This window comes from Athene noctua, chromosome 2 (assembly GCF_965140245.1).
Source record: "Athene noctua chromosome 2, bAthNoc1.hap1.1, whole genome shotgun sequence".
Lineage (NCBI taxonomy): Eukaryota > Metazoa > Chordata > Aves > Strigiformes > Strigidae > Athene > Athene noctua.
Window position 1 is genome coordinate 93,256,465 of NC_134038.1, and position 66,641 is coordinate 93,323,105.

The 66,641-nt window shown below is 41.6% G+C and overlaps 2 protein-coding genes across 4 annotated transcripts; both read left to right on the plus strand.

The window, feature by feature from the left end:
- The first annotated feature begins 16,747 nt into the window (after positions 1-16,747).
- Positions 16,748-27,932, plus strand: NQO2 (N-ribosyldihydronicotinamide:quinone dehydrogenase 2). Of its 2 annotated transcripts, XM_074899598.1 has the most exons (8): positions 16,748-16,848; positions 17,284-17,344; positions 18,953-19,117; positions 20,599-20,729; positions 22,917-23,030; positions 24,431-24,532; positions 25,656-25,825; positions 26,198-27,932. In XM_074899598.1, exons 2-8 carry the CDS (start codon positions 17,338-17,340, stop codon positions 26,250-26,252), a joined length of 744 nt encoding a protein of 247 aa, XP_074755699.1. In that variant the 5' UTR covers positions 16,748-16,848; positions 17,284-17,337; the 3' UTR covers positions 26,253-27,932. The 2 variants fall into 2 exon arrangements, with proteins under 2 accessions (XP_074755699.1, XP_074755700.1); XM_074899599.1 differs by having other exon boundaries at positions 25,656-27,932.
- Positions 27,933-34,564: 6,632 nt separating this feature from the next.
- On the plus strand, positions 34,565-60,545 carry RIPK1 (receptor interacting serine/threonine kinase 1). Of its 2 annotated transcripts, XM_074899600.1 has the most exons (12): positions 34,565-34,860; positions 39,357-39,568; positions 41,194-41,347; positions 41,816-41,953; positions 44,309-44,537; positions 45,400-45,549; positions 46,762-46,838; positions 49,940-50,030; positions 52,296-52,853; positions 54,541-54,612; positions 56,784-56,936; positions 57,866-60,544. In XM_074899600.1, exons 2-12 carry the CDS (start codon positions 39,417-39,419, stop codon positions 58,150-58,152), a joined length of 2,061 nt encoding a protein of 686 aa, XP_074755701.1. In that variant the 5' UTR covers positions 34,565-34,860; positions 39,357-39,416; the 3' UTR covers positions 58,153-60,544. The 2 variants fall into 2 exon arrangements, with proteins under 2 accessions (XP_074755701.1, XP_074755702.1); XM_074899601.1 differs by lacking the exon at positions 56,784-56,936 and having other exon boundaries at positions 57,866-60,545.
- Positions 60,546-66,641: the final 6,096 nt, after the last annotated feature.

A 66,641-nucleotide genomic window follows, 5' to 3' on the forward strand; every position in this document is an offset into this window, starting at 1 on the left:
CTTCAGGTATCACTGAACATTCATTCTCTCATTCCTCTGAAATACTGAAAGGAATGTCCAAGTACTATACACAGATGAAAGTAATCAAGCAGCTTACAGTTTTCCAAAACCTTTGTGATATCTGTATGATGTACCTTTCCTTCACGTTCAAGCCAAACAACTTATCAAGGAATTCCATTAGCACTCTACACTGCACACATACCATTTACTATTGATATAAAACAACAGTCTATCTACTTGTATCAAGGCTGCAGTGATTTTTCAAATAATTTCAGACAGGGAAATGCACCAGAAAATGATAGCTATTTAAAGGAACACCACACAGTTTCTACATTAAAGAGCACAAGCAGATTCCTCATAGCGCACAGAAGCAAAAAGAAAACCTTCCACAGCAGGGCCACTGCTACTTTCTTTGCTGCCAAGTCAGCATCATACTTGCCTTTTGACTGATCCCTGAGAAACTTCTCTGCAACACTGTATTTTGCTATCTTCCCATTACCTCCCACACAAAACCTAGATATCCAAAACTATTCAGTTTCTCTTTCGCCACAGGCTCCCTCTGAGCAGTGCTGGGCAACTTGCATCATTTCTGTTTGCAGTCTAATGCAAGAACAATTTATTTTTCACACAAGTACAGTAAAGTAATTATATCATTGTGCTAGTAGAGACATTCACATACTGTAAAACAAACATAATTTTTTCTTTGCCACCTTTTATGTGCTCTTCAAAAAGAAAGGCTGGGTGGGGGGCAGAGGGGGTCCTCTGCATTGGAGGCTGAGAGGTAACATTCAGGAGTTTTCTATTATTCATAACCTTGCTTTGACCTGTGAGTTTCAGAGAACATACAAGGCACTTCTGTCATCCTCATTACCTATTGCCTCTCACTTGCAGAGGATGTGGGTGCTGTGGGCTACCAGAAAATGTTGGTAGAATATGTTGCTCTTGCTTGAGAGCACATTTCACAGTGAAACTAACCGTTCATGAATAATTCCATACCACAGCCTTGGACCTTGTTCGTATCTTGATGGGAGATGTCAAGCAAGCCAAAATGCAAGCACAACATTGGGACCTGCACAGGAGCACTCTTGTCTCGGAGTCAACCTTCCCTCAGGGACAATGAGCTGAAAACACTGTGCTATTGCCCTGTGAAGGAGAGTAAACATATCAGGGATCTTCTGTCAGTTTTGGCAAAGGTAGGCTGTGAAAGTCAGTGCGGTGGTCAAATTCAAACCGTTAGTTATGGATTCCCAGTAGTACAGATTCTAACTCGATCGAATGCTAACTGAAATCAACTTGAAATCAAATTGAAATGGAAATGCTGTTTCATTCATAACTTTCTTCTCTAGCTGATTGGATACCATCACTGAGAACAGTAAATATAATTTGTCATCCTCCTGTATATTTGGCAAACCTTTAGATCCCTGGTAATGAATGATCTCATGTAAATGTGAGATGATTACTTTCAAATTTGCCAGGCAACTCCTAAATTTACACAACTAATTGAACTTCTTCTGTATTTGCAGTATTTTGAAAACCGGTGGAAATTGGGCTATTGAGTCTCCCAAATAGTCTCCATGAAATTAACTTTTCTAATAATGGGAAAGAAAATTAATTGCTTAGAAAGGGAACTGTATAAGCCCTACAAATAAACACTGAAGAACTACAGTTCTAGATGGAGGAAAAACCCTCTCTGTAAAAAGCATCTGAGATTCCACCAAGCAGTCAGGGAAGATCCAGGGTCACAGAACCAGTAGAGGTGCATTGATTTCAGTTCAAGTTTTTTTTACATTTTATATCCAGTCAATGTATTGAGCTTTTGGACCTCTCACAAAGCAAATATGTATTATATAAATTAAGGGGAAAATGGCTACCTCATCTCTCTTGAGTTAGTTATGTACAAACATTTAGCAACAAATTCTACTTTGGAAAAAAAAAAAAAAAGAGGATTCTGTGCTTTAGTGTAGGCCTTATATTCTGTCCTTTTATTATTTATGTGAATACATGCTTTTCATATAACTACATGTATATATACATATAATTAGCAACTAAAATAAAAATAAGATCATAGACATTGAAGACAAATTTATATGACTGGAGATGTACTAGATTTAATCTTACATTGGAGACTTGGATCTAATTAAGCTATGTCTGGCACACCACTGAAGCAGCAAGGCAAGCAAAGGTGCCTTTTGTAACATCTGTAACATACTCAGTCCCCTAATTAGGTGGGGGGAATAGCAGGAATAATGACAGTGTGTAATGATCTTCCTGGAGCCAATATGCCAGAGGAGAAGTTTTTTCACATGCCTCTAAACAAATGGTGTCTTCGAGGGTCTAGATTTGCTTCACCATCAAGTGGGGACTTCCCTTGATGGGGAAATTCCTAGCTTCTCTGTCACAGTGACTTTCCAGACAGGTCTGAAAGGGACTAGAGTAGTCCCTACAAATCAGACCCTTGACATTAAGTTGAATGAATTACATAAAGTTCAACAAAAAAAATTTAGCATGCTGCATCTACGTAAAAAAACCACAAATGGCAGCCCATCAATACACCGCTACTCAATTTCTGATATGCCTTTGAAGTCAAAACTCAATTTCTTATGGTGAGAAGACAAGTGATTGGCAGAAGTCTAATTTGTATAAATTGTAAAGTATCAGTGATACGTTATAACTTCATGCAAAATATCCTTAGCAGACTTTGTCCTAGTCACAAGTTGAACTGAAGAAAGACCAAGAAGGGAGGAAAACATACTGGTTTAATTTTTCAAAAGGACAATTAGCAAATTCACTGGAAGACAGGGCTGATTCTTAATAAATGGACATGGTGACTTTTTGGTACAATTTTATTTTAATTTTGTTTCAAACTACCAGAATTTTATTTTAAATTACTGGAATTTATTTTAGGCTTCATCCCATGCTTGCTTTATCTCCCCACATACTTCTAGAATTCCTCTAAACCACAAATTAATTTCTTAACAGACAAGCTTTTCCCCTGTCTTCTCAGAATTTGTTCATTCTATCCCAGAGCTGCTCACGTTTCAAGGTTGCCAGACTTTACATTCATTGGTAAACTTGAGACACGCTCCTTTACCAGGAAATACCTTTGTCTTCAGGAAAAGCTCTTCTAAAGTAAAAGGACAACAAAAAGGTGGTAAATTTGGTGCAGGCAGCATGACATAACAGTTCACATTTCTGAGGTAAAATTATGGCTCTCAGTATTTTCTTAGAAATTAACCACAAAATCACAAGACAAGTCTGGTCAAATGGCTGTGCTAGAAGAGCTGACACAGAATCCCATTGCTGGGACCATGCTGGCCCCAGGGAGCACCTGTAGGGAATACAAGAGTGAAATGAGAACAGTACAGCTTTACTCAATTTCTGAAGAATTAAAGGAAAAGATGGTATGCATAAGGTCCAGAAGACATAGGGAGGATATCCAAATTGCCAAATTTTGTCCTTGTCAAAGCCCTGGAAAGCACAGCTGGCTACTGATGAAGGGATGAGTGTACTCAGGCAGCAGTCATCAGGGCAACACCAGCAGTTGCTTCCACCATTCTTGCATTGCCTCAAGAGCATCTGAAGTCTCTCCTAAGCTCCACCACATCTCATCTCCCAGTTCTTCCATCTTTATCTACCTCTACCCAGACTTGACATCTTTGGGCAAGTACTGGCACTGGACTGGTCCTGGCTAACATGCTGCCTTGGTAAGTCACTGCAGTGAATGTGGTAGCACCACTTCAAACAAGGGAAGAGTTTTCTGAACAGGCATAGAAATGAAACAACATCCAGTCCCAGAATACAGATACAAGGAAATGAAGGCTCAAACAGCTCCTGGAGAAAGGGAGGCCCACAGGCTAGATGGTACTTTCATTACTCATAATTGAGTTTCATTATGTATGTGGTCCCTTTGCTTTCTCTCACAACTTCCTTTTCAAAAGCTTGTGCAATACTGATGCTAAGATACCACGCCACTGTTGCACTGGGAGTAGCCTCCACACTGCTGCCAGACTCCTCAGGATCTGTCCCTTTCTAACCTCTTCATGCAGCCTCCAGTATTTTTGTCGCACTTTCTAAGCAAGCTCAAAGTTTCTTCTCTTCTGAGTCCTTCCATATAACCCTCAGCAAGGCAAATATAAAGAAAGACAAACAAACCCCAAAGTATGCAGCAGGACTTAGATACTACTACAACAGCCCGACAGAGGAAGGAAGGAAACACAGGACTTTTAAACAACTTCTCCTTTTTCACAGGGTCTTCCTGTGAGGGCTTGTGCAGGCCAGCATTGTAAAGTGAGTAGCTACAGTATCAGGCTGCAGTCTGATGCAATCACTACACAGGATTTTCAGACTCATGGGGTTCAGTATTATGTTAGGTACTCTGAAAAGCTGGTTGCTGTAGGCTTTTTTTTTTCCTAGTATTTACATGGAAAAGACACTATACAACAGAGCTGAGCTCAACTCCTCTGAAACAGTTCCTCCATAAAAGCAATGACTGACAGAGTTGCGAAATGTCTTGGTTTTGTTCATTCTGTAATGCAGACTGCTATCAGGAGTCTTAATATTATTTATTAAGAATATTAAACTAGCACGTCCCATGGATCAAATGCTACAGAGACAGCTATTGGCAAGGTACGTCAGCTGAAGTTCTGTCACTAGGTTCACCTTAGATTTAATGACAGTGGAGGTTCAAATCCCAACAAGATCAGCTCATCCCTCAATCTTTCAAAATAGAAAGATGAGATATAGATATGAGACTTTTTGTGAACATGGTTTCAATTCCAAGGAAGAGTTTTGGAGTACAGACACTGAAATACAACTTCATTAAAAACCAGGATAAAAATTTTTGGCTTCTCTTTTATAGAGGAAGTGTCTATGATTGCAGCTGTGCTTAGACTGTCTGCAGTGCTTAGATTGTCTGCAGTAATTATGTACACTGTTGCATAGCTACTTTAATTAATGCTCCTCTAGGATCTCTTAAATTGTATGAGGACTTCTGACACTGAATAAATTGCCAGTAAAATTAAAGATTTTTATGTCTGTGACACACAAGGTATCTTGAACTATGTACGTCGGCTTGATGAACCCAGGCTATTAAACAGTAAAAGCTAACATTACATTAGGTAACTCAGCTGAGTGTTCAAACCTTGTATCCCAATAATGTTAAAAGTAAAGACTCCTACCCAGGTCAGGGTGAGCCCTTCTGTTGACAAAACCAGGATTTCATTTATTATCAATAGTGAAGATTTACATCTAAGACTCACAGTCTTAGTTTCATTCAAGTTACTTGGTTTTGATTCTGGGTCTTACTGAAGACTTTTTCTCGGTTTTCATGCCTACAGCTGTTTTTCTCTTAGTCCTTGCTATCTCTGAAGGCATCAAAAGTCACTCTATTTGGAATATTGCATATACAGGGAAATAAAGGTTCATTTTCTTTACTCTTTCACAGTTGCATGAAATCACTTACATACAATCATTTCTCTCCATGCGCTCACACTCCTTGTTTAAGAACCAAAATTATTAATAAGATTTGGCACATGGTATGGCACAATCTTGGGATCTGGGGACAAACAAGAGTTAGTGTTTAAAGCTCAAAGCCCAAACTCACACATGCTGCAGCTCAGCCCTTGGCTCTGCATATGTCTTTCTAACTCTAGGGGAAGCCTGAGGGAACCTTCCAGAGTAGCATTGCTCACTGCTACAACAGTCATAATTTCTACTAGATGATGCTGGCTCTGACACATCTTCCCTTTTATGTAGTGTGCCTATCTGTCCCCTAGTGTGGAGGGGTTAGGTATATTGCGTAATAATACACTTTCAGCCTAAATTATTCTTCTACGCAGTCCTCGTCAGTGAGTACTGCTGTGGGCAAGGAAAAAAAGTGATGCGCATTTGACATCTAACTAGACCACTGCCATTTCCTTCTCACCGCACAGACTCCCCACCTCAAGAAGAGTTTTCAGTGAGATTTAGATGAAGGTGAACAGTAAGTGACGCTGAGTGATGATGATGATATGGACATAAAAAAATTGTCAACAAGATGCTTGCATAGACAGATCTTGGAGACACAGACAAACGCATTCCCACATCCATTTCAAACAATATAAATGGTACTTTCATAATCTTTTATACGAATCCTAGCTTGTAATTGTAAGTGGGCAGGTTTCCAAAATATGCATATATTGTGGAAGCAGGAAAGCAAATAATGCTATGGGATACACAAAGAACTATTAAGATGTAGCTCTTCTCCAGAGACTTTTCAACATAGTGAAAGAATGACGTTGGGTTTTATACAGCTCCAGGGTGGCAAGTCAAGCAAGGAGGTTGGATATGGTAATCAAAATGAAATTGAAATTTGGCTTAAAGAACAATACTTTCCAAAAGCAATGTCATGAAGAGAGGACACTGGCAAAGCAAGTCAAGTATCAGCCCACATCAGAAACCATAAGAAGAGCTTTAGGAGCGTCACCTGCCATGTGCATGCACACAAAGAGATGAGTCACTACATCACAAGGGATGAAACCACTACAATTAGTGAACACTGAAGGCAATATATTCACACAGCTTTCCCCAAGTCATGCCCCAGCACATGTAAGGCTCAGCAAAAACCTGGCATATTTCCAGCAGGCCTGAAAACAATGCTGTACTTCAGAATGTATTGCCAGGGAGAATGGTTTGGCTAAACATCTCTGCAGTGTAACCACTGGCACCTAGGAGGTTCTGCAAACAGTTCAGTACTTGTCCTATGATTTTTATTAGAGCAACACCCAGAGAAATCCAAGTGTGATCCCCATCATGTTAGGTGCTCAGTATTATGCAGGTCTGAGTGTTCTACTACAGATAAAGTGAAAAGTCCTGCTATGAAATGTAGATATCTGAAGGAGAGCAGTGTAGATGCATCTTGGTCAAAGGTTTTTGTAGACAAACAAAAAAATGAAGAAATTGGTTGCTGTTAGTCCCAGAATAAATGTTCCTGCTTGACTCCTGTCATATCGCCAATAAAGCAGATGACTAGTTATCCACAAAGGTTTCTATTACCTTATTATTTTTTTAAACTTGATTCTATGACGCATTTACACAGACCAGGAACATGTAGTGCATGTTCCAGTTCCCATTTCTCTCATCTTTCCATTGACGTTTATTTTTTTATATTCTTTTTTCAGTTAAAAAAAGAACTCAGGTCAAGAGATCACCATATTGTGTGGCAGCAAGACCTCCAAAGAGCAACTCAAAGCCATCATCATAATTTACAGCTCTCCTGTGAAGCAACACAAAATTGCTTGTTCACAGCAAAGTTATCCTTGAGCAGGGAGCATCCAAGTTTCATCACCCCTGGGCCCTTCTCACAGAGGGGGGCACGATGCTGTCAGACTTTGTACCACATGTGGGCCGTGATTCCCCAGAGCATTAGCAGCAGCGGGGGAAGTGCAACAGAGGTGGTTCTTCTCCTGCAACCAGCTGAGGCAAAGGGTAAGCAGGTGGGAAGGGAGACTGGGAAACAACCATGGATGTTTAGCTGACCTTCCTCCCCCCACTCTCCTGGGAAGACTCACCTTGGGCACTAGCCTATCTTTTGAAATAAGCATTCATGATAGTCAGCATTTTCATAACACTAATGCTTTAAAGCCCTTTTTTCAAAAGGAGCCTTTTGTTTCTGGGTGCCCAACCTGAGCTTCCTCTCAACAACTGCCTACTACCAATGGGTCTCTAAGGAATTCCCTGGAACAGGGGCTGTGCGACCCTTTAGCATCCTGCTGCCCCATCTTTTTCAAGATAGGCATCCAAAAATTGAGATAAATTAACTTATATTAAGTGACTGAATGCTCAAAACAAGAGTCTATGCAACTTTCCCCTGGCCAAAGAGACTGTCAGTGGCAGAGATGAATTGCTCTTGCTTCTCACTCCTGCACATATCTCCCTAACTGTTCTGCCTCTAAACTGAAATAATTTTCCATAATTGTATTCACTATCACAAACATTAATGCACACTTTTCCATGTAAAATTCTGCTCCTGTAGCAGTAGTTAGGGGAGAAAAAAAAGGAAACGTATCTTGCTATGTTATCTTCCCACAAGGTAAAACTGAGGGCTTCTGTTATGGGACAGAAATATTGCAAGGAAAATAAAAGATGACCATGATGTCTCTTTATCAAAAAATGTGTGGAGAATCCTTTAGGTTAAACGTTTGAGTTTGCAGGGAGAGAAGAGGGAAAGGAGCTCATCTCTCTTTCAATTTTCCACTCAGAGTTTTGTTGTCAGCTTTGACTGCTGTATAGCAACTGCTACATTGCTCTTCAGCTTGAACCCCTGAACCACAGCAATTAATACCAGAACAAATTATTTGGGCTTGTGAGATGGTATGACGCCGGATGCTAAATGACAATAGGCCACAGAAAAGGTCAAAAAACCCAGTGGGGGAAGCAATGCACATGTTGAGTGCTGTGAGAGCTTTGCTGAGTAGCTGCACGGATAACTGAGTTTGGGGGATTTCTCAGCTCTGCTCATTGCTCTTGGGGTTTGCAGCCATGCAGGCAGCAAAGAAAAAAGGGGGAGGGGAAGGAGCCAGCAACACAGATGTATGGTAAAGCAGTAATTCTAAAATGTGACAGTGCTGTTACAGCGGTGGTGGATCTGCACGACTGGTTATGGTGCTGCAGAGAAGTAACCCTGTGCTTGTGCCTTTTGTGTAGGATGTCCAGGCACAAAAGGGGATACCCCATAGGAATGTAAAAAAAAAAAGATAAAAGTATGCATATAGCTTTATGATTAATACCACTCTGCGCATGGGACCTATTTCTCTGAGCCATACACTAGCCTTTGCCAACTATGTCATGCAGACAAAGCATAGACGCAATCTAAAGTAATGGGGCACAACTGAGGTGATTTTAGTTTACGTTACAGCAACAAACTTTATTATTTCTCAAACCAGAACTCTCAAAGAGTAAACGTTAAGCACATGCAAATCATTGAATTAACAACAACTTGTACATGTAATTTTACATCATCCTAAGGTACCTCCACTCTGCCATTTGCCAAAAACTCGTATTGCTTGGTCTGTAATTCCACCTTGCAGGGCAGCTTACCAAGGCAGGTTCTGCACACGTACTGCAGTAACACCTTCTTCTGTGGGAATGCCTTTCTCCTTTCTGTGCGTGGGGAGGAGGCACATATGGGCAGTGGTTACATTAAGAGTACCCTTCACGCCTCTGCTGACTGCAACCCTGAGATGGGGGGAGTAGCTATCAGATACGGTAATGCTCCAGTCCTGCAAAGGCCTACATTATATATTTAGTATTATAAAAGCTTGTATTTATCCAAGCACATTAAAACAGCGAGCATCACAGCTCAGGCCTGCTTCAGGCATGAGGAGTCCATGGCAGAACTTGGGCCCTGACCCGGCAGGGACTGAGAGGCTGGAATACAAGCAGCTGTTTTCCAGGAGGTCACTAAGCAAACCCCAGCTGCTCCCCAGGACAGCCGCTTTGCTGGCTGCAGCCTACGTCAGGGCAGTTAACAGAGAAGAGCAGACATAGACATCCAGGTAAAGAGATATCAGTTTCGTCAGTCAGAGGGCCGCAGAAAGGCAGATTACCTGCAGCTAGGCAACAGTAACGCAACTGCAAGTAATATCAGGAATATTGTTGCTGTAGAGACAGACAAAGCGACACACACACACTCACAGAGGTGAACGAGCAGCTAGTTTTTTTATTACTAAAAGCATTTTTATATATTTCAGGTGCCAGAGTGTTCCAATATAATTGGTCAAAATGTTGTTTTTAACATTCTCATTGGATAACCTTTATCAGTTTCCTCCCTGCCTGCTTCATCCTGCTATGTAGTCAGCAGCTCCTTGAAAGTTATTTGCTTTAAGCATAGCTTCCTTATCTCAAGGGTACACCAGAATCTTGTCAAGGTCAAACTCTTCTTCAATCAGGTTATCGGCAGACCAGCTGCCTTCCCCGACAGAATATGTCTTGAATCACCTGCTTCGCCAACCATCTTGGCGCATCCCAGGTGAACAGCTACCCACAGCACCCCCACTCCCATACCCAGAAGTCAGCATAGATCTCTTCACGAGTGTACACATGCCGATTTTTTAATTTTCCCTCTTCTATGTTATAGCCTAATGATTAAGACTGGAACTCAAACCCTGCTTCCCCGGAGAGGATTTTATCACATGTTTCACACCTCAGCGCAACCCAGCCACCAAGCCCCGTGATATTGCAGAAAACCAGGGGATGAGGAAGTAGGGAGAAAGCAGGGCACCTCTGTGCTGAAGAGACTTCAACCTGTAGAGCTGAGGAACCAGCAGCTCTCACACAACAGGTATCCTGGCCCTGTTAGTTCAGAGAGAAGTTGGGATCCCAGCTCTGGCTCCAGGGACCATCCCTGCATTTCACACTACACAGACATTACTTAAAACATTTCTGAGCAAACCGTAAGTCAGAAAGTTGGCTCCAGGTAGATTTTAAGCACAAGGGATTGACCAGCAGAACAGTTTAAAGGTGGCTATATCTTTTGCTGAGTCTCCCTTAGTCTCTAAGCATCAGATTGCCTACCCATCAAATATAAATTATTTCTTCATTTGTATCAAATACTAGGGTAACACCACCTGTTCTATGAGTAAACTGTTAAATGTACAGGTGAAACTCAAGATACCTAGATTCTTTGTCAGACTTATAAAATAGACAAAGGATCGTGGTGGTAAAAAAAATAGCTGCTCAGCAGAACCACACAGAAATTAAGTGATGAAAAGGAGTCATGAAATAAATTTGAAAGATGGCACGTGTAGGGTAAGTATTCATATACATAAGTAGCTGGGAAACACAAGAAAGATTTTGACTAATTCCCTATTTGCTTTGCAGCTTCACCGGTACAGGAGAAAACACACTTGTATGGGGTGTACATCTACAACTCAGTGTGTCTCAAGGAGTTTAAGGCATTTAACAGTGCCATTCTCGGCTCTCCAGCACCCCCCTCTGGGCTTCAGCCAGGCAAGCACTGTCCTCCCTTTATTGCTCACCACTGGCTGAATTATTACTGGTTTGCTCCTACTGAGGCCTTGAAGAGTCTTTTTCTAGCAGAAATTCAGAGGCTCCTCCCCTCAGAAATACGTCTTCAGCACAATTATTCTTTTGAACACCGGCTAAGTAATTTTATTTGTTTTGAAGCTAATCATCACTGATTTGCTCACTATTTCTAATGTCAGGTTGTTAATCTTGAGCCTGGGTAGACTATGTGTTAAAACAATTTTGCTTTGATGACTTTTTTACCTTGATGATTAGCATTCAGATCATGAGACGATGTATGGGACATGATCCCATACCACAGCTTGATTCCAAATCGATGAAAGGCTTGACAGTAACTGGGAAGCAATCACCAAGTTACTGTCATGAGTACATCCCATAACAAACCTTGCCAGTGTGAGCTCATGGCACACTGATCAAATGGATGCTCCCTCTCATTTTCCTGGCTTTTTCCCAGGTGGTCTGCAGCTGCACAGAGGGACTTGCCAGCAGATGCTTCAGACAAGTACTCTGGCATGTAAGAGGAACCTGCAAAATCCCTTTCAAAAGAACATCTAAAATTTGTTGCTTCCAAAATATATTATGTCACACATCACTGGATTCACCAGAGGCAGCACCTTATATACCTGCTGATGCCTAACTAGGGTTTATCAACTTTATGGAATTATGTCCGTCGCCCACCACAACAGACTTCAGCCAGCAGCTGGGCTCCTTTCCAATCTCACTTTTCAAATCTAAAGATGCATCAACTTGAGTATGAAAACAGTGACAACTTGATGTATGACCTTTTCTCCATATTTTCTGGGATAGAAAGTAATTTTGAAGCTCAATGACTCCTAAACTTTTCTGTTATCTAAGGGAAGAATCATTGGCATAGAAAATTTATTTCTCCCTCCTCCGCCTTTCCCCTGGAAAAAAAAAAACCCACAACCAACAAACCAACAAACCAAAACAAAACGAAACCCAAACCTTTAAAACTCTGCTTGGAGCTAGTGTCCAAAATCAAACAGTTAGAATATCACCATATTTTAAAGTACCTTCTCAGAAAACTATGCTCAGAGGTATCCGTGTTTTTTAATATCACAGCTAATGCATTGCCACTCTCAGTTCAAATACTCCATAAAGCGCCTTCCCCTGAAGTCAAACTGCCTATTTATTACCTCTTTAGGTACAAGTTAATATTCATTCCACTCTATATTTACATGAACAATTGCACAAGAATTTGAGAGAGCATGCAGACACACCCTATTGCCTTTGGGTATCACAATGTGGTGAAGAAAGTCACGCTTGGCAAAGATTCTCATTACTCAGATATAAAGGCAAATCCTAGATCTGCTGTGCTTTACACACAAAGAGAGAGCCTACAGTCAGATTTTAACTTCCAGCTGGTGTTATAAAAGAGTATCTCAGGCCAGACTTCTCAGTCAAAAGTACAGAAGAGATTACTAATTTACAAGTAACAACTTTATGTATCCCAGAATTTTACTAGTCTCCTTACTTCCTGGCAAAAATCTGTTAGCAGAAGCTGCAGTTAAGTTTCAAATAGATGTAAGCCTTAAATACATGCTTCATTTATATACTTTAGTAGTCGTAAATATTTAATATCACAAGGTTTAAAAACAAGCTAAACAACTGGTAAGAATTGTTTCCTAGGACACTATCCTTGTTGATGGTTTGCTTTTCATTTAGAGATACTATAGACTTGTTAATCCCAGAGGTTACCATTTTTAATTTCTGTTACTCACCACCAGACAGAAAGACAGAGAAGAAAAACAGGTCACAGTAAGAGGCTGTTAGTCACGCAGTCCTCCTGCTTCCTTCCTTCCTGTTGCACAAGCCCGTCAACTCTTCTGCCCTAAGGAGAGAGATCGGTATGAGGGCAACTGTCATCTTTATTACCTGACAAAAGCAGCCTAGGAATAACTACAGTGTTATTGTGACACATATGGGGGTACAGACCGATGCAAAAATATTTTCTGCAGGATATTACTTCTCAATTTATCTTTTTTCTTCCTTTTTCAGTGCAGAACCACAGTAAACACTGGTTAGAACTGCTCTCCCAGCAGCCACGTTCTCTACAGAAAACTAATATCAAATAGGATTTCTCTTATACTAGCGATTTATTAGCACTGGTTTTCCTTGCTGCTTATTATCATTGGTGACAGAGGTTCTTAAAACATTTCCTCTAGGACAGAACTTGCATTAAAGATAAAAACTCGTCCTGGTGAAGGCTTCACTTCTGTTATAAACACAAGCCCTTGCACTGAGCGCTAGAGGGCACAACAGATATCCTTTGGATACACGATATTTTTAAAAAAGATGCTTTTTTTAAAAAATCCAGAGACAGAACAATGTGTACAACAAACTCTGTATTAATCCTAAGAAAAAACATAAGGAAAGCTAAAATAGCTTCTGCACTGTTATATTCTAATTAATTTCTCTTCCAAGATAGATGACCATACCTTGCACCCTAATCCATGTTTCCTAATTTGCATGAAGAAAGTGCACACACACACAAGTATGGTACCAGCATTTCCACATGAATTTATACCACAGATATTAAGGATCGCAAAACTGTGTGATGTATTATCTGATAGAGTGAGGGAAAAAAGAAAGCAAAATGCTAATCTAGTTCAGTTGCTGAAGGAATCAATCAATCTAAGCGCTATATGTCTATTTTACACTGGCATCTATAATGTTTTTCATTGTGTTGATTACTCAGTTCATTGTTGACTTGAGTAATCAACAAACCTGATTAATTCAGAGTAGTTTAGTCCTTGAACTTGGGAGAGTCTTACTATAATACCCAATAACGTATTCTCAGCATGCAGATTTTAAAGGTAGGCCATAAATGAACATAACTTGGAGGCAATAAAATGTGTTGGTTATTTCCTCTCTCTTAGATGTATTTTAAATGCAGGATTTTCTTATCTTTCTCCTATAATAAACTCAAAATTTTTATTTTAATGCTTGCAAGATATTGGAAGAGAATGTAAATAAAAGCACTTAGTTGTTTTTAAGTATTCAGATATTCTTGTTTTGATCCTTATTTCATTTTTTAACACCGACAGCTTTTCCTTTTTCTTACGGGATGCTAGTGTAGAAAGTATTATTCAGACATGTCTGGGGCACAAAGGTCTTTGTTCACAAAGCAGTATGACGTATGAAGTAGCACTGCATATGTCCCTGTATCACTGTGCCAGTATATCACAGCTTTGACCCGGAAAACTCTTTTCATTTCAAAGTGTAATCTTTTGGTGCCATGCCTGCTCATGGCTCTAGCTAGTTCCTTCTCCCTGCAGCCACTTTGTTAACTGCAGTTTTTCAGGCTTCCTCCAGCTTCTACTTGCACGTTGTTTCCTGTATAAATTTTGCTGGCACTGTCACAGCAATAAGCACTAGGCTCTCTCTAAATACTTCCCAGCAGAGGGCTTTCTGGTTTATAGCTTCTGACTCATCCTGAGCTATTCTACCTCAGGTATTTTATAATGCTGTTCTTACAGCACCCAGTGCCAGACAGTAATTAGCCTCAGCATGGTAGTAAAATATGAAAATATCCCTTATTTTCTTGAGAATTCATAAAAAACTCTGAAGAGCTCTGAAAAACTAATGGGTGCTCACAAGCTTGCTAAGAAATTACTGAATGTGGCTGCTGAAATCTTTATAATGAGCCTTGGCCAAAGACAAACATAAAGGGATTTTTTAAAATTTTATAAAATTATTAGAGAACATTCCAACAATATTTGAGAGAAAGGTACTTTAGGACATATTAGGAATTAACACAGGAACTAATCCTGTAAACTTTTACAGCCTTACTCAGAAATGGGGGGAGGTCACCTTTACAGTGAGATCACTGCTGTCAATCTTCTGTGGAGAAATATTTAATGATTTTATGCTCTTCAAATTCATAAACTCAAGGTGGACACTAAAGCTTTCATTTGTCTAAAATCACAAAATCACAACACCTACAGCAATGCAGTATTTTCCAGTTTTAAAATCCTACAATAGTAAAATAAACCATATTTCTCCTTGTACACCTGTGAAATATTTTAACATAGGTGTCTATCTGTCTGATGCATCATGAATGTGTTTTTCTGAAGTCCTTCCTCCACAAATTATACTCCCTTTCTAATACTGTTTTTATATTCAGGTGGACCTTTTCCAATGTTGACAATAATATATATGATACATATTTTGTGCTCCAAAAGAAAATTAGCCATTTACTTTATACATGTTATGCTCACTCTTTACATTAAATCTCCAAAAGAGACCAAGATAATTGTCAGGTAAGGAGCTATGTCAAAACCTGGGTGGGAAACAAGGAGTCTTTCTGATACTCCATGTCAGGATATGACCAAGCATGCATTAGCTCCCACCCAGCCCACAGAAAGCTTTGGACACACGGACTGGACAACAGCCATCATTCGCTCTGACCGGGCTTCTGATAGCAGGAGATAAGGATAGGAAGGGAAACAGGACCCCAGAGGAGGCTTCATGCCGGCAGACACCCAGCCAATGCCCAGGCAGAAACAATTTCCAATGCAGGGTGAATGCTGAGGAAGAAAGCAGGAACAGGGAAAATTTAAAAAACAAAACAAAACAAAAAAACCTCTTGGAAGTACTCTAATACTTTGAATGGAGAAGAGCTGGCAAGAACAGTGAAATTTTTTTTCTTTACTGTTCCTGTGACATATCATATTAAATAGACTGTCAGTTAATATATAGGTACAGTATATAAACTAATAGCATTTTTCCTTTAGTTTCCCATGTCTTACCATAAATAGACTTTATGCATGGGAGGAAGACGAAGGAAAACATATACTTTTGGCTATTTGTATGAGCTATTAAAAACAACTCTAATAAAATAACAGTAAAACTGAAAGTCTTTGGGCTACACCCATGTCAGCTTCTTTCCTAGTTTTTCCTGGTCTTCACAAAAGTGAATTCTATTTACTAGCAGTATACTAATAGCAACAGCCGTTTAAACACAGAGTGTTTCGTCAGAAGGACTCATTATTTCTGTTACCAGAAGACATGGGAAGTAAACTTTAACTCGAATCTGGGTTTCTGGAGTCCCGGCCCAGCTCTTTACCACGCTGCTTCCCATATAACCGGGAGAGTGCAGCCAAGCAGAAACTGGGCTCATGTTTTATACTTAACATACGCTGGTGAGGGACTGCCGCAGCCTCGCTGTCCGGGGCCGTTTCCAGACAGGGCAGTCCCCGGTGCCTGCAGCACGGCGCCTGTCACCTTCTCCCAGGGCAGCCAGCTGAGGGCTGCGTGTCTCCCCGGACCCCGGCACCACGGAGGGCAGCGGGTGAAAAACGCAGACGGTGCGAGGTTTGCACGGAGGTTTTCTGCTCACCCCCCCCGCCCCCGGCAAGATGACACACGGAGCTCGGCTGTTTATCTCCCGGGCCGTTGCGTCCAGTCACTTGGATTTCTGCCTCGGATTCTCCGTTTGCGAACCACAACCGACTGAGGACTCACCGAACGCATCGGGGAGCCCGAGGGTCCCCACGGAGGAGCCGCCCCGCTGCCCCTGCGGCGGCACCCGGGGGCGAGCAGCACCCGTTATAAGGGGACCCCGGTCAGTGCGGGATACACCGCGTGTGTCAGTAACGGTTATGGCGTGCAGCAACGGCGGCGGGGGACGCGCACCCAGAGGGCGCGAAGCCTCTCACGGAGCCGCAACGGCGGGCGGCGCCCAGCCCGCCCCCAGCCCGCCCCGGCGCAGCCCCTGGGGCCGGGCCGGGCCGGGCCGGGCCGAGCCGCCGGGGGGGCCGCTCCCAGGCCCGCCGCAAGGGTACGCCGGGCCGCAGGCAGCAGGTAAAAGCATCCCCGGGCTGGGGCGAGAGGTGGGGCGGCCCGAAACGAGGAGCAGCGGCCAGCTCTGCCCCGGGAGGCGGCGCGGTGCAGCAGCCGGTTCAGCTGCTGCGCGGCGGCGCGGAGGCCGCCGGCGCTCCCGGCCGAGAGCGGGCCAGGCCGCCGGTGGGGAGGCGCGCCGGGCTCGGACCCCCACCGGCCCCTGGGCCTTCGGCCGCCGCAAGGCAACGCTCACGGCCCGGCGGGGCGGCCCTGCCACTGCCCCAGCACCCGTAGGTGCGCGTCTGCCTCCACAGAGGTACACGCAGGGGCACCCGCACGGTGCTCTCCCCTCGCAGCCCGTTCACAGCCACCCAGAATGGCACCTTTCCTACCGAAACAGCTGTTCGCCTTGTACCTTTTCCCGATGCTTCTCACACCCGCAAATCTGCCATTTAGGTTCACAGGCCGTATCAGATTCTCAAGACAGAAGCTACTAAGTGCTTCCAGAAAATGGCAGGTAAGAACAAACACCGATAAAAATACTCTTCACCTCAGGTCTGGGCATGCTGGTACGTGGCATCTGTAACGTTTGGGTGGGATACTGAGATACTGCTTTTTCTAATGACTGGAACTACTTCAGTGATACCTTTGACAACCCCAGTCTCTCCCAGCACTGTGTCTTGAGTGCCCTCAGCTCTGCTGAAATGGAAACAAACCAGCAGCTCGCAGAGTTCATCTTCCACATCTGTGAGCTTCTGTCATCTCCGACTACGGAACTGCCGGTTTGCTGAGAGTTAACAGGAACAGCAAAGAGATAACCGCTCTCAATATTCCAGAATAAGTTACGAAACAGTGGTTTGAGTAGTTTATACACATTACATTTATGATAGCATCTGACCACAAATTTTAATAGTCTTTTGGCAAAGCGGTCATTTCATGGATGCTGTGCAGTTTCATGGATGCTGTGCAGAAATAATCACCCCTTATAATTTAGGTTAAAAAGGAGGTATTGTTTCTTCAAGCCTTCAGCTCTGGTTCTGTTAATTATCTCTGATACCTGAAACCTACCCATCACCCTGGTGGTGGTGCACTGAGCTGTGTGTCCCCTGGAGAAACTGAAATCAGCAGGTGCCTGAGTTTTTGTGTTGGTGGTCAGGAACCAAGAGCTGCATGTTTTACAAATCCAGTAATTTTCAATAAACCCTGGAAATTGCCTTCTCTGCAGCATTTATGTTTGAATAACTACTACCCCATAAAAGTATTTCATCTTGTGTTCAATGATGAGTGATTTTTTTAGAGAATTATTAAAGTTGAATGGCCTCTGTACAGTAAAATTTTGAACAAGCTCCAATACACCTTGTTACATCAGTTTAAGAAGCCCCATCCCAACATATCCGTCTTGCCGCTCAACTTACCTTAAATCCGCTCTGTCAGCAGTTTGAGATACACTAGACAGTTCACTCACATCTATGAAAAGAATCATACTGCTTTCTGTTGAAGTCGCTGTGATGATGCTGAAGTGGGGTAGTGGCATCTTAAACACCTACCCCAATGTTGTCACTTGTGCAGCACTGAAATGGATGATGAGGCAATCCCCACATTGCAGTAGGAAGATGCGCTGAGCTCTCTGAACTTGTTTCCACAAGTTTGAGGGAATCTAAGCTGGGATGGCTTTGATCCCAGCCCGCCCCTCGCACTTGCGCTGTAGCTTGTCTGACCCAGCCTAGGGAGCTAAAGCAGCAGACAGCTTTTTTTTTTTTTTTTCTGTTGTTGGGGGCGGGGGGCAGTGGAATCCAATGAACACAAATGCTGACTCGAGGAGGAACTGGATTGTGCTGATGTAGGATAGTGTGACTTGCTATGGAACACCCACTGTCCACTGAGTTTCACCTGGAAAGCCCAGTTTAGCACAAAATCGCTGGGTGAGGGGCATTTACTGATTAGTTCCTCATGAGTCGCTCATTGCTGGAGAGCAGGAGTCAAACACTGCCACCGTCATTCTGTTTCACTAGTTTTGTGCTGCTGGGAGAACACACTACAGAAAAATGAAGGACTGGTTCCACAAACTCTTTCATATCTGCCTCCTGTACTCCAAGGTGTCTTCTTGTTTTCTGTCTGCCTCCAGGAAGAAAAGTCCTGATAGTCTACGCACATCAAGAGCCCAGGTCCTTCAATGGATCTTTGAAGAGGATTGCTATGGAAGAATTGAGCAAGCAGGGCTGCAGTGTCACAGTTTCTGATTTATATGCAATGCAGTTTGAGCCACGAGCAACAAGAAATGATGTTGTTGGTGAGACTAGCCAAAATTACACTTTTTTCAACAATAACAACAAAACTTTCACCTTGTCTAACATGCTGCATTAACAATCCAGAACCACGCTGTTAGGTGCACTCTGAAAAAAAGTTGCTGTTATTTTGTACACATATGCCTCAACTAACAAGACCCAGCTTTTTACTTTCTATTAGCACTAAGTGTAGTTCCTAACTGACAGTGTAGGAACCCTACAAGTATCATCTTTATTTAAATAAATGTGGTCACTAGAAATGCCCCCTCAATCAGAAAAAATAAATATCTGTGTAGTGCAGATCTGTAAAACAGTGTTTTGCCTTTAGACTAAAGTGAATGAGGGAAAATTATTATTTTTACAGTATTTAAAATCAGCTGAAAACATGTTCTAAGAACCACCTTCTCTTAATGAACAAGATTATACATACTTTATGCAAGTTAGCTCCAGGCACTTAACTGCTTGGGCTTTTGAGTTGTCTTGGCACTCCTCAACTAGCTTGGTATTGTACGATTACTAAAAATTACTAGATGATGCAGTTAAGACTGGAGAAAAATAGTGATGCTTTTGTTAGGCTTATGTGATATTTTCACTATGCTCTTACTAGCATTTAGCCCTGGTATTTTTCCAGATTAGGAAACAGCCATAACATAATTTACTACTCTTTCTTTAAAACAACAAGCAAAAAGAAATAGCACAGGTCCAGTGCAAGCACTGGCAAAACCAAGAAGAAACTTATTAATGACGAGACATAAGTATTTCAAAAAGTCCACTCCTGAATATGAACTTAGACTCATAGTAACATTACTCAGAGGGAAAAATGCATTAGCACGTGTCCACAATCAATCTCTGAAGTCTACTTCTTATGGGTGAGAAATGCCTTCAGATACCATTCTATGAGTTTAGTTTATGAGGCTACTGTCTCTCTCTTCTGCTAGAGATTGATGATCTGCTAGTTGAATCAGCAGAATGAATGTGTATGTCTGATTCAGACATACTTGAATCAGCTTAACCAACTGTAGTGGAGTCAGCAGAGCTGGCCAGTACTGGTTCCCCAGCCCCTGCTGAGTTTCCCAGTTACAAGGGCTGAAAAGCAGCTACATAGTCCTTGTGATCACGTCGTGGTTTTAGTAGTCCCTAAAGCAGTGGCAGAGCAATTACCAAAATTTTCTTAAATCATCCGTCTGCATCACCAGAGTCTAGAGCCAAGTTGCTCTTACTGCACTTCATATGTTGCTACAGAAAGGCAAAAGATTTAGTACTGAGACACTACATTCCTCTTCAGCTTAAAATCAAATCACCATCAGCTGTGAGGATGCTGGATATCCATAAAATAAAAAAATAATTAAAAAAAAAAAGCAGCAGGGAAAAATGGAAAGCAATAACTCAATTTAGAACTGTAGATTACAACGTATTTCATCTGTACTTGCTACGGTGCTAGAAACAGGGCAAGGAACGACTACTACCTGTTTCCTTCTACCCACAGGTTGCTTGCACAACTCAGAAGAGTTCAATTATGGTGTGGAGACATGGGAAGCTTACAAGAGAGGAGGTTTGTCCAGTGATGTGATTGAAGAGCAAAAGAAGGTGCAGGAAGCAGACTTACTGATTTTTCAGGTCATTATTTTAAATTGTGTTAAAAAAGACTCCAGTTGTAATAGACAGGGGTGAACAAAAGAAAAGCAATAGTGAGAAAACTGTAGATTTCATTAGGAACATTGAATCTGTAAAGAGTAAAAAGAGGTAATAGCTCTGCCATCAACATAAAACAGACTGTATCCAGCATAGCAATTTCAAGGTGTCAAGTTTTTCTGGTATGATGTGGATCTTAGAAAATACCAAAAATACCAGGTTGTGTGTGAGCACTATTCATGCTAGCACAGTACGAGTTTTTCACACAAATAATAGCTCCACACTGGCATTTTTGGAGCATTGGAAGGCACATGATATTAGAACCTTAAAATACCTGATTAAAATTCACAGCAGTGCTTCACTTAAAAATCAACATTCAAAAGTAGTCTGGTTACGCAGGTTTTGTGAAAATTGGTTTTCATACTACCTGCACTTCAAAATGATTGCATTGAGCAACTCTGACCACAAAGTACTGAGTGCAAAATAAGACTATAATTCTCAATATGAGAACGTGCCATGTTAATCAGGCAGCCCAATACTATGTCTTGGAGCTCACACAACACAAACACAGATCTACACGCTGAGATGTGTGTAAGGCCTTAAGGTGGCCCTGATGAGTTACAGGTTTGGGATATGGTAACAGACAAAGGGAAGAGTGTTTAGGGATAAACACTTTAAGTAATGGTACAGTAACAAATACAGATCAGTAGTACAATTATCCGGGTCATTACCACAGCAAATCCAGTAATTCAACAGCACAGTTACCCTGGTTGGAATGACAGCAAATCCAGTAATTCACTAACACTCAGCCAAAGTTCATATCTTGGACGCACAAAGACATGCATGCCCACGGTTATCAGGCAGGCTGGCAGAAAGCAGGGCACGGCTTGTTTTCTGGGCGAGCAGCTGGGAGCAGCCAGTGGGGTCGGGGAATTTGTACTTTACCAACCAGACTGTCCTCATTTATTGCCGAGTTGCAGAAGCACTATCTGGACTTGCTAACGGAACATTGCATCCCATCTCTGCTCCCCACTGTGCCAGCTCTGTCCTCGTTGTCGACAAGTTCCAGAAGTACTGTATAAGGCAGTACTAGCTCCACACTTCTTCGTGTGCCTGTATGACTGTTGGCCTTAGGCATAGGCTATATATATTCCACTGTCCAATTCTAGATTAAATTTTGTATGTGACCATATCGCAAACATTTCACTGTAAGTCTTCATCATTTTTAAACAATTGCTTCTGAGATAAGTATAGTGAAATAGCCCCTGAAGGAAGTGGTTGCTTTCTGTCTATAGAATGCTATGAAGTTTAGTATGTTCTGGTGCAGAAAAAAAAAAAACCAAGCCTCTCAAAAACACCGTAAAGTAATTTATAATTATCTGCAGACTAAATTACCAATTCCAAAGATAATGGTGATTGCCTAGTCTCCACATTGTTTCCATCTTGAATTAAACCACACGTGGATAAGCTTTTACAGAATTTCTTCTTCTGTACTGCAGTGTGTACGGAGGCTTAGCGATAGCGATGCATCCTAGAACAAGAGTCCATAAAGCATTCAAGATAATGCAAATGAGACATGATAGCTTTAGGCTGTAGTCCCATGGGCTAACTGAAGGATCTAGAAGCAGAGGGTCCTACTGTTAAAAGTTTTCTTCTCAATAAAGTGATTCAGGGTCATCATGTCAGCCGGGTATGAAAGTAAGTCTTTCTTAAGATCTCATGGCATTTGTCAGCGTCAGCAGACTGTCAGATCGGAACTGATCACCAAATGTCAGTCCTGGTAATAAGGCTCTGTGTGCATTTTGGCCACATTGTCTATTAGATCATATGTTCCTTTTGCATTTCAGCAATAGGAGATGCAATTCTGTACAGTCTTAAGTTTGAATTAAACGGCACCCTCCTGCTTCATCATATCCCAGCTTTAATTTGTGTGGAAGCCCTCACATTCACCATGGTGTTAGTGTGCTATAGATGCTCAGGTATGTACCTGACACTGTTACAAAGCACTTCAGTTATTTTTGCCAAGCATAGTTACTGCCTCTCCTGACAGAGAGCTGGAAGAAGGCATGTATAAGATCTGAACAGATCAAGAGAATAGGATTTGGCCTGTAGACCAGGCCTAGGGATGGCCCAGACTCTCTGCGCTAACAAGGTAATTTCCTTTTTGCCTAGTTTCCCTTGTATTGGTTCAGCATGCCGGCAATCATGAAGGGCTGGATGGACAGAGTCTTGGTCCAAGGATTTGCTCATGAGTTTCCAAACTGTTATGATTCTGGTTTGCTCAAGGTATGTTTTTGAGACTCTTTTATTAAGATCAAGATTTGTGCAATGCTCTTGAGGGTATTGGTCTTTCCATTATATCTGCTTAAAGCTCTCACTTTATGCCCTTATGAAATAATGCTTTGTTAACATGTTGAGGAACTGTCTGGCTTGTTAAAACTGTCTGAAAAGTAGTACAATAAGGATAATGCAGTGGCTCCTAAAGATTTAAGCAGTCTCTTAGAGATTTTTAGCAGGCCTACAAAACGGACTTTATGATTTGGTAGGTGTATCAGAGTGCACTGAGATGGCATACAGCTTGCAAACAGTTTAAATCGATGCATTTCCTAAAACAATAGTCTGTCATTCTTCCCGCTGCTGTAGGACTGCACAAATCTGTAATGAGTGACATACTAGAATAGGTGACAAGATCCTGTTCTGGGATTAGATGTCAAAGTCTGGGATTAAACTATAAAACTTAGTCAGAAACCTGAAATACCCAGTGCACGAGCCTCTCTCCCGACTATCTCCTTTCAACCTTTTCTTCTTTGTAGCTTACAAATTAAGCAAGATCAGTATCTCTCTATGAAAATTCATAAATTTTTAATTCTCCACAGCATTGGGAATATCCCTGGAAAAACTTGGCCCACTGTCTGATAGTTATTTGCTAACAACTGCAGCATCCAGAAACAATCAATAATAGTTTTACATTTACATTCACTGCATATTGTTCTCTAATTTCTGATCTTCTTAACAATTCCAAACATTTCAGTTTGTTTGAATTTCAGAAATGGCTGCCTCTTCATGATGAATAGGACTAATCCCCAATGATCATAGCTGCATGCTGAGTGCAGGCTCAAGGCAGTTCGGATACTGCACTGGAAAAATGTTATTTCAATTACAGAAGCTAAAACTGAGAGGATAGAAGCTGAGCACGAGCCCATGGCTGATACCATTGTTACAGAAGCAGAATAAACACAGAGGTTTAGAACACCTGAGGAATAGTTTGTTCTTGAATTGTTCCGTGACAACCAAACCCAAGTTTGAAGGGGGACTATAGCATTCAATTCCTGTATTAAGGAAGGACAGGAAAAAGGATATTCTCAGTAACAGTATGCTTTCCAGCCCCAGTTTTCCAAACATTGCATAGGGGAGAACAAGGGTCAGCCCTGCTTCATACAAGTCAGATTGTAATTCCTTTTCTTTTCAACCTGTCTCTACCCAAAGCCCTGACATACAGTCCACTGTCTAGTTGTATGTCGTCAATCTTTGCCTCAGAGCTGCCACTACACAGAAGGTCTGGGAAAGAAGAGAACGCCACCTCCTCTAGAAATTATTGCTGTCCAGGTTCCCCTAAATATTTCTTGAACTATTTAGCTACTCTTCTTTAAACATGCTTAACTCAAGCGCTGCTTTCTTAATTCTAGAACAAATTAGCCCTGTTTTCTTTCACCACTGGAGGAAGCGAAGAGATGTATGCAAAAGGAAGTATCAATGGTGATATTCGCTATCTCCTGTGGCCCATGCAGGTATAAGATGTGAATATTTTGTTGTTGTTTGCCTTATTTTTTGTTATTCCAATTATTTTTAACAGTTGTATTATTATTTTATATGAAATATTATAAGAAAGAATTGTCAGTTCCAAGCATCTGCAGGTTATACATTGGGCCCTAAAATCCTGACACTGAAAGTCCACAGTTTTAAAGTTGTTTTGTGCCCCTTCCTCCAGATTTGAATCTGGAGAAAGCTTATACTGTCAGCCTTTTAAGTTTTTCTGGTGTTATAGGATTACCTTTAGCCCTCGTGTGCAGGATTTCTTTCCCCTATAGCTACCTGATTCACGTAGGAGGGGAGTCACACATTATCCTGGCATTAACATTCAGCATCCCAAAGTTAGCATGTCCTTTCTTACTGCTACCCTTTTATCAGACATAGCAAGCATGCTTTGAGAAATTTAGGTGGCAAGGCAAACTGTGCCAGCTACTTCTTGATATAATGCAACAGATGTGCTTAAATTCTTTGGTCTCCTACCCATTGTGATTACTAGCTGTCTGCCCTTGTGAGGCTATCTAGCTGCAGCGCTTGCAAGTCAATGTGACAAAGAATGTGAAACACAACTGTGAATTCAGAAATACACAGAGGGAAAATGGCAAGTTGAGCTGATTTGAAAGGCACTAGCCTTCGTTCAGGATCATTTCGCTAAGCCAGAGGCAAAAGGTTAAAAAAAATACATTGAAGTAGATGAGAAATACACTGCGGTTCAGGAACAATCCGTGGATGTTCAAACAGTACAATGAACTTTAGGCTGTCTCTGATCCTTGCAAATTTAATAGCATACAGCAGCTGAAGAGAACAGTTCTGTGGGTTTAACAGCACTTAAAAATAAATTCCACAGAGCAGAATAAATGAAGATGGCCTTATTTTTCAGTGTATTGTATGTCATTCTGCTTGATGCCTAGCCTTCAATAGTGACTGTCAGGATAGGTAATGAACTTTTGCCATTCATTTCCCTTCTCCCGATAAATGCACAGGTTTAGAGAACCTACCTTATATTGGGTCAGAGAAACAGTATTAGGTTTGAATCTTCCACATTCTTGAATTGAAAATGAAAGACTATTTCCTGAGACATTTCTTTCTTTGCTTTGAGTCCAGCATGGAATTATGCACTTTTGTGGTGTCAAAGTCCTTGCACCTCACATCTGCTTCGCTCCGGAGTATGTCTCTGAGGAGAAGAGGAAGGAGATGCTGATTGCTTGGGCCCAGCGTCTAAAGACTCTCTGGAAGGAAGAACCCATAAACTGCTCTCCTGAGTGGTATTTCCAGTAATGTTCAAGTACAAGACTGCAAAGAGAAGATCTTTTTTCTCCTCTTTCTGATGCTCTATCTCAATACCTGAATGCCAATCTCTTAACTCAAATGTTTTATAAGTACTACAGCTAGCAGCTTAACTGGCAATATAGCATTTATCTTCATTGATTCCTAGGAATTCTCTTCAATGATGGGTGCAAAACTCTTTGTGAAGAATTATCCATGCTCATATAAACAGTGACATCCTGCCTACAAGTGGTTGATAACACAAGCAGTATTTAATTGCAGATTATACCATTGCTGCTTATGAAACAGTAAAGTACATTGCCAAGCTTATTTTAACACTTTTTGTACCAGCTCCCACTTTTTTTTTTTTTATTTGCCAGGGAATATGCTGCCCATACTCAACCTTGTTACGGCCAATCCTGTTCTTTTAAATGAGAGCTCTACACTTGCACCTTTGAGCTACAAACCCAGATCATGAATAATGCAATAGGATGTACAGTTGCACAGTGATGTAGACAGCTCGAAAGCCTTGTGGACAGCTTTAGGCTTTTCCACATATTTACAAAACAATATTAGAGCTAGGACAGATACCAGAAAAGGAAAAAAACAAATACAAATATTGTATAGCAGTATGTGCATTCCTATAGAATGTAGCTCCCATTTGTACATAAAAATGCAGCTTCCTAGAATCAAAGGGAATTCTCCATTTTTGTTACCCTAAGTAGAGACAAAAATGAATCCTATCTGTTCCCTGCCCCTTCAAACAGTCAGTATTGTTGTTTGGGCCTGGAGGGCTGGGTGCATGGTGTCCAGCATCAGCATAGGTGGGCTTCCTTGGAGATCTCCAGCCAGGCAGAATGCCTACCCAGAAACCTGCAAGAGCACTGTCTGTCTACAAGCCAGGATCAAATGGGACAAAATGGCTGACTGACTCTTAACATCCGTGATTTTTGCCTGGAACTTTAGCAGGATTATTTTTTGTTTGAGAGCTGTTAACTCTTTTTGTGCATATGGCACAGGGTGGGTTACTTACTTAGCTATACAATTTCTTGCTTTGATTATCTTACTTAACAGCTGGCTTTGCACTTTGATATTAAAAGAATGTGGCCTGAATAAGAAATGGTCTTCTGAGTCACTGTCAAATGACACTTAGGCCTCTGCATACAGAGCAGGCATCTGCCGTACATTCTTTGTAGCAGCCTTGTCATGACCCACCCTTATGTTTCTTTAAGGGCTATTTGGATAATAAAGATGCTGAGCCCAGATTCTGGAGTGGCGGTGTAAACTGATACACCAGGCTGGGAGTTGCTACCGCAGAGAAAGATTCGTGTGTTCCTGTTTGTCACCATATGATGTGAAGGCCCACCTCTAGCAGAGACAGACCCCTGGAAGCAGTGCTGCCCTAAGCTGTTCCAGATGTCTGCTTCAGCATGTGTGAGTCTGTCTTTAGGTTACACAAGCAAGAAATCTGCTTTGGCTCAACAACTCTTATATAGGAAAAAGAAAGTGAAAGGGAATAAAATTGGAAATGTGATACACATAAGTTGTGGGGAAGGCTGGTTCTTGCCCAGAAGACTTAGGAAAAACAACTCTAAGTTACCTGAAAAGAGATTGGAAGACAACTGCAAATTAAAACTGTATAGGAGAGGAATCATCTTTATGTTCACTGTGTTCAGTTACCAGACTATTCAAGAAAGAAGGAAATGGATATGAAAGCAGAAGTTGAAACTGTCAAACCACATGTTACTGTACTGGATCAATCACAGAGCTTAGTGAGTTTAAATTTTAGATGAAGAATCTCAGACTGACCTACACGATGAAAATCCACTTCTTGACACTATTTGGCAGACACATGCCAGCTCACACACATGGTAGCATTAAGTGCCCATATGAGACTGGAAATCTGATATGCAAGCATACAAGAGCAGCTGTGCTAGGTCAGAACAAGGATCCTCCAACCCTTGAGTTTTTTCTCCACAGTGGCTATAGGTCAGGAAGAACAAGCACTTCCCCTGAATACTGTCCTGGGCTCCAACTATATTTAGTTTGGGGGATTTCCTGAGCTATATTTGTTTTCTGTATATTTGCCAAGCCAAATAAAATCTCTGCTCTGAATTTTGTTTAGTCTTCTCTTGAATTCATGCCTACATGAAGCAGCCAGTGTATTTTGGCAAAGTTCAGCATGTCACCTTTTTCCTTGCATGAAGCATTGGAGTTACGAGGGATCCTGGGGAGGGTGAAGCACCTGGTTCCCAGTAGCTTAGTTTGATTCCTCCCAGTCAACAGTAGATAGTTAGTCCCATCTGTTCTTTTACACAGTGCTTGGAGTTTAGTAGGTGAGCATCACCTCCCTGCCTAAATAATCTCCTTTCCGGGCCATGGAATCCTGTTCTGCTCAGCTGTTCTTCCAAGAGAAGGCATTGGTCACCCTTGTTGCTCTTCTCTGAGCTCCTCCAGTCTCACTATTCCATTACTGAGAAGAGGGGACCAGAAGCGCACACAGAGTCAACTCTTGAATTCACGTGACTTTCTCTGTTCCTTTCCTAATAATCTCTGACATATGATTTGCTTTTGCTAATGTTTTTATCTGTTGTAACCCTAGATCTTGGCCATCAGTGGTAATGGTCAACTCAGGGGCCATTATTTTATACATCAGTTAAGGGTAATGTTTTTCCTCGTGCACCTCTCTACGTAACTTGAATTTCACTTCCTGTCTCATTGCCCAGTCACTCAGACATTTTTCCGGAACTCTACACAGTCTGCTTTCCTTGTCCCCCCTCCAAGTATCAGCAGACTTTCTCAGCCTCCTTGCTCATGTCTTTTTCCAGATAATTTTCAACAGCTCAGATCCCTGCACTTGTAACCTCCTGAGTGCTGACCATTTACTGTTGCCCTCTTTGTCCTATCTTTTAAACGCATCTCCATGACCTTCTTTCTCATCCCCTACCTGCTTAGTTTTCTTAAAAAAAAAATGATACAAAACTGAGTCAAACACCTCTTGGAAATGCAAGTAGACTATATCAGCCAGATCACCATTATCCACATGCATTAACTCCCCCTAAAGTAAATTCTTCAGGAATATCATTCCAATCTGAAAGCCACTGTACAAGGGGGTATATGATGGGGGTGAAACTAAGAAGGACTATTCATCGGTAACTTTCTGCAGTCAATCTCAGTCCTTGTCTGTGTAGTCTATTCTCATACAGAAATCGTTCTGCACGCATCATAATTCTTGTTATTTGCCTTTATTTCATGTCTAGCTCTCCTATATCTATTCAGAGAAGAGGTAATCAGAGCTGTGAGTTGTATCTCAGTTGTGGGCACATAGTAGACTAAATGGCATTTGCTGAAGGGTGTTTCTCCTGCAGTGCTTTGGAAGCCAGTCCGCTGTACAGCAATAGTGGGTGCTGAGCCAAGAGTTATTGGCCTTGTTCTGATGTGCTTCCAGTGGCCACTATATAGCACACTGTATGTTCTGGCACATGACTTTCAAAAATTCAAGGGAAAATTTTAACATGTAGAAAACTAATAGAGAGCGGTCTGTATGATTAATAAGGAGAGAGAAAGGAAGAAGCAGAATTAGTTTCTCATTAGTACTAGAAATGTTACAAACATTTTTATCAGAAGAATGATTGCCTTGCTAAATCACATTACGCTAAAAGTCAAATGTAGCCCTGTCAAAACAGCATTGATTTAATCGGAATAAAGCTGTAATTAGCTGAGTAACTTGTAGCTGCTTTTCAGGTTGGGGAAAAGGGTATAAGGCAACAGGTTTTCCTCTTCCATTTAGTCTAGGGATTTGGTTTTTGTTGCTGGTGGTCCTCCTTTTCCACACACTTTTAAGTCTTTGACAATTCATTCCAAAAATCATAATTGAATTTCTTTTATTTGATGTTCTGAAATGGCAGGTGAATCATGCTTGCAACTTCAGAAAAACACAGGGAAACAAATAGATCACTATCTGAACGATGTTATCAAGAAGCCTCATAGCCTAGAGAAACCAAGACTGATTTCTTGCATTAAGGTGCTTTTAATCCAGGTTTCAAAAAATTAGACAGGTGTAGAAGGTTCTTTCTTTGGTTTAATATTTGATTCCTGAAACAACATCACTGAGGTTAGCTACTTGCTTGCAAAAGAATATGCTCTCCGGTGGACAAGCTAGCAGAAGGTTGTGTTGAAGAGAGGAACAGCCAATAATAATATATGCATAATTCATGTACAAGTTGTTTGGGTTTTTTTAAAATCCTACTATGCTAGTAGATATCCTAAAGCCTAAAAAGCCTACACCCCACAGAAGAAATGCAGAAAAATTAGGCTTAGGGTACTCTCAAGTTTTAGTGCTGGGTAATTGTCTCATCATTCTAAGGGTATTAAAATACCTTCTGTGTCCATACAAAAATGCTCCAAGATCCATGATGTTTCCTTTGAAATTAGGTAAGTCACTACAAAGAGTAGCTGAGAGAGCTATTCCAGCCTTAGTCACAAAACTTGAGTTAAAAAGTATAAAAGAATCTTTGACTACAAACGTTTGGGGAAGTAGAGGGCTTAGTCCAGAGCAGCAGCCTCGCATTTCAGCAGCCTCATTTTAGTCCTTTAACATAGTGGCAGTAGTTGATCATTTCACAAACAAGTCAGAGAATTATCTGTTCCTGCAATGCTTTTGTTGCTTCCATCTTACTCTGCTGGTGTTCATATATTTACAGGAACATTCTCCACAGAACAAAATACCAATGAAATACATATTGAAGAATTTGTGTCACAGTGCTTAGTGCAGGCTGATTAAAAAAAAAAAAATAATTTACAAATACTGGTGAAGTTCTTATTTTTTTAACAGTAAAATATAGTGAAATAATAATTTCATTATCAGTTATTTCCAACTATCCTAAGACATTTTTATACTCCTCCAGATTCAGCAGTATTGTTTTTAATACAGTTTGAATGCACAGGAAGAGACAGAAGACCAGTTTCTTCCCTAGGATTATACAGCCAAAAAAATCCCTAGCTGTTTCTGAATTACCAGTTGTAGTGGTTTAGGCCCTGCCGTGACTGGAGACCACGTTGCCGTTGTCCCTCCCCCACCCTCAGACCGAGTAGGACACAAACCCCAGGGTTGAAAGAAGGGGAAATTTAATACAACAGTGTAATAAATAACAATCTAAACAACAACAATAAACAGTAATAATAATAAACAAAAGATATACAGAGAAATACCGCAGTGAACACAGCCAGCCCGCCGTGCATGCTTCCCCAACCAAAGCCACAAAGGAAAGCTTCACTTGCTGCCGCACCAGACCTGACATCAGCATGGTATGAATAACCCGGCTGGAGATCCCTTCCCCCTGCTGGGGAAACTTAACCCTATCCTACCTGAACCAGGACACCAATTACCCTTGACAAAATGAGAAAGCGTTTTGTTAACATCTGACAGAGAGAATAAACAAAGACCCAAACAGAATGTCCAAGCAACAGACTGTCACAGATGACTGCCACACCTGCAAATGCTACGTACTCCAGTGAGATATGCAGAGCAAAGGTGGTGTCTTTACTGGAACTTAAATGTGAAACCAAGGGGAAACGATATCCTCTCAATATACTCGACGTGTACACCCTTGTATTTCTGTCATGTGTTGCTAGGCCACACCTCAGCATCCAGGGGAGACTTCAGGTGGTCATCTTTTGAACTCAACTGCAATGGAAAATTGTGGCTATGGTCAGTCACAAACAAGGGTGATTCTCAAGTCTCCTGGGGCATCCATTCTGCATTCAGATTCCCCAGGGGGATACAGCCCTTCTCCCCATGCATCAACACTGTGGCTTGCACAGTGCTGCATTTTCTCCCACCTCAGCCTTTTGGGGGCTCAGAGAAATATAATAGAAGTTTTGTTGTACTGATGAGCCAAAGCTAGCTAAAACCATGGCTTCTCTCTGTAAAATCAGCTCTGCTACATAATATCTTGACAGCTGTTGGACATCAGTGAGATCAGTCAGACCAAACAATACTTCAGCTTTAGATTAAAAGGTAGATTACAGACAAATATCTCAGCAATTCACAGGAGACACTGAGAGGGAAAAGCCTCTAAAGAGATACCCAGCAGCAAACTGCAGGTGGAGAGGAAGGAGTGGATAAACTTAAATCTCTGTAGGCAAAGCTTGCTACAATACAGTCTTCAAAGTTAATACCAGGAAAATAACCCTGTGCAAAGTCACTTTGCTGTTATGGCACAAGTTTTCTGTGATTGGATTTTAGATTTTAAGATTCACGAGATAGGTAACCATTCCAGGTAGCCTTGGTCTAGCACTGTGGAGTTTTGACACTTTATTTATTGTCCCCTACAATTTTTCTAGCGATGCAATGAAACCTGCAGATTTCACATACAGCAATTTTCATCCTGCTGACAATAAAAACAGCTACATGTTTCCTGTCAGTTTTAATAATATGCCTGAAATTTTTAGTACAAAGTAAGTGAAAGTTTTCTCGAGATTGGTAAAAGTTTCAGTTAAAGTAAAGAGAGAACTAGTGGGCTTATTTTATTATCATTAACACTAAAATCGAAAATTTCTGCTCACATAAATGCATTATTGTGAAAAGCATTAAAACTGTACCAGCCTTATTGTCCAGTGCAGGATAACCTTCCTTCTCAAATGGAATTAAGAGATTTCTCCATAAATTCAGATGCATTTTTGGATCATTTTTCCTCTTCATTTTGAAAAGGAATGTAATACCTGGCAACAGTGACCCATAAGCACCAACAACTAATTGCTAATTTCTGGGGGGTTTTGCCTAGCTGTTGACAGAGCACCACTGGATGAGACTGAAACCTTTTTAACCACACAGTTCTTACAGATTTAGCCATCTTACTTCCTGCCTTCAGCCCACGTCTTCAGCCACATACACAATGCAAAACTCAAAAGCAGAAAAAAACAAAACAAAAAACTTCAGAAGTAAAATGTTATCAAAAAATATCTGTAATGTTTGAGATTGCAACAGAAGACTAAAACTGCACTATCAGCCCACCAGAGATACCATGTCTGGATTTGCTTTTGCTTTATTTAGTTGACAGGTGCCCCAGATTCTCTGGACTGCAGGTTTAGTAACACCCTCCTTACAATACCTCAGTGTGGATGGACATGAAATGTCTGTATTCAAACTACAATGAGCTTAGTTTGGTGATGCAGCGTAACCGTCCTGAGTCTTCTCATTACAGTAGGTGTGATCAGCCCTTGCATCTGGAGCTGTCACAGCATTAAACTCCTGGCTCAATACCAGCTGATCCAGATTCACTGGAAAACAGGGATGCACTGGGCACACACCAATTCCATTGCCAACATTGGGGTTTTTTTGTGGAAATTACACACTCGGCATTTTTTGGAGGGTTCCTGGGAAGAAATCATTTGTTCAGTTTGTCCAACTAAAACTGTCTCAAGTCTCAGACAGAAAACTTGAGCTTGACGCTGATCGCCGAGGCTGTTCCACCTCTCCAAAACTGCAGCCGCCTGCATACTACTGTTTCTCATCTGTCTCTCCAAAGAGACACCTTTCAGAAAGCTAGAAGGTAGGAGCCACCTGCCCCTTGCAGATGAATGTGCTGGCCAGCAGAAGGCACAAATCACACGCTGTCTTCCCCTAGAAGGGCAAATAAGGGTACATGGGTGGTTTAGGAATTCAGATACTACATTGCTGACCATCACAGGAAGAAATTAAAGGATGAGTTCTGTACTTGGAAAACGTCAGAGACCTAGAATATGACAACATTACACACTGGCGCACCCATGTAAATCTCAGAGGCCTCATAATACTGAATGGGGTTCTTTTGTTTGCGAATGTCTTGTTTGTATGTGGCAGGAATAGGACAGGTATAGACACAGAAACAGAAGTTCTCCACAGCTGAGGATTCCTAACCATGAAATCCACCATGGGGCCTAGCACAGAATTAAATCAAACCCTCTGTGGCCACTGCACTTATCTCAGATCTACAGCAGGCTGGGGCCTCGGTTTCCACCAGGAAATGGGACTAGGCTCCTGGACCACTTTTGTCCCCTCATCACGATCAGGCTTGCCCTCCAGCTTTATACAAAGGCTCCCTCCCTTGAACACAAGTTGTGCGCTGCAGCTGCCCTCCCTCCCACATGGACCTGCTGCTGCTCTTCTGGTAGTGCCTGGTAGTACCGAGCTGCAAAGTCCACAGCATCTGCAATGCCCTGTGGGGAACGTGACCGTTCCCCAGAATCTGAAAGGTCATGGCAAAGAGGGAGACACTCATCACCACCATCATTTCACTGGAGGAAAAGTGAAGGGATCAGTGTTCTGTGAAGCAGCCGAATAGACATTATTTCTATACTAGAACGGGTTTCCTAACAAAAATGATAAATACATTAGTTATGGAATCTTCGTTGCTGTTAGGACAATGACAAACTACACAAAATCTGTCAGAAATGCCTAAACACACCTGACCTCTGCAAGAGGATGGACTAGATGGTTTACGACGGTCCTTTCAGGTTAGGTATTTCCGCGGGACTGTTACCTGTTACAGTTATTCTGTTGACAAACAGAAACCCCTGCCTCCGCTCTTCTTGAACGAAAAGCTGCCACTTGGGCACCAAAACCACCACAGAGAAACGCATTTCCACCACGCACCGAGCTACCGCCTGCCGTCAGTCCCGGCAACGTGTTCACAGCCCGCACCACGCTCCCAGGGGCGGGCGGACGGGCGGGCACCGGGAGCCGCCTCCACCCCCTTCCCGGCGGCTGGCAGGGGGAGGCCGCGGTTCCGGGAGGCGCCGGGTAGGGCCGGGGCGCGGCTCCCCTCCTCCCGGTGGCGGGTGTGCGTGATGTCGCAGGGAGCCACTCGCTCTGCAGCGCCGGCAGCAGCAGCAGTTCCGCTGCACCCCTGGGCGAGCCCGAGCCGCCGGCTCCGCTTCCGAGCGGGCGCGGAGCGGGCCGGGCCCTCCTCCCGCTCCGCGGGTGCCGGTGAGGGCGCACCCGCACGCCGCCGGACCCTCCCGACGGAGCCGGCAGGACGGATGAGAGCGGCCCGCGGCCACGGTAAGGCACCGTAAGGCACCGCGGATCGACGGGAGGGGGAGGACACCCGGGCTGCCCCGCCGAAACCGAAAGCCCCGCCGCTGCGGCGTCCGGGTCCCGGTTCTGAGGCGGGCAGGCGGGCGGGGTGTGTGACAGGCCCCGGGGCCAGGCGGCCCGGTGGAGTTGCGGTGCATCCCCCCCACCCCTCGTCTGCAGCGCCGGGAAGGGTCTCCCGGCCACGGGGGGAAGCCCAGGGGCGCCGCGGCGGGAAGCGGTTGTGTGCGAGGAGAGGCGGCCTCGGCGGCAGGAAGCCGAGGAGGAGGAGGAGGACATGTCAAGTCGGCCGGCGAGGAACTAGGCCACAGCGAACCCGCGTTAGGGCTTCGCGGCCCCGCGTCTCGGGCCGAGGCCACAACCAGCGGGTGCGCGAGGCGCTGCCGGCTGGGCCGCCCGCGCCGGGCTCGGCCTCACCGGGAGGGCCCGGGCCCGGCTGCCTCCGGCGGCCGCGGCAGTACGAGGGGCCTCTGCCGAGACAGCCAGTTCTCAGCCCCGTACACGAATACGCGGTTTTGTGGCGGCTGCTCTCCTAAACCAGAACTGGCCGTGACACAGCTGTACCGGTGCAAGGCACTGCACAGACCTGCCCCTCCGTTCCCCTTTCCACCCGCCCTCTGCCCTGGTCCTACCGAAACTCGTCTTTCGTGAACACCTTTGCTTCCCTTTTCTTGGCTCCTCATCGCGTTACCACAGGATCCCTTATGTAACCTGCCGCTGATCTGACACAGGTATTTTCTTTGCTATTTTCAAAAGGGAAAAAAAAATCGTTCCTCCATGAAAAGATGCAACAGCTGAAAAACCTTAGCAGAAAGGAAAGGTTTAGGTGGAGTGAGTTACAGCAGTAGAGCTGAGATGCACTGGCAGCTTTTGAAACATCTTCCACACATGCAATATTTTTGCCCTCAGCTGCAGGTCCCTTCCCTTTATCTCCTGTCACCCATATTGGCAATATCAGCTCTGGTTCCTGTTTGTTATTACCTTCCCTTCTAACAGGCCACAAGCTTTGGTGCTTGCAAACTTGTTCCAGTTATACCTTGCTGCAGTTACTGTTACACCTTTTTTCGTATTACCCTGCTAACGCTCTCAGAAATCCTCCTTGATTGTGCAGGCTACACGAAGTCTACATCAGATCAGTAACAAATCATTAGAATAGAGCAAACTACTTTTGCATGGTGATCGGGCCTGATACAACCTAGTGACCTGGTCATGATTCTGGGAGTTTGTGTGCCCTTTGGGGGTCAGAGAGGAGAACGTAACTACAGCATTAGAAAGAAAAATGCCGCAAACCCACTTACTACACTTTTATTCCCCTCTAAAGAAAACCCAAACATATCAGTGAGGAAAACAAAAAATCCCTCTCTTCTAGCAACCAGTGTTTAAAATTTTCATAATACACATTGGCATTTGTTAAATATGAACTCACCTTAATACAGATGTTCAGAACAATATATTAAAAAAAAATTGCTTTATAATCAATCAGGTATACAGATAAGGGCTACCGCAGAGCACAAACTAACCTGTAGAAGTACATGTAGCTTCTGTAAGGTTAGGCTAAACCAAACTACAAAATTTCTCTTAACCACAGGTACATAATATATGCACTGGTAAATACTGAGGAAACATTTGAATTGCCGTGTATTAACAAAAAGCAGTAAGCTTGGAATGAACTTGAGCCCTTGAGCTTCCCTCCTTGATTTCTTTATCATCTGACATTTTCAGGTAACATCAGCCAATACCTCATGTTAAATATACATATTTAACTATATATATATTATATATATATAAAAATATATATTAAATATATACATATTTAACTATAAGGACTACTTATACTGACATAAGTAGTCCTTGCTTAAAAACCTGTCTAGAGATTGCTTTCCTAGGATATCCATCCCATGAAAAAGTCTGTGTTTGAAATAAGTCTAAAGATCAAAGAGCTTTTACTAAGGCTACCTCACTAAATAACAACAACAAAAAAGTAGTAGCATCCTAATAGTAAAGCATGCCTAATGAGGAGGGTTCCCCCCCATTTTAGGGGAAAATTCCCTCTCTTCAATGTTACCCAGCTCATTTCAGCAGCTATTTTACGATTTCAGAAGTTATTACTTCTGGATTTCAAAGCCTTCCAGTTACAGTGATTACATGCTGCTTGGTAGGAACAGGTATTAGCAACATAAATAGGAACAAGGTCCTATATTGTTACAGTTTGAGACAGGGCTGGTTTTCATTAGGTTATATGGTATTAAACATCAGCCCTAAGCTATCAATATTATTGATGCAACTTTAGAGATTCAGCATTAAAAAATACATATCTAATTTGCATTCACAAGCAATGCACACGCAATTCTCAAGAGTAACTACTACCTGGATGCATAATTACTGTTTGCATTGAAAAAATTTCATAGATATGCAACTTTGAACCAGTTCTTGAAAGGGAGACCCCAGATAAAGAAGATACTAGTTCATGCTGCGTTAGTCTCACGACTGAATTTAGGCCTTTGTACCTGTGACACCCACCCTATCTGCACAACAGTCAGTAGCACCACTGCAGGAAAGCCAGAGAACCATCAGCAGAAATTTCCAGGGAGACAATAGCTCACCTGTGGGAGGAGCAGTGGGTATTCTTGGCACCACTGAATCATTTGTTACTCAACTGTTTCATTAGCTGTAAAGGAATTTAAAAAAAAAAAACAACAAACAAAACAAAAACAAACCACAACAAACAAAATACAACAATCTCCTCTCCCCTAACAGTTATTAAGCATAGCGGAGCTTACCTTTTTACTAAATGAACACAGCCATATCCTTAGTCCTGTGCTCATAACGCAGGCTAGCACTCCAGCAAAATAAAATCTGCATCCTTGTGAAGTCAGGGAAGCCAAAGAGAGAAAACTCTGAGGCAAGCACACTACTCCAGATGAGAGGATGTTCCCTGTCTGTACGACAGCCCATAGAGTATACATAGACTATACATACACTTGGAAGAGGAAGCTCTTGCTTTCTCTCCTCTAGAGGCATGACCTTTTTTTTAAATTAATTTTATTCTTCCCTATTTTGGCTTGTCAGGATTAAACTAACCAGTTTCCAAATCTGCACATAAACATCTCTCTTCCCTCAGACACATATTTTCTGCAGACACTTTCACTACCTCCTTAGTTCCCAGGCTGTGGAAGGAGGCTGTGGTAATTAGGCTGCAGCTGATGATCATAACAACATTGAGCAATCTTTTCAGTTAGAGATTTGATGATACAGGTGTGGAGTAGTTTACAGGAGTCACTTGTTGGTCTGAAAAACTGGGGAATCCCTTTGCAACATTATTTAGAGCTCTTAATTACCCAACTGAGCCAATCTTCTGTTGCTGATAGTGCCACTCTGAAATGGTGCCTTTCTCCTAGCTCTGTGTATCTGTGCCATAGTCACCCAAGAGGAAGGGAAACCAAACAGCCTTGCTAGTCTCTTGGACTTTGACTTTCTCAGCAAATGCTTTCCTTACCTGATGTAAGGTGCTTCAGGTAAAAGTTCAGTGAGGAAGAAAACAGAGCTTGTGGTTTGCACCTGTGCTAGCAGTGCAGTGTGCCAGTGTGTGCTGAAGGTACCGGCTGTTGAGCCTTCTTTTAAGGTTTTAGTACCCAAGAGACACATTAGACAAGAAAGCACCACAGCTTTACCAAAGGCTTAAAATTATTCTGGCATCCACTGGGCTTTACTTAACTACACATTACATAGGCTCCCCCAAGCTCTCTTTTTCTCTTGGGGCACTTAGGAGATACTGCAAACCTTTACAATTTTTGTTCCTTTTCTTTTTGAGGGGCAGGAGCAAAGTTGCTTTATATCCCCACCACAGTCCTTCCTAGCAGTCATCTCCTTAAATTCAGTCAGCTGTAAAAATAAGTTTTCCAGAGAAGCTGGGTTCTTTTCACCCTCCAGAGAAACCTTTTGTTTATTTGTAGCTTCAAGCAAACTCTTTAGAGCTGGATTTGCAGAGATGCCTAAAACATAGGTTAGAGTTATGTAAGTATCTGGACACCTGACAGGCCCCTATTCAGGCAATTTAGAAAATGAGATCCCTATCAGAATTGTTAGGCACTACCAGCCTCTGGGACCACGGCCCTTGATTTTTCTAGGTTTCAGTTTTTGCAGGTGTGAAGTGTAGGAACTGTACCTATATACTGCATATTATATGGCAAAAAACTATTTATTAACAGCACTTTGAGATCTTCAGGTGAAGAAATGGCTTTACATCAACTTAATATAACTCTAATGGGTTGACAGGATAAATCATTGTCATCTTTAGGTCTGATCCTGTGAGAACCACAGCATCTTTGGTTTCAAACTGAGCCCCATTGTTCATAAGAGTCACAAGAGTATACGTTTGTGTCCCACTCCTTACACAGATGATTGTTTAGTGGAACAGCTGAATGCTTGGTGATGACACTTTCTTTTCCTCCTTTATACTACAGGTCCAGAAGCACTAGGGTACTTGATTTTGTTTTAATCACAAACCAACAAAGACTGCAAACATGTCGCTGGAAGACATCCACATGAACACCCAGGATTTGCTTGAAAAAAAATACTTAGATGCTGGAGGATTTGGAACAATTTCTTTATGCTTTCACAAGAAACATGGATATGTAGTGTTAAAAAAAGTGTATACAGGACCCCAGCGCACCGAGTAAGTTACAGATCTTAGTTTTGCTTTTTATCTTTCAGTTAGTCTAAGGAATCCTCTAAACTCAGTGGAAGTAAGTCTAAATAAAGTGTAATAATTTCAGATCTATGATCTTGGAGGGACTGTATATGAGGAAAATAAGACAATACTAGCAGCTGTCCTACAAATTTCCCGCTTTTCCCTCATGAGCCAACTTTTTTAGTTTTAAGTCATTGTTCCAGTGAAGTTCCTATTTTCTATTGCAAGGTGAGCACTACTGTGAATTGTTAAGAATCAAGGGGACTCTTGCACACACATAGGAAATGCAGGAATTCAGTGGGCATATGATATTTTCAAGCTTGCAGATCATTTTCGAGTTGTAGATGTCCACGAGGAACAAAACACACATGAGCTATCAGCAGGACTTATAACCCCACATGTATAATATCAAGAATGCAACCCTCTCCCCCCTGAGAAAAAGCAGAGTGAGCCAAGCCTACTAATTTTATTCAAGGATCAAATTAGCTGTTGATTTCAGTGGATTCAGGCCACGTTGCAGCTCTACTACCTCACAGCCATAACAATTCTAAAATTCTCCCACAAGTCATCCACTAGAGAGGGACAAAAGCCTGTGTTCTTCTGTGTGGGGTTATGATAAATAAATTGTTTTTTATTTTGCCGGTGGAAAGCAAATTAAGAGATTCTAGTAGTTTGCAGACTGCAGGATGAACACAGTTAAAATGGACAAGCGTGCCAGGTTTATTTTGGGGTTTGTGTTTTTCTCACTACAGAGGTTCATAAATTTGTTATTCCTTGAAGTATTGAATCAAAAATTTTAAGCAAATATTTAACTGAGCCTAATGCAAACAAAACAACCACTTTCTTCTCTAGTAGTACAGAGGAACACAGAAGAAGAAAGCAGCTTCCTTTTAAGTCACAGGGTAGGAAAGCATTAGCAAGCAACATAGTCTCAAGATTTTCTTACATCCTTTTGTCTGATGCCTAGAACAGGACCAATAGTAAAAATACCACCCATTCTTCTATTTAATATAATGGGAACCATCCTTCTTTAACACCCTTAAGTGAGTTCCCAGCTGTGTGCCTGTGACTATTGATGGGTTGTATTGAGGCCCAAGGTAAAGAGTTAGGTTTTGAATTCATCCTAAACCAGTAATGATTAGTAAATGTTACCATCATCCAGTATGTGTGTGGATCCCCTGTAATAAATTTGTTTTGAACGTGAATACCAGCCCTTCAGGAAAGAAACTTGTATAGTTCCTGTACAAGAGGTAGTGGAATGTGTCTTGACTGGCCTTGTCCTGATCCCACCCCAGTTCAGGGATTTGGACATACTCAATCAGCAGTGCACCTACAAAAAGAATGCTTATGCACTCTCTGAGAAGCAGGCCTTAAAATCGGGCTCTGCAGACAGTCTCTGTGCAAGGCCTTTGAGCAAAGACTTGAAGAATATAACCTGGCATGAACAAAGCTGTATCAGTTCAAAACCAGCTGAAAGTATGATTCATCCTACAGTGGCTCTAGGAATGTTGACATTTTTGGCCATCCTTTTCATTATGAAACAACAGCATTTTCTTCCCTGTGTTCTTTCTAGCCTGGCACCTAATTTCAGTATCATTTCTGTTTTACAGATACAATGCTTCCCTCCTTGAAGAAGGCAGGATTATGCGCAAACTTCAGCATGACCGCGTGGTAAAACTACTAGGTGTAATTCTGGAAGATGGGAACTACTCACTTGTGATGGAGTATGTGGACCGGGGGAACATGATGAAAGTGCTACAGAAAGTGAGCAGTGAATTGCTTCATCTCTTGCCCTTCCTTAGGGTTGATAAGATGCTTGAAAGGAACAGGATGTTACTGCCATCTCCAGAGAATGGAGTCTTTAGTTTCTTATTATCCTTTCTGTATTAAAGAGCCAGTGGCAGCTCTGCCTTCTCTAGAGACAGCAGAGGACAGCTATGGCTTTCTTAAACATCACAAAGAAGCAGGCCACAGTTACAGATTCAAAGTTATAGAACTGTTTGTAGAGGTATGTGGAGAATTTGCTAGAGAAGAATGCTTCTGTAAATATGGAATGACTCTAGAATTACTTTAATGCAAAAATTCAGATCCTAGAAGGACCTTAGTTCTTTTTTACAATGGCTTGAGCAGAGGTCCTCTTGGGACTGATAAAGGAACTTTCTTAAAGACATTTTTTTAATTTTATGGTTGTAGTAGCATTTTTAAATAGATGGTACTTGTTCTTTGTTTTAGCTCTCGCTGCCTTTGTCAGTGAAAGGGCGTTTCGTGCTGGAGATCACAGAAGGAATGCTTTATCTGCATGAGCAAGGCTTTGTACACAAAGACCTAAAACCAGAAAACATCCTTGTGGACACAGACTTCCACATTAAGGTACTTACTAGAACTTAAATGGAGAAAGCTGGTGATTTGGGTTGAAGAACCCAGTTCAGCTGCATTGGTTAGTATTTTTGATTGGTAGATGAACTCCACTGTAGTCTAGCCAAGCTATTGCTATGAGTGTTAGAGGATCACTGAAGTGTGATGGCCTATACAGTCTCTGAAACTGAGATTTGCATAATCTTCCCCCGACTGTGAGGAAAAAAAAAATCATTAAGGGTATTGAAAAAATGAGTAATATTGTTGAGGATTAATGAACTACCAATAACAAAACAGCTAGAAAGAAGAAACAAACCTTACCATACAGAGATTGAAACAAAATAGAATGTCTTCTGGACTATGTCTTTTGTCCTTTATTGCTGTAATTTCTTCTCCTGCCTTTACCTCTTCCTTTTTATTCTTTTCCTTCTTTTGCCTATTATCTTTTTCTCTTTTGTCTCCTTTTTTCCCTTAGTCATCATTTTTAAATGAAAGACAGCAGCTACAAAAAAAGCAGCAGGACACTACTTCAATGAATGGTTTATAAGCCTGTTCCAAAGCCCTTCTATAAATTTTAGTGGGGTTTTGGATCAGGACACATAGATACAGAGCCTCCTGCTGAATAAACCTGAGTAGAATTTGCAGCAGTCCTCATCAAATGTCCTGTCTCTGGTCAAGGTGAGTTGCTAAAATAATTACCCCATTACAGTTTGAAGCTACAGAATAATTTCCTGTGAAAAGGGCTCTCCCATTTGGTATTTCTCATACATAAATTAGTGAGAAGTTATTTGACAAGGTTAATACAGTTGCAAGTCCTAGCACAGTATGAGCAGCTTGCAGGTAAGAAGTATGAACTATCTTTTTTTCACCAAAAATTTAAAAAAAAAAAAATAATCATAATCTGCTTTAAATGTAGATTGGATAGTTTTTTGGGTTTCATCTTGCCTACCTGGACAGGACCAAACTAGGCTATCATCACACTGCATGACAAACTGAACTGGAACGCAGGATCAAATTCAGAATCAGATCAGACTTCCTTAAGCAGCTTGGTCAAAAGTATAATTTAAGGCAACTGTTTTATGACCTGTCTGCTTGAATGTGTCTAACATTGCCAATATTTATAAAGGGAAATAGTTCTTCTAGGAAAGTGCAGGTGTAGGAAGATTTATATCATATATCTTCCTCTATCACATTAGACCTCCTCTCACTTACAGATACGAACTTGGACTCCTACTTCCTCAGCAGGATGTCACTTACATTTTCCTCTTCCTCTGAGTACATGACCTCTAAATTTAGCCCAAAGCTTCAAAAACTCAAGAGGAACAATAAACTAGTTAGAGGCAACAAGGGAAAAGAAAAACCAGTTAGAAGTGAACCATGGTGTCACCTCGGTTTCATCTGAAGTGACTGGGTTACACAACTCAGTTTGGCAGCTGCCTGTGGCCAAGAGAGGCAGTCCCATTTTCTTCCATTTTTCCTCTCCTGTTGATCTCCTGTTCCTTTGTGTTAGCACTGGTGCTAATCTGACCATCCTACCCTGATTTAGGAAGCCAAACCAGCAGATTACTATTTACCTTGTTGGCAGTGCTGCCCTTCCATTGGGAAGCACTTGGTTCAGCAAGCCAGCTGAGTGCCTTGCGCTCCGTCTTCCCAGTGTCAGGTAAGTGTCAGTGCTGGAACGGGAGGAGGAGAGGGAGCACATGACAGGAGGCTCTGAGGAAAGGAGGGAAGGATTGCTTTTTTCACCATCAGCTGTTAGACTTAGTTGTAAAACTGCACCCTAAGGTTTCAGTAATGTCACCTTGTCAAGTGCACAGTACCCTGTTATCTCTGCTTTGAATTGTTCCATGCTATCCTTTTCCATGTCTCTCTGCCATACACATCACATCATTTTAGATCCTTTTTCTCTTTCTATAGGAAGACCTACGGAAGCTGAGTTAAATGGAATCTAAATGGAAAGGGCAGTAAGGGAGGAGGGATATCTGCCCATCTCATAGATTACTTTAGATTTGAATCTTAGCTCCTTCTCATATGGATCTTCTGTTCTGCTGTGAGCACTGCAAACAGATCTTCAATGTGATTGTCAATATGAGCAAAACCAAACTTTTTTTCTTACATTATGCAATTGTTACAAGTAGAGTTAATAATGCAGGTTCAGCCTAATAGTTCCCAGTTGGCAGTGATGCTTTTAGGAAAAAAACCCCCATAAAACAGCAGTTTGTTTTCCTTTCTTGTAGGTGCATTTTTTGCAGTGTTTCATTTTTAGATAAGTTAAGCTATTAGATAAGTCTAGCTATTCATTACAAAATCGAGCACTGCATGAAATACTTGTTTATCTTCAGCACAGCTCTGATGTGTCTCATTTTTCAGATTGCAGATCTTGGTGTTGCCTCCTTTAAGAACTGGAGTCGGCTGACCCAAGAAGAGACTGTCCGACAGAAGCAAATCAAGAAGACTTGCCAGAATAATGCTGGGACTCTTTTCTATATGGCTCCAGAGCATTTACGCTGTGTTAATGTAAAACCTGTGGAGAAATCAGATGTTTACAGCTTTGGCATAGTGATCTGGGCAATTTTTGCTAACAAAGAGCCATATGAATGTAAGTTAGTTCCAAAAGAACTCTAATCACAAAATTAAATTACAAATGTTAAGCATTTAAAGTTATAAAATCAAGATTAGTAGATTAAATCACCTGTACCCAGGAACAGCACCTGTTAGGCACCTCATGGCCAGTAAGAGGCATTAGTTGCATCATCCATGATTTCTAAATGTGGGCAAGAACATCTGAATTGAAATGCAATCATGAGCCCAAGCTATTCACATACACATAGTGTGGGCATAAACCTGCACGCATTGGCAGAAATTAAGACAAAGGCAGAAGTTAAGAACAGGTCAAGATGGAAGCTTTGATGTACACTCTTTCCTGAGATGGACTAGTTACACATGGTTGTGCTTTTTTTAACAGGCATGGGCACACAGCTAGTTACCACTTCTCAGCTTTGTAGTGCTAATTTCTCAGCACGAAGAAATTTGCTCATGTAGAGCAATAGGAGAAGACTGTGGAATTCCAGAGTAACGTTTATCATTTTAAATTGATTTTTTGCTAACTAAATGGCTAAATGTTGCCTGTGTGGTCATCTTTGTGTTTTGCACCCAGTGCAAAGCATAACCGAGATTCAGGTTCTAAAGAACTAGATCTGTCACCCTTACTCACACTGGGCATGTCTTACATATTAAGGTAAATCTGTGAATCTTAAAATAAATCTCTAATCCATGGAAGTTAGGAAAGTGAATTCAAATTCACTGATGAGAGAGATGTGTAGCTGTAAATCAGTCATCTTTCTTTGTAATCTTCTTTTACATATCCACAAACACACAGGGAGCTGCTTCACTAGTTATTTTACCTACAGAAAGGCAGCAAAACCTATGGTCAGGATCTGATAGGAAATTTTATTTTTCAGATGGTATAAATGAAGCCCAGATTTGCTTTGGCATCATAAATGGAAACAGGCCAGACATAAAGGAGATCACCGATAAATGTCCAGTGGAAATTATTGACTTAATGAAACAGTGCTGGGAGCAAGAGTCAGAGAAACGGCCAACCTTTGCAGGTAAGGCATTGCTTTGGGATTCTTTTTGTTATGTGTCCATCCATAGTTTGTAATGCAGCAAAACAAACGTGAGTGTTTTCCCCTTAAAATATAAATTTTTGCTTTGAAAACAGAAATATCAATTCACGCATCCTGTGAAGCGTGCTCCCTGTACCTTGACTAAAAATGGGATCTGGTCCAACACTTAGAGATTTGAGAAATACAAGTGAGTGGATAGAGCGAAGACACTTTATACCTGCTGATAATGTGTATTCAGCATAGTACAGTCTTCCTGCTGAAACTTCTAGAAAAGCTAGCATCAAGGGACGTAGTAGATCTTGGGTCTGACTGAGAAAATACCCTATCTAAACTAGCTTCAAAAGCTGTCCCAGTTTAGCCTTCCATGAGCAATGCAGCAGCCTTTCACTAGCTAATCATCCTTTGTCTGGTCAGATCTCAAAACCCTTGGAGTCAGTAAAAGTCTTGAATGAATGGTCTGAGAAGGAGACTAAGAGCATTCAGCAAATAAATCAAAATTATCTCCTACTGTCTCTTCTTTCTGCCTCAATATGTACTGCAAAATAACAAAAAAAAAAAAAAAACAACCAACAAGCAGCAAAAAAAACCCCTACACATAACAGGAAATGGAGGTTTCGATTTAGGCAGTGGCACCAAGAGCTTCATATGCAACAGGCATGTACTTAAATACTGAGGAACCCATCTACTATTTCCATATTTAATCTTCATAATCTACTGCTAATGGATTGAGTTTATGCTTCCGTTGGGTCTTAGCTTCTAATTTTCCCATATGCAAAATATGGAGAAACATTTACCATGTTACTAGGTGATTTCAATAATTCCATTTTTAGCAGAGACAGTGTAGTTTATCAAATAGCTGAATGCAATTGAATGTATCTTATTTCTTAAAATGTGGCAACCAGTCTTTTGGCCAGTCAAGTCAAGGAAAGGTTCTGTCAGCCACAGATCATGGACAGAGAGCTTTCACCCTAAAAAGCAACACAACAACAAAAAAATCCCTAGAAGTCATCCTCTTCTTGTTACTATATTAAGGCTAAATGAGGCATGTGAACAGGTTCCAAATGTGTATATAATTTTCCTGTTTCTGACTTCATACAAGTCTTTATTCAATCCTTATCCATCAACATTGTTAACAGTATAAATCCCTTATTTTCCACTGAAAATCACTTTCACTTAGTTCTTTTCTTTTTGCAGAAATTTGTCAAAGATACAAGCCATTCTACTATCAAAATCTAGAAAAAAATATTGAAGATGATCTGAAGGAGTTAAAAGTGAGTAACTTTCTAAGGATTTTAAAGTGTCAGTTCCCCACATCCCCTCTCCCCAACTCCATTACTCCAGTTATGTTCAGATTCTGCCACTTTGAGACTGATCATGCTTGACTGACCCAGTTGCCTTGTGTGATAAAATGGCTGGATTTATGAATGAGGGGAGAGCAGCGCACATCATTTATCTCAACTTCAGGAAGATTTTCAACACTGTTTCCCAAAATAGTCTTATATCCAAGTTTGGACGTTACTGTCTGGATGGAGAGATGAAAACAGGTTGGATGGTGAATCCCAGAGGGTTGTGGTTAGTAGATCCTACTTCACCTGAAGGCCAGTAACAACTGCAGTAGTGCAGGGGTCTACTACACTGGGACCTTCCCTGGTTTACTCCTTTGTCAGGGACCTGGAAAGTGATGGAGCATACTCTCATAAGGTGTGCAGATGACACCAGACTAGGAGGACTGGTCAATACAGTCACAAGGGCAAGGCTACCAGTGCAGGCTGTAGGAAAGGGGTGACAGAAACCTTGTGAAATTCAGAAAGGACAGATGCAATGTGCTGCACCTGGAATAACCCCTGACGTCAGTGCTGGCTGGGATCTGCCTGGCCAGGGAGCAGCGCTGCTGAGAAGGACCCCAGGGTGGTGGTGAGCTGGGACCTGGGCAGCAGCCACAGCCTGCCTGGCAGCCAGGAAGGCCGGCAGCATCCCAGACAGCAGATGAAGCAGATCTGCTCAGCACTTGTGGTTAGTCTGCCATATGAATGGGGCTGAGGGACCAGGGCTATTTCGGCCCAGACATGTCATGGCTGTGGGAAGAAATAAATAGCAGCCTGCCCCTACTTGTGAGGAGTTTGTTGAGAAGATAGAGCCAAGCTCTTTACATACAAGAACAAGAGACAGTGGACATAAACTGAAACAAGAGAGATTCAAACTGGGTGGAAGAGAAAAAACTTTTCTGCATGAGGACAGCTGAGCAGTGGAGCAAGTTACCTAAGGAGGTTGTCCAGCCACCATCACTGGAGATTTTCAACACCCGACTGCACAAAGCTCTGAGCTTCCAACTCTGATCCCGTAGGTGACCCTGTTTTGAGCAGGTGGTGGGCCTGTGGTCCCCCAAGGTCTATTCCCACCTGAATGACATTGATTCTATGATAATACTTTGTAAAAGCTCTTCATATATCCAGATCTCACTGATAAAATAAAATGTTATTCCTCGAGATTAAAAAGTGGCAGAATCTGATTTAGAGTAAGTGTAAAAAACCTCTGTAAATCCTGAGAGCGGAAAGCTAGTTTGCAGTAATAACAGGGAAAATTTGAAATTGTGTTTTTCCTGAGGCCCAGCTTGTTTTCACTTACTTTTCTGGCTGTAGGTTTATAACTTATGATAAAAAGAATGATTTCCTGACTGAAAATAAGAAAATGAGAACTTGTTGAACAATTGGGTTGATTGCAGAACCTTTTCATGACAGATTTCATCAATTTACTCACTTCAGTAGTAGTGACAGCTGTTGGTGAGAACTCCTGGCATTAGGGGTTTAATCTTTGCAGTAAAGTGAGGCTCAGAAGAATACATACCCAGTTATTTTAACTAAGAAAAACAACTTCCTTTGTGAAACCATTCATTTACAGTTTTCTTTAAAGCTCTTCCTTCTGTCACAAAGTCTACAATTGTGCAAATTAAAATTTGTGGTTTAGAGAACCTGTGACATTTATGAAGCACCAGTGACGGTTCAAAGAAGCAGTAAGAGTTTTGCAAAATGAAACTGATGAAACAAATTTCCAGGACTGATTTGACCAAACTAACTCATGATGTGAGGTATAGATGTCTAATTTATGGTAGTGGCCCCAAATCAGGATCATGGCCAGTTATACTAGCTGCATTATCTCTCTGCAAATATACCTCTCAAATCATAGGGACCAAAGGACTTAGAAAATGGGCCACAAGTCTGTTGCTTTCTCAGGAAGGAAAGCATCCATTCCAGTCAGGGCAGAGAACGTGAGTACAGAATCCAAGGCAAGTCAGTTGTAGCGAAGTACTAGTACGGCTTCAGTGGCGATGGGAATTAGAGGGTTTGGGCATAGCCTCTTTTTCCCCCCTCCCCACCAGCAATCATGGAAGCAGAGCCCACAGCCTCCTAAAAGGACCACAGAGTGGTTAAAGTTGGAAGGGACCTCTGGAGGTCATCTGTTCCAACCCCCCTGCTCAAGCAGTTCAGTTAGTCAGGTAAAATCTAAGGACCTAAGGTTGTAATGCACTTTAGAGTGTCATCTTTTGCTTTCAGAAGGAAGTAGATTTTGGGGTAAGACATAGTAGATGTTGATGTGTAATCTGTGAACGTAATTCTTGGGTTTCATTAAAAAACCCAGCAAACCTACTTTTAGAAATTATTTTACGAGTAAGAAGCACTGGGGGAAATTGAGAAATAATTTTGCCAAGTAAAAAAATTTTTTACTTCCAGTGAAGTCTAAATAATGGGAACATCAAAAGAATAGAACAGGAATGGATTTTGCCTTCACTCGGTGAAGTGAGGATGAGGGTTTACAGAAAGGAAGTTGTACTGCATCTGTCTGAAGATTTGCTCCAAACTCCTTGTTCCTAATAGTCTTCATAAAAGTCAATGTGACCATACCTGAATGTAAACCTTGTTCCTCACCTCTTCCCTGTTAAGGTACTTAATAAATAGAGATCCACAAAACAGGATGCACATTTGCTACCTTTACCTCAGCAGCGTCCTATCACCGAGATTGCTTGCAGAAAGTCTAGCTGTTAAGTACAAGACAGACAATCCAAAACCACTCTGTCTGGATTAAGCTCATACTTGTGTAAGCAAGGGTATTGTTTGGCCAACTCAGAGTATTTTATACTGCAGTTGCAGTCCTTCTCCCTTCACTGAAGAAAAGATTTTGCCCATCTGTAGCAAGGCAGTGGTCATTTTCTGTCAGGCTCTGCTCTCTGTAAGAGCATAGGATCTCTTCCCACAGATTTCACAGAATCTGTTCATCCAGGTCACTTCACTGTGAAGCTCTGCTGTCCTATTCTACAGGTACTCCCTTTGCTTAAGCTTTTGCCTTAACTTGATTGTTTGTTCTTTCTTACATGCAGAAAATGTGTCCTGAGTCAAATGAACTGCTGAATAGGATGCAGTCCCTTCAAATAGATGCTATAGCAGAAGATACCAGTAATGGTCAAGTAGGTAAGTCACTTACCAGCACATCATTATTCTGTGTATTTTGCCAAAGATAGTTGTGTACATGTACAAAGTAAGCAATCTTACCATTAAGGGGCTATGAAGAGACTCAATTATTCAGTGCTTCAGAGAGAACTGTAATCACCAAAGAGATTAAATTTGCTCCCAGGCTCCCAAAAGTCATACTTACTGTTTTGAATTTTCCACAGTCTATGGTTGGAACCCATTTCATTTCACAGTCTTCTTGCTTTCCTCTCCCATGACAAACATTTTGTTTAACAGTAGATTTTTCAATGGTTACTTTGATGATTACTTTTCACACTTGATCTTTCTTCCCATCCTTTTAGTTATGCCAACTGCTTGGTCTGTAGGCTTTAGTTTCATAAAGACTTCCCTTTTTCCCACTCTAGCCTTTCTTATGAATGCTCTGAATACAGCCAGGACACACAATTATAACATATTCCTTTGATTATGAGCTTGCTCTCTATGGCGTCTATCTGAGGAATATTAATAGATTAATTTTCTCTCCTTTCATATTTTCTATCAAAACTTGGATGAGTTGCATGTTTCATGGTTTTATAGCGCTGTCGCACTAATACGTGATAATACAGTTACAGTTTTGTAGTATTGTATCTGGAATTCTTTTACCAAAGTTTCTTTATGGCAAAAGATACAGAATCATATTTGCAACACTGATTTACAAGCCACAAGATCAAATTCAATAGAAATAAAATCTTGTTAAGTTTGCTCACACCATTTGTAAGACATTATTAAATGAACAATGTTAAACTGTAACATTCAACTAATAAACCTTCCCCAAGCTAGGTTTGCCATAACTGTTCTCAGTAGAACTGATGGACTTAGTAGGGCAGCCCCACTGCTATATTTTTAAATTAATATAATTACATTTTCCTATCAGAAATAATCACTTGTGACTTCAGCTGATTACAGATTCTCTTGTGTTTTAAGTACAGAAGGCTTTATTGGGAATCTACGCTGCAGAAAGATACTGTCTTAACAACATGTCAGTCAAAGTCAGGTTTTTTCCTCCAGTCAGTGGCATTACTCAGGCAGTGGTAGTGAAAGATATCCCACAGGATCTGTTCAAACATCTCAAGCTTGCCCTGGAGAATGGATGCCATATAGTTTATGTTAATACTGAATTGCTAACAGCCATCACTTTTGATGAGGTTGTTTCTGTATTAGTTTATTCCTCCCACGCCCCCTCTAGCAGCAGTAACAAAAGAAGCAGAGCCAGTGAGTCTGAAGATGTACTAATATAGAGCCATCAGAAGGAACTAGTTTTGGTCCTGCCCAATAGGAACTGAATTCATGTAGTTTGGAAAGAAAAAAAAAAAAAACAACAACAGTTCACTGGCATTATCTGAGCTAAATAGAATCACATACATATGCTATATTCCAATTTTATAGAGGTCAGTAAGAGTCCCTTGCTTTAGGCAATGTACAGTGTTTTCTAGACAACTGTGAAGCTTTCAGGCTTTTTAAGAAAGTGTCTGTAGTCCTGCCTTTAAAAACACAAGAACAGGTAGTAACAAGCAGATTTTTACATTCTTCTTTAGTCTTGGAATGCTGCAATATGATCCAGATCATAACACAATCTAGTTCAAAACTGAATTAGAGTGCCCTTTGATAGTGAGAATTAGTTTGAAAGATGTAGATGACACAGACTATTTTATGTTAGGCATTACTTGTAAAAGTGTATTCTTTGAGACTATGAAGAATAAACTAGACAAAAAGGATTCATCACAAAATACCCAGGTGGGATATTTGACATAATCATTTGCAAACATGATTTTAATGACAAACCATTTGTGCTGTATAAAGTAACACCTATCACAGTGGTGTTATTTTCCATCCTATTACACACCAGTTTTGCACTGATTAAATACCAGTTAACACCAGTGGGGAGACACTATTAAATCAGACCCTGCAAATGCCTCCAGGAACTGTTTGTTTCAGCAGTTGAGAACTTGATATCAATATAAGCAGAGTATGCAGTGAATTCTGACACCACTTGGCTAAGGGAGATTTTGACACTGAAAGCTTCAACAAGCTTGTACTTCACAGCTAAAGATCTGTAATAGTAACTTACTGTATTTACTGTAATCAGTAAAGGCATTGTATAAAACAAAACACAGTTTATATATTACTGTAATATTAAAGGTAGATTAATAGATTCTAGTGTCATCACAACAAGTTATATACTTGCATCTGGATGTATTTCAAACATTTAATTTTCCTCCCTTTCAGATCAGCCTAATTCTCTACACAGCTCTCAAGGTCCTGTAACCAGTCAGGTTAATGAGGCCCTGTTTGCTGCCTCCCCTAAGAACCAGCCTGTTGAGAGTTGTGAGACCTCATTTACACCTGCTGATAATCTAGAAGGAAAACTTCAGCTTGAATACAACTACCATGTATTCGGGAACCGGATGGATAAAGCAGTTCCACCTGTAGTATGCACCCCTGAAATGAGAGAGGAAGAAAGGAGACGAAGAGTTTCCTATGATCCGTTTGCAAAGTCACCTACACCTCAACAGAGTGAACTGTATCCAAGAGCGGAAAAAACAGGATCAAACACTAACCCATATTTTTGGCCACAGCCAGCTGCAACACCGCCAAAATGGGGAGATGCAGATTTTTTTTACGGGACAAACCCTAACAATCTTCTAACAAGAAACTCAGCTCTCTATGGATTGTGTTCAGCCAGTACCTTTAGCCTAAGTAAACCTCCTGTGCCTGAATCTGGCCCAAACCTGCAGTCACAGATCAGCGTAAACTGGTATCCAAACAATGCAGAGACAGAATCAGGTGAGATTCCTCCTCCTCCCCCATCACCTATGTTTCTGAAGACACACTTGTTCTCTAAAAATGAAGTGGTCAAGAGTGTTTTGTAGCTTATGTAACAACCACATGCTTATTGCTAACAGTTGATCTGTGACAAAGCAAAGGTGAATTTATTTCTCTGTTTCTTTGAAGTTAACTCAGGTCGCTAAAATGCACTAGTTTCAACTTCATTATGCTGATTTCAGGCTATTAACTTCAAGGGAACCATTTCTAAAACATCACTGTAATAGAGGATCATCAGGTCCAGTGTGTAACCCTTCAGCTACCAACCAAGTAACAGCAGGCATCAGGTACTGCTACAGCAGCTACCAAAACCAAGAGCTGCCACCAATCATTCTAAGAAAGTGAAGGCGAATTTCTGACTCTCAAAAATGTAGTACTCATACCATAGGTTCTGCTTGTGTGAAAATAACATTTGTAGCATTTCAGAAAATAGATGGGTATTTTTAGCTTGATTTGCAGCAAAGAGAATCCTGAGCTCAGGTATCCAACAAGGAGCTAAGACTCATAATTGGTTTCTCTAGAAAGCTCTGCCTGATGCTGATGGGGAGCTTCTGTTGGTATTTGCTAGTGAGCTGTGGAGTAGAAAGGTATGGACACAAGGAAAACAACACTGAGCACTGACAAAAAGTATAAATTATAACTAGAGTCTCTGAGATGTAATTTTTGGCAACTAGAGGTAGCACGAGGTATGTTAGGCTGCTCCTACTAAATACTGGATATTTTTAGCGTGGCATTCTTTTCCAGATCATCTCACAAGAAAAATCAAAGATGCATAGCTGTTTACAGGCAGAATGCCACAAAGGTGTCACTCTGATAAATTATTTATGCAGAGGCTGTGATTAGTTGTTTATGTGAGTTTATTTAGCGAAATGAATCTGAGAGCTGTCGTGTCAGAAGACAGGGATTGGAACTGTGGACATCACTAATAAAGTAAAATCTTCTCTTTGAAAAAAAAAACCAAACAGTTATTATAGGGAGGCTGTATGCAATAGTGTGGAAGATACCAGACTGAGAAGCAGAAGAGCACTGCACTGCACCTCTTCCATTGGCTTGTTGGGTGACCATAACCCAGTCACTCTTACTGCCCCATGAGTTGCAGAGCTCATCCGTGGGCATCCAAATCAATTACTGACCTAGGCAGAAAGTTACATCTCTGCTGGACATTGCTGCTACCAGCAGAATATGCAGTGGCGTCCTGTGGCTTTGTGAGAGCTGGTCACAACCAGTGTGCTAATGCAAACTACAGTCAGTCTTAGCAGTAAGCAGTAGCAGCATGCTTGAGAGTTTGGTATTTTTCAGTTTGAATACCCAATACGAGGCAGCTCAGCCCATAACTACGCTGTGATCCTGCACTGCCATCTACTAGCCAGGTGTTCATATACCCACATGGAAGCCCACTGCCCTCACTGGCATCCAAGGATGGTTAAGGCTGTTAGTCATTGAGCAAAACCACAGTAAGGTCGTTGCTTTAACTAGAGTTATTCAAGGGGATACAATCCTGTTGATTAAAAAGCTTCTCATTTCTTTCTTTGTATTTAAGAGCACAATGTACTCATACTGTTACAAACATGGCAATCATTTTTAAGTGTATTTGCTTTTTTATTTACAAATGCTTTTGGCACTTTTTTTGTCTTCCCTCTTTGTTTAGGCAACAAGGATTCCACTTCTTTCACAAGGGGAACTTTTGCGTACTGTCCTACTGCACCCAGAGGAAGTACAGGTAAGTGCTGTAGCCTTCTTCTGTCCTGGTAGCAAACAGGCTATGTGTTGCATCCTGATCAGTAAAGTGAAAAACCTCAGGATCTTGAAATGATTTATGTTATTGCTTAATACCTCTAACCATAGCTGAAGTTATCAGTACCAGTATGTAAAACTAATTCCTGTCTCTAGCAGGACCTGTACACACCATGTGTATCCAATGGATCAAGAGCAACATCTTTTATGTAAAAGAGCTTTTAAAAACATGAAGGCATTGTTAAGATCTCCTGCACACCTAAACCAGTCACTTTCTTAGATTAAACTTCAAGTTGCTGTGATTCTACCCAACTCCTGAATCATACATGCCTTTGGAACATCTGTCGTCTCTTGCTCTGCATTTTTAATACAAATCTAACTGCAGGCTTCATGCTGATCAGCCTTCCTTGGGGCACAGGTCTCTACAGTTCAACTGTCTTAAACCCTGACATTCTCTTCAGTCCTTCAGGAGTTGTCAATACATGCTCCTTTCAGGTTGTGTTGCCTGGGACACCCTGAACTCTTCAATTAACCCTTTCAAGGCTTTTCCAGTTTGTGAGTGGTTTACACTTACAAAGAAAACTTCCAGGAGCAGGTTTCTGTCTTCTTGACTGTACGCCCCTTAGAGTCTTTAGGTGATAACCCAAACATGACAAGCAAGCAAAGTGTAGAGACTTGGGAAAGGATATTTACAAGCACAGTAACTTTTACTGTTAATATGGACAAAGCATTTGTACATGTTTTCGTATCTTGTGCTAGATTAATTTTGTTACCAGATAAGAAAATAGCAAACACATGAGATTGTTTCATTTTTTTAGCTAAAATATGAACTTATTTCCTGGGTCCTTCATCTCAAAAAACCCAAAAGGATACAGGAATCATAATACTTCGAGACATGATAAAATGTATTCCTTTTGTGCAACTTCTAGAAATTAATCATGCATATGTATAAGTATTTCTGACTAGCAGTTTCAGATTAACAGACATTAAATACGTTTAGTCAGATTTTCATGCATGACCATAGATCTCCACACTTCACAATTGAGTGTGTAACAAGGATGTTCATGCATCTAACCATCATTTTGGGTGATTAAATACAGAGCTTGGTCTGTTATTTTAGGTATCTGTACTTCGATTTTAGACCCAGGTTGTGATATTTACCATTTAAACTAGAGTTAGAATGTTTAATGGATGTTTATTCAGAGTTCAGAAAACATTGTCAAGAGAATAAAAACCTGACATCACCTAACATGACTAGTTACTTAGTTTCGTGTTATGCATGCAAATCAGGCAACTGTAGGCAAAAGACACCAAATTAGGTGTTTAACTAATACATACAAGTAAACCACAGATGCAAGCTCCCAGAGGTACACACAGTTTAGCTGTGCAAATACATGTTGACTTTTATTACTGAGGATTCAGGCCTTAAAATAAAGGAGTAGGGTGTTTTGGTAAGATATCTTAGAAAACATTCTAGTCTTGCCTCAGAACCAAACGTACAGAACAGGGGAAAAATAAGAAAAACAGTACTGCACTGTGATTCACTGTGAAAACAGATACCAGCTGAAGAATATACTCCTAGATAGCAGGCATGAAATACATTGTGAAACAGATGCCATCAAGACAGCACAATATAACATGGAGTATAGAAACCTTATAAGCAACTAGAAATTATTTTCTGTAGTCTCACAGAACTTTGAGGTTATAACTGTAAATGTGAACTTACATCTATGAAAAGGAAAGTTGAGAGGCGGAAGTAAGGCTTTTAAGATTTAAATGAGAAGTGCTTCCAAGTAAAGACTGACCTCTTGAAGCTGTTAGTTGACAAAAAGCAAGACTGCTGCTACACATTCCTAAAGCACTGGGAATATTATTTACAGTCTAGTGACTACCAGCATGTAAGCCCTGGTTATGGCACTTTGTCATAGAATAGAATAAGATGGGCTTTCACTAAAGTACATTTATGTCACACTGCATGATGAAAATATGCTCACAGTTGCCAGTAAATGTCCATTTCTACATTATTTGCAATAAAAATATTGAATGAGTTCCTTATTAGTAAAACATTCTTCCTCCTTACCTCCTCCTTATGTTACTTCTTGAGATTTTGAACCATATGCAGTTGTTCATAAAATTGTGTAAAATTCCCTTATACAGAAGATTCAGTCAAGTACAACATAAGTAACAGTTCTGGAATTCAAATTGGATCTTACAATCACATGAAGATTGAAGAGCAGAATCAACACAACAGCACTTCCCCTGTTGCTACAGAAGCAACTTACATGTATTATGAAGCAATGGGTATATTTGGTAAGATAAATATCTCCCTAGTTTTGATGTATTCTTCTCATGTATTTAACTGAGAATCATTTGGTTTGGAATGTGTGAAAGCAGTTCAGCTTTCTCTGTCTTATACTTGAGAAATAATTGGGTCCTTTTCTACTACATACGTAAGAGTGTATAAAATAAGTAAGGGTTTGTGCTAATACTGTTCTGTAATACCATTTGTTCTGTAGTTTCATGAACTCTCACTAGACACCAGATACAAGTGTAGTTGTATATGCATCACAAACAAGAGGAATAACAATACTCAGATTAGCAGAAGCAAGGTTAGGATTGGTGGTCCTCACCTGACTTACAGTTTAAATCATTGAATATCCTGAGTTGGAAGGGACCCATGAGCATCATCAAGCCCAGTGCCTGACACCACACAGGGAAACCTAAAAGTTAAGCTGTATATCTAAAGAGCATTGTCCAAATGCTTCTTGAACACTGACAGGCTTGGGGCCACAACTGCTTCATTCAAGTAGAAATTGGAAGATTTTAAAATTGAATTTATTGTCATTGGTCAATAGTGAATGAAATTATCCCTGTGTATCCCTAAGTAAACAAATTAATAGTGTCCCAGAATATAAAACATACCATACAGGCATCAGTCAGCTGTATAAGAACTATAGGAAGGAGCTTTTCAATTTTCCAGGTTCAGATGATAAACTGTGAAAGCCTCAGATCAAAAAGCAAGTCCAGCAACTGACCTGTGAATACATGTGTTCTTACTGGGAGTTTCTTTCCTGTCATCACTGGGTAATACTGCCTCCATGAAACCCACTTCCGATTATATCACTAAAATACTATCTCCAGATATTACCAATAAGTAGTTTGGGGAGGACAGGCAAGATAGTGAAAGGAACAGAAGTGTTAAACAATGCTATTTTCTTACACTCTTTTTCTTTTTGCAGACAATACTACTGTCCTGACCGAGAAACATCTGAATCTAGTGAGAGAAAAGTTGGCTAAACAGTGGAAGCACTGTGCTCGTAAACTGGGGTTCTGTGATCCTGAGATTGATGAAATTGATCACGACTATGAACGAGATGGACTAAAAGAAAAAGTTTACCAAATGCTGCTTAAGTGGGTAATGAGGGAAGGCTCTAAAGGTGCTACAGTTGGAAAGCTTGCCAGGGCCCTCTTTGGCTGCCAAAGACTGGATCTCCTTACTAGTTTGATGCAAATCAACGAGGAATAAGTTAACTGAGAACTGGGGAAAAATGAGGGTATTTTTTCCTGAAGACCTTCCAATAACAAGTAATCATTCTGAACAGAGTTTCTGGAGCTCTCCTTTTTGCACAGACTTTTTGGAACACACTTGTTCTGCCAAGCCATGAATAACTCTAGTAAATCAAAACATTTATGTCAATATAATAGGGTCTTCCAGAGGATGAAAGAAAATAAGCATCTTCCTTCCAAATAAAATGATTGTCTAAAGATAACAACAAAATGCAATACAAATACTGATTCAAGGAGAATGTGTTATACAAAATTCCTAGATTCTGTCTTGAAACACATTGGTACCCTTGTCCGGTTGTGAACAAAAGCATATCATTTCAGCAAAGCTAATACATCAGTAATAACATGTGGAAGACTGACACACTCCTTGAAAAACTTGGACAGAAAACAAAATCAACTTGTAAATTTTGCCATAAGTGCCAACACTTACAAGAGTACTAGCCCAGATTGCTCTGTGATTTTTAAATGTTTTAAATCTTTTTAATAATGTTTATTAAATACAGATGTCTAGAATTATGCAGAAGAGCAATGTAAATAAAAGCAAAAATTATTTTTGGCTTTAAAAGTAGATAATTGATAAAATACTCTTCTTTCACAGGTCAATATTGCATTGGATTTTTACATTGCTTGATAGAAAATATTTTACATAACTTTCTCACCTGCTTTATGAAATAGTGAAAAAATAAATTCTATCATTTATGCAATCCAAAGTAAAAATTTGGGAATATGAGAGCTCTGGGAAGGTACCTTATTACCACATGACAGAAGACCCATTCTCTTACTCACTCTGGGGGCTCAGAGCATTACTAGTTTCTAAATCTCCTAGGTTGCATTTATACTAGTAAATTAAACATGCCTGGGAATGTTCCTGGGTTCTGAGGTTAACTGGCATGCTGCAGCCTGCTGCCAGGATAGCAAATTCTTTAAGCCCCCAAAATACTGTGCAAGGGCTATTTTGCGGTGCTGAAGTTGTGTGAGGGAACAGAGGAACAGCTCTGGAGCATAGGCAATGGTATCCCCATGCCTGGGAACGTTCCTTGCCATTCTGACTTACTAGTATCGACATAATCTCAGTGTGCAAGATCTATGAAAGAATTACCAAGCTGTAAATTTTTATGCCTAAGAAAAACTAGGGCAAATTCTTCCTATGAAGAACAGTACCTCCTACTTCCATCAAATCTACAAATATTTTCATCAGATGTTTTGGATCAGGTCATTCTTTATGCTGTAGAAAAAGGAGGAAGTGTTCAGTAGCTTCTGGCTGTCAAAAAAGTTTAATACAATTCAGGTGACATTGCAGATGGTATGGGAGACAACCAAAAACTGAAAGCTAGAAGCAAATCTTTCAGCACAGTGCTTACTGAGCTCGATCACAGAGAAGAAGAGTCAGCTTCCTAGGCATAAAATATAAAGTACTACAAGTTCTTCAGCATATTGTGGAAAACCACATAATAGGACCCAATGCCTGGAAGCTGCAGCCAGGCATGCCAAAATTAGAATACATATTTAATAATAGGGATGATTAACTACTGGAATAAACTACCTAGGGAGTCTGTGGATCCTCTTGATATCTTTTAATTAAGACTAGTCTTGTTCCTTAAGATGGATATAGTCAAAACTAAAGCTATCGGTCGCAATACAATGTTAACTGGGTGAAGTGGAAAAGGTAATGGTGTATAAGAGGTCCAAAGAAATGAGCGCTCTCCCCTGGCCTAAAAAATTTACAGAAATGTTAAGTATGGCAGAGAGATCAGCAAGTATGGCAGAGAGATTAGCTAATATTAACTTACTGGGTTGTTTATTTCATCTACCAATTCTACTACACACACCCCAAAAAAAAAAATAAAAAATTAAAAAATCACGGATAGATTTGATTTTTGAAAAACAACCTATTGTGACATATCAAAAATGCAGGAAAATAACGGGGGCAAAGATGAGAGAGGGAGATATATTATGACACATATCAGATACCCTTCATGGCAAAACAAAAGAAAGGACAGAACGGTAATATCACATCAAACTGGCAAGCTATAAGCCCCAAGGACAGAGGTGGCAGTAATACAGCAACCTGGCAGAGATTTTTCATAAGATTGGTGAGGCGCAAGCCAGGGAGAAAGAGGCTGCGGATTGCAGCAGCAGACTTCCTTCTCACAGTCTCTCCTTTAAGAACGTACGCAGCAGGCAAACTCATCCACTTACACACAAGAACATTATGTTTTCCTATTTTAAGAGAGCTTTGAGATTTTAGATCATGGATTTATTGCTAGTTGAGTTCTGCTCACAGAAGGTACAAGTTTAATACATTAAAGAGTTCCCTACCTAGAATTCTCGTGTTCTTTGGAATCACTTGCTTTTGCTTTCTCCTTTACTCTAGGCAACAAGTCTAGGAGCTTTTTCTGCGGAGGCAAAGCTCGAACACTGTTCAACAGCAAATGATCAAATACCATTCAAGTACAGCCTCCACCCTGTAGCTACAGTCATTGTTACACAGCAGCCAATTTCCTGAAATTCTTAAATGCAGAGAGGATTAGAATCCATGTAATTCGCAGCAATGTATTTGGTTAATTTTGTTACTGTGTCCCCATTAGCAGTGTGCAAGCAGCTAAGAATGTTGGGGAATTTTTTCTGTTTCCAAAATAGTTGCTAAATAATACCCATTAATAATACCGAATGAAAAACTCAGGACACTGTTGCAAGTATTTGATATGTGAACTTTGAACTGAGATGGCAACATACAGCTCCTTTTCCTCAGAGGCCAGTTTCCAAAGAGAGGCAATACATGAGAACTTGGCCTCTGACTGATCAAACAGTTAAATTAACTACATCACTTTTCTCTCATATATTTTTCATCATTATGCTACAAAAAATAAAAGCCTTCTTTGAGCCCTGGAGGGACATGGAAAATAGAGTGAATCTCATGAGTCCTTGAAACATGCCCAGCCTTGTACACGTGGAAACAAAAGGATTATCCACTACAAGCAGGGTCACATCAGAGAGCTAACTAGCATTTAGAAGGGCTTTCTTCCCTGGACCCTAGTGCCCTCTAAGGCATCTTTTCCACCCCTTTCTCATCCCAGTCTCTGCAAAGATTACAGAAAGTGCTCCTTGCAGCATGCTGGGTTTCCCTCCTAGCACACCAATGAGCATCAGGAGTCAGCTGGCTGATGCTCATTTGTTCCCTCACCATGCTAGGGAAAGCGCACCCCTCGAACTCTATTGTTAATACAGTCCCTGGGGAGAAGGAAAGGGGGAAGATAGGATCAGAACAGGTCCTAGGGCGTGGAGCCTAGAAGCTATCTTTGTACTGGAGGAAGTAGTGCTTGTGAGTGAAATGGAGGAGACCAGACTCCTGACTTAGGCTGGGTTTCCCTCTCCTCTCTGACTCTAAGTAGGTCACTTCCTTTCTCTTTAGCAGTTTCCTCATCTCTTTGGTACAGAGAGTAACTTCTGCCAGAACTGAGATGCTATCAGATAATAAGCATTAAAGCTTATAGAGCTCAGAGAGACACTTGGCGGGAGTTGTTTGAGCCAAAAAAATCCGTGTTAATCAGCTTAACAAACCAGTAATACTGCTTGGATTTTGAATGATGGGTTGCAATTCCTGTGGACCCCCCACACATTTCATGTCAAGCGAATAAAGAGCCGTGCCAGAAGGGTCATCTGGGTCACTGATTTCATGAGAAGAGATTCATACAACCCCTTCCATAAACATATCAAGAACCATCTTCTGAATGTTACTTTTGCCCTCTCCAAGGGAGAAGCTGTTTTTGTGCCAGAGTATTCGGAGCCATTTCAGGTCTCTGAATCTAGAATTCCCTGAATCTGAACAAAAATTATACCAAGACTCTGCTTAGATTTACAGGATGGAGATCATATTCAACTTTGAAACAATGAGACCACCTGTTGTGGTTTAACCCCAGCCAGCAAATAAGCACCACACAGCTGCTCACTTATTCTTCCCTTCCTCAGTGGGATGGGGAAGGAAAATCGGGGGGGGAGGAAAAAAAGGTAAAACTCATGGGTTGAGATAAAGACAGTTTAGTAGGACAGAAAAGGAAGAGAAAATAATAAGAGAATATACAAAACAAGTGATGCACAATACAATTTTTCACCAGCCACTGACTGATGCCCAGCCAATCCCCAAGCCATGGTGCCCCCCCAGCCAAATCCCCCCAGATTATATACTGCGCACAATGCCATGTGATATGGAATACCCCTCCAGCTTGTTTGGATCAGCTGTCCTGGCTGTGTCCACTCTCAGTTTGTCCACTCCCAGCCTCTGCTGGCAGGGCAGGGTGAGAAGCTGAAAAGTCCTTGATTTAGGATAAACACTGCTTTGCAACAACTAAAGCATCAGTGTGTTATCAACATTATTCTCATCCTAAATCCAAAACACAGCACTATACCAACTACTAGGAATAAAATTAATCAACTTTATTCCAGGCAGGACAACACCACCATCTCACATTGACACATCTGCACTCGGGCACTTTGTACTCATAATGCAGTCATTTATGTATATACAAAAGGTATGCAGACACTACTTAAGCTGACAGTCCTTTGCTAGATAGCATAAAAAAATACATAACATAAAGAAAACAATTCTTAAATGCATGTCTGTATCTTAGTTTCTTTATCAGTCTGAAATGTTCTTTGAGCCAAGGTAACGAGGATCTTTTTCAACTAGCTGCTCTGCTTATGACAGAGAGTCCATATCTTTACAATGCAAGTTCAGTTGTTCTTAACTTGGCTAATATTCTAGCTAAACAGGCCCCCTGCTACAAAAAAACATGCTGCTGCTCTCTGCACTTCACAGCTTCAAAAGTCATTCCACATCCACTCAGTCTTTCTTGTTTGGAAGGTCAATACCAAATCACAGAGCACCAACATTTTCACATCTTTGTTCTGAATTTGTCAGTTCACCACCATGCAAATCTTACCCCGCTGTGGACCTACAATAATGAGGTTTTGCTCTAAGGTGAAAACATTGCTCAGTATCTGAGAGGCCCAAGTACCAAAACAGGCATGAAAATAGCAGGATATTTCACTTCATAGAAGTAGCTAAAAGAAGCAAAAATGGTCAGTCAATGTGTAGACAGACTCAAGAAGCAAAGCCTACAGCAGTACCTGGATCACTGAGGACTCCAGCCAGACACAGACCTGGCTGTAACACTGCTAGAGCTGGGGCAGGAACTGATGGCCCCACGCTGAGCTGAAACGAGGCTCCTGGGCACATGAGCAGAGGGTGTGGGGGAGACCCCAGCTGGGGCTGATCATGGCCATTAAAGCCTGTTAGTGCCCCAATAGTCCCGACAAATGAGTTCCTCCTTGAAAGCTCCAGAGCCAAAGCCCCACTAATGGTAATGATTCTGGTGTCTTGTATGGGATCACTGCTCCTGATACAAGAATCTCATGCGTGGGTGAAATTAATGCCTCTGGAGATGTGGAATTAGTCTTTCTGCCTGATGTCCTAGCATGTCCTAAGGGACCCACTATGTCAAAAACTGACTAGGTATTCTCTAGATTTTTCTACAACCTGAGGAAGTACAAAAATTGTAGATATACATATTTTTAATCCAACCAGGAGTCAGATGACTAGTCTGTCCTTGCAATTTAATAGTCATATTGAAAGATCCCACTGTTCTGCAATTCTGTCCCTCACAAGAAGTCTGGGAAAATACCTGTGGGCTGGGAAATGGCATTTGAATCACCATTTTCACTGCTGTTCAGTTCCATAAGGAACAAATCCATGCAGCACTGATAACACAGCCCAGCTGCATGGACTGTGAGGGTTCATCACAGATCACAAAGTCCCACTGTGCAGCAGTGATGCCCTCCAGAGCCTTAGGTGGGTATCAGGGAAAAATCCTGCCACCAGCAGCAGCCAGAAGGTGCCATTAAATGCAATTTTCTGTGTGTAGAGATGACCATAGTGGAGAGATGAGTCAACACCAAGGGGGCCAAAAAATGACAAGGCAATGAAGAGGGAAAGGGAAATCTGTATTCAGGGACACATCACCAGCAGAGAAGTGCTACCTCTTTTAAACATTTCTCTTTTCTTCTTTCTTTTCTTTGTCCAGAAACAGTTAGTTGCCAGAATCTGAATCATCAGCAGTAACCAAACAAGCAAAAACATCTTTTGGGAGCAGACAGGAGAACTAGTGCCCCAGTTATTCTCAACTGTTTCACAGGCTGTGTAAGAGTAAACCTGTGTCTGGCTTGCTCAAAGCATTTTTCTTTATTTCAGCCAGTAATTTAGAAGGAGAATATTTTTGAAGAAATAGTTGAGCTGAAATACTCAATTCTCCCAGCTGTCCATCAAGCTCTCCAGATCTACTTTACTAGCAAGACTAGATGTTCTGGTGAACGAGTAGGTTGAACACAGTTTGAACCAGTGAATTTACATTTTTTTGTCCCTGGATCATCCACCACCTGCACCCAGCCTTGGCGGAGTTCTGCTTCCACAGCTGCATCTGGGGCCGTTGCCCTGTGGGCCCAGGCAGCAACTCTCCCCTCGAGAGCAGGTCTCTCCTGTCACCACCCAATGGCGTCAGTCATTTTCCCCACACACATACAAAAGGATCTTTTGCCAGTGCCATTTCTGCCCCAACTGTCACGTTAGCTTTTTCTCCCCAGGCCAAAGAAAACAGGACCCTGCCTGCGAGAGGTATTGAACGGTCCAGGCACTCAGGAGAGGAACGGCCACTTTACAGGCCTCATGTGCTGCAGAGCTGTGATTGAAGGCCTGGCGATGGCGCATGGTGCAGCACCTCGACTGCAACCGCCTTTTCTACAAAGAGACTGCTCAGCTTCTGTCACACTGACAGTGGGGTTAATCCATCTGGAACTAGTCCATCCTTTTCTTAAGTGGTACATACATCTGCTCATCTCCCTTTTCTCTCATCTGATTCTTGAGAGTTTCTGGTTTTACCTTTCTAATTACCTCTCTCCCCCGCCCTACATTGTATAGTGAACCCTTTCTACCTTATCCCTCAGTTCTTCAGCACAGGTTCTGAGAAACTGTTACGTCATCTTCAGCCATAGTATGTCGAAAATATGTAGGACTATTAGACTGGAAGGCATTTAACAGAAGTGAAATTGCATACAAGTTTGAGACCTTTCCCTTTGAAACTGATAGTGATACATGAGATAGGAGCCCTTTTTTATTCATGGGAATTGCAGAATTTAAAACAAAAAAAAACACACCAAAACTAAACAGTTTGCATAGCAGAAGACCAAGCTACCTATTTTTCTAAACACAGAATAGTCAGTCATCACCTCCAGCCATTTTCCACCACAAGGAAATGCAAACAGTGGCACTAAGAACACAGATGAGCCTCTGAAAGTGGCCCAAGAGCCAAGAAAACTGTAGGGACTTGTAGATGTCACTGGGAAAGAGTGAAGGAAGCTTGTCCTGATGATGGATTGCTTGTAATTAGCCATACTAAAGACTGTAATCTTAAATGGTTTGATCTGCTCAGAGGATAAACTGAACCAGTATGCTCACATAGTTGAGTTAATCTTGTTATGCACTGGGATTTGTTATGAGTGTCATTCACCTCTAAAACTTGTTAGTACCATGCAAACAAATGGCAATGGGGTGGGAAGGCTTACAACTATTCACTCTTGGGGCAGTCACTGAGTTCCCGCTGAGCCGGTGTGAATATGTAACACTGACCTGTCTTGAGGAAACCCCTCTCATCCAGGTATAAGTCAGGAGACTTTGCTTGCTAGCTCTGTTTCAAGCCTGGTACCAGCTCTACAGCTTTCTGCTATTTTCCTCACTACCTTCACAGCCCTCTCCACCATTGCCCTGGCCAGCTGTGACTCAGGCTGGTCAATCCTCCTCCAGTCTTGGACAGCAGACACTGGGAAAAGCGGTCTGCCTCCTTGGTGCTTTATGAACAACCTGTGAGGAAGCCCAGAGGAAAGTAAGAGCAAGTGCTGTGGTGAATGAAGGCAGTCAGGCTGCTCCGGAGGCGGCTGGCCCTCGGTAATATGGACACTTGCCCGGCCAAAGCCCTTGGCCAGGAGATGAGCGCTCTCTCCACAAGCAGGCCCGACAGGTAACGCCGGTGAGGCAGAGTTAATGATTCTTGCCGAGGGCCTGAGGCCAGCACGCCGGAGACAACGCCTTAGGGGAGCTGCAGTCCCCAGAGCTGCCCTCACCGTCTCAACCGCCCCAGCTGCACGGGGAGCTTTTCTCCAGGCAGACCTGGAGCCACAGACGACCACTGCATCTTCTGTCTTCTCACAGTCCACAGAGCTCCTTGCATCGTGGGCAGAGCTGGAGGTGCATCTCGCAGCTTGGTCCCTTGTATCTCCCGGGCAGGATCTTCGTTCCCTGCAGACAACGCAGGCGGAGCTGTGCGGAGGTGAGTCTCTGCCTCCCGCAGTGCCCGGGCACAGCTGGCGGTGAGGGCCCTGAGGAGAGCCCTCGAGCGGGGG

What these genes read in the sequence shown, in the direction of transcription:
- NQO2 (XM_074899598.1), top strand. An exon ending in ATGATTCTGGTTTGCTCAAG is followed by an intron (nt 23,031 to 24,430) that starts GTATGTTTTTGA and finishes TCTTAATTCTAG; the next exon opens with AACAAATTAGCCCTGTTTTC. An exon ending in ATCTCCTGTGGCCCATGCAG is followed by an intron (nt 24,533 to 25,655) that starts GTATAAGATGTG and finishes CTTTGAGTCCAG; the next exon opens with CATGGAATTATGCACTTTTG.
- RIPK1 (XM_074899600.1), top strand. Translation starts at nt 39,417, where the DNA reads ATGTCGCTGGAAGACATCCACATGAACACCCAGGATTTGCTTGAAAAA. An exon ending in ACACAGACTTCCACATTAAG is followed by an intron (nt 41,954 to 44,308) that starts GTACTTACTAGA and finishes CTCATTTTTCAG; the next exon opens with ATTGCAGATCTTGGTGTTGC. An exon ending in TGAAGCAATGGGTATATTTG is followed by an intron (nt 56,937 to 57,865) that starts GTAAGATAAATA and finishes TTCTTTTTGCAG; the next exon opens with ACAATACTACTGTCCTGACC.